Source organism: Vigna umbellata, chromosome 2 (genome assembly GCF_029865625.1).
Source record: "Vigna umbellata cultivar VRB3 chromosome 2, Vumbellata_1.0, whole genome shotgun sequence".
Lineage (NCBI taxonomy): Eukaryota > Viridiplantae > Streptophyta > Magnoliopsida > Fabales > Fabaceae > Vigna > Vigna umbellata.
Window position 1 is genome coordinate 4532244 of NC_142166.1, and position 71105 is coordinate 4603348.

At 31.5% G+C, this 71105-nt stretch overlaps 5 protein-coding genes across 8 annotated transcripts; 1 reads left to right on the forward strand and 4 right to left on the reverse strand.

The window, feature by feature from the left end:
• Window positions 1-7557: 7557 nt before the first annotated feature.
• On the reverse strand, window positions 7558-9348 carry LOC124827600 (nifU-like protein 3, chloroplastic). The gene is made up of 4 exons (XM_047300683.2): window positions 9101-9348; window positions 8849-8969; window positions 8207-8505; window positions 7558-7873 (listed from the first exon to the last, which is right to left on the reverse strand). Exons 1-4 carry the CDS (start codon window positions 9197-9199, stop codon window positions 7682-7684), a joined length of 711 nt encoding a protein of 236 aa, XP_047156639.1. The 5' UTR covers window positions 9200-9348; the 3' UTR covers window positions 7558-7681.
• A 12638-nt stretch (window positions 9349-21986) lies between these two features.
• On the forward strand, window positions 21987-25661 carry LOC124827601 (uncharacterized). The gene is made up of 3 exons (XM_047300684.2): window positions 21987-22450; window positions 23528-23766; window positions 24631-25661. Exons 2-3 carry the CDS (start codon window positions 23530-23532, stop codon window positions 25309-25311), a joined length of 918 nt encoding a protein of 305 aa, XP_047156640.1. The 5' UTR covers window positions 21987-22450; window positions 23528-23529; the 3' UTR covers window positions 25312-25661.
• Window positions 25662-33232: 7571 nt separating this feature from the next.
• On the reverse strand, window positions 33233-35155 carry LOC124827602 (peroxidase 16-like). The gene is made up of 4 exons (XM_047300686.2): window positions 34850-35155; window positions 34537-34734; window positions 34249-34414; window positions 33233-33844 (listed from the first exon to the last, which is right to left on the reverse strand). The coding sequence occupies exons 1-4, from the start codon at window positions 35063-35065 to the stop codon at window positions 33438-33440; spliced, it is 987 nt and encodes a 328-aa protein (XP_047156642.1). The 5' UTR covers window positions 35066-35155; the 3' UTR covers window positions 33233-33437.
• Window positions 35156-37416: 2261 nt separating this feature from the next.
• LOC124827603 (putative glucose-6-phosphate 1-epimerase) lies at window positions 37417-43679 on the reverse strand. Of its 4 annotated transcripts, XM_047300690.2 has the most exons (9): window positions 43278-43676; window positions 42869-42943; window positions 42241-42297; window positions 41325-41485; window positions 41052-41192; window positions 40100-40202; window positions 39144-39243; window positions 38417-38663; window positions 37417-37883 (listed from the first exon to the last, which is right to left on the reverse strand). In XM_047300690.2, exons 1-8 carry the CDS (start codon window positions 43395-43397, stop codon window positions 38449-38451), a joined length of 972 nt encoding a protein of 323 aa, XP_047156646.1. In that variant the 5' UTR covers window positions 43398-43676; the 3' UTR covers window positions 37417-37883; window positions 38417-38448. The 4 variants fall into 4 exon arrangements, with proteins under 4 accessions (XP_047156646.1, XP_047156645.1, XP_047156644.1 ...); XM_047300689.2 differs by having other exon boundaries at window positions 37417-37866; window positions 41052-41485; window positions 43278-43679; XM_047300688.2 differs by having other exon boundaries at window positions 37417-37878; window positions 41052-41485; window positions 43278-43679.
• Window positions 43680-46106: 2427 nt separating this feature from the next.
• On the reverse strand, window positions 46107-58896 carry LOC124827604 (villin-4-like). Its single transcript, XM_047300691.2, has 24 exons — window positions 58519-58896; window positions 56859-56960; window positions 56591-56690; window positions 56006-56074; window positions 55670-55906; window positions 55362-55539; window positions 55138-55270; window positions 54154-54319; window positions 53910-54057; window positions 53661-53761; window positions 52724-52879; window positions 52095-52163; window positions 51932-52000; window positions 51697-51834; window positions 51434-51562; window positions 50422-50569; window positions 50288-50298; window positions 49029-49169; window positions 48730-48855; window positions 48586-48651; window positions 47236-47569; window positions 46908-47110; window positions 46635-46804; window positions 46107-46521 (listed from the first exon to the last, which is right to left on the reverse strand). Exons 2-23 carry the CDS (start codon window positions 56912-56914, stop codon window positions 46691-46693), a joined length of 2892 nt encoding a protein of 963 aa, XP_047156647.1. The 5' UTR covers window positions 56915-56960; window positions 58519-58896; the 3' UTR covers window positions 46107-46521; window positions 46635-46690.
• Window positions 58897-71105: the final 12209 nt, after the last annotated feature.

The following is a 71105-nucleotide window of genomic DNA, read 5'->3' on the forward strand; positions in this document are numbered from 1 at the left end:
TATAATTATTCAAAAATAACATATAATAGCAAGATGTATACACATCCTACACTATTGAGAGATATATTACACTGAATAGACTTCAGCTCTGCCACCAGCTAGCATATGTAGGCTTAAAACTTCCTCTTCTACTCACACCATTAAGGTGATCATTGCCAAAGAGATTGCACACATAAACAGACAACATATATAAAAGAAGGGTAAGTAAGCTAAAGTACAAAAAACATTCATACATTTTAAAAATAATAATATCACTTTCATAATATAAATCAAACGATACATAAATAACCCTATCAACCTTAAACTCCAACCATCCAGATATATGTATTGATGTCAAACTCATGGAGGACTTGCTCCATGTGTGGTGAAACAACTTACCCAAACCATAATACCATACCATCAAACTTCCACACACCAAGGTTAATACGTCAAACATCTATGGCCCAAACCAGTGACCATAGACTAGAACCTTCTGCTACTCTCCCGACATAACCAACCATCTCTACTTAAGATTGAGAGTTATTGAGAGTGTCAGAATCATCCCCAATCCGGGAGCCCTTACTTCAATACATTACACAACAAAACATCCAGAAGGATTTCCCCATAGAATCCTTTTCACCTCATACTTGAATCCATACAAAATGCTTATATCATGTTTAGTATTCCTCAAAATAAAACAATCATCTAATTCAATATACATTAAATTCATTTAAACCACTTAAAATAAGCCTAAATCATGTTATAAACAAATCCAAGTTTCATCATTCACGCAATCATAATCATTGAACACATCACAAGAGATATAGAAAAATTTAGTTAAAACTTTGACATTCTCGCTCAACCACCAGATTTTGTTCGCTCAGCTAAAGCTCTCTCACTTAGCCACCATATTTGCTCGCTTAGCTAGAGGTGTCTCACAACACTCTCGTCCAACGACTAAATTGGCTCGCTCAGTGAGAAAACCACCAAAACTTAAGTTTTAAAATCTCTCAAAAGTCGCCTAGCGAATATATTTTCGCCCAACGACCGTCAAGTCAATGAACTCTTTGATTTTGGTTTCACCCAACGAGATTTTGCTCGGTTAACGAGTCTGCATAATTATGTAAAAATAGGATTATGCAGATTTATGCCTAACCAGACCTATAAGACTAATCTACCACTAACTTTAAATACCAAAACAATCATTCATTACATAAAGGATGAATCAATGACTCAATTCACCTAAGATTGAATACTCATTTGTTTCAAATGACCAACATTCGGTACATTCAAATGAAATCACTACCCAAAAACTGATACAACAGATTTCGCATATTATAAACCAGATTTTAAGGAACTAAGTGAATCACTAAGTCTTAATTGACACAAAAACAAACTCCAAACATCAAGTTCCCTCATAAAACAACTCATATAGAATTTTACCTAATAAAACCTCCCCTTTTTAACCAAATTCATAGCTTTTTACCCATTTATAAATATAACAACCTATTGAACATACTATAAACTAAATACCACTTAACTAAATAGTTAAAGAAATTTTAGTTAACCGCTAAACATACTCTACATATCAAGTACCTACCTAAAACAACTCCTTTATAATTCTACTTATCAAAACCCCTAATTTATTCCAAAACCAGGCATACCTCTAACATTATAACACACCATGCTCCAACATCAATGCCAACAAATTCATTATGTAAATTTCATCATTTCAAACAACAAAACATATAACATTCCACAAGCAACCACATTAAGATTATTCCTAAACCACACCACAAGGTTTCAAACCAAGATTAAGTAATCATACCATAACACAACATAATTTTAACCAAGCTTAATCAATTTAATTTATCTTAAACATGTCAACTCAATTATCAAAGCAAATAAAAACTTAAAACAAGGTATTTAACTTTCCTTACTCTATAGAGGACTCAACTGCTCTACAAGAGCTAATACGACTCCACCAGCTCAAAGAACTCTATCTATACCTACAACTCACAGAAACATGATCATGATATAACGTTAGAACAACTGATCAACAGATAGTCTTATAGAAAACTCATATGACATATGCATACACTATAGCTTGTATGCAAAGAAAATGACAGACTAAAGAAAAAGAGTAGAGACTAACTTACTCTTTTGGAAAAACTAATTGGGTAAGCTTGAAGATCTCACCTCTATGATCACTCAGATGGTCTCTTATCTTTAAACAAATTAACGCAGGAAAAGAACTTGTAGAGAGAAGTCATATAACTCTAGAAAAGTAGTTTTTAGATAAATAGTATATTTTAAAATAATGAAATTTGTTTATAAGAAACTTTTTAAATGAAAACTATTTAATATTAAAACATTCGAGTCTCACTATTTTTAGAATACTACCACTTCTAAAATATTCTTTTCTAAATCTTTAAAGTTACTATTTATTATAACTTATTATGAATAATTTTATTATTAATTATATCTATTTACATTATTTACTATTATTTATATTTATTATTATCAGTTATTATTTACTATTCTACACTATCATTTATTATATTTATAATTATATACTTATTATTATTTATAAATTACTTAACTATTATTTACTAAATTTATTATTAATTATATCTATTTACATTATTTACAGTTATTTATATTTGTTATTATCAGCTATTATTTATTATTTTATATTATCATTTATTATTATTTATAATTATGTACTTATTATTTGTTATGAATTATTTAACTATTATTTATTAATTATAACATTTTCGCACTTAATTAAAACTATTAAACGAAACACGCATAAAATTATTACGTGACAAATTATATTTTAAGCAAAAATTTTAAACAGTTAAAACAAACAACAATTTAAGCACAATTTCATTTGAACTATATTGAAAGTATATTATGGAAATTCAAAAGCTTTATAATTTTCATGATTCTTCATAATAAACAAATCTTGAAAAAGTAAAATGTAAAACAACTCAAAGTAAGCAAAAAAAAAAAAAATTAACCCCTTCCTAATTTATGGAAACATTTAACATTTAAAATTTCAAGAAAATTTTAACATTAGAATAATAATAATAATATTAATATTAATATTAATAACAATAATAATAATAATATTATTATTATTAATAACAATAATAATAATAATAATTACAATAATAATAATAACAAATCATTTTATTTTTATTTATTACATTTATTTATATTATTAATTATATTTACATATTATTTACTACTATTTATTTATTATTACCCTAAACCCCAAACTCCATGGTCCCAACCCCTAACAAATTTAACTATTTCTTTCATTATTTCTTTCATTCACTAACAACCTCATTAATTCACTGACAAACTTAACTATTTCATTCATTCACTAACAAATTTAACTATTTCATTAGTTCACTAACAACCTCTTTAATTCACTAACAAATTTAACTATTTCTTTATTTCATAAACAAATTTAACTGTTTATTTAATTCACTAACAACCTCTTTATTTCACTAACAAATTTAACTATTTATTTAATTCACTAACAACCTCTATAATTCACTAACAAAGTTAACTATTTCTTTAATTCTCTTAGAAATTTAACTGGAGAATTTCGTATCAGCAATTTGCATTTCGTATCATTCTACCTTTGTGAAAATAATGGGCAAGATTTAAAGGCAAATCCTACACAAAAAATAAAAATAAAGTAACACACATGATGAACCAATAAAAAATAAATTAAATAACTTAAAATATAAAACCAATAAAATTTAACTATAAAAAAAAAAGCTTAAATGCTTGAAACAAATATGGTTTTTGAAGAAACAAAAGAAAAGGTTAGAAAAGAAAGGAAATTAAGTTAGGTTTTACGGAAGAAGAACACATAAAGAAAAAAAAAACATTGAACGTCTAAAACAGAAATTGTGATTAAGAAACAAAAAGAAACCTCAGAAAATGAATGATAATAACAGACATCTTATTACTTAAGAACAACACAAACTGGTTAAAGAGAAAAAAAAAAAACCTTGAATGCCTAAAACAAAAATGATGATTGAATAAAAAATGAAGCAAAATAAGTAAGACTTTACCGAAGAAGAAGACAATCTGCTTACTGAAAAAAATTCAGAGCCCGAAAGAAAAATGGTGATTGAAGAAATGTTAATGAAGAGTAATGGAAAATGGTTACAGAGAAAAAAAAATGAACACATGAAAGCAAAGCAAAAAAACTTAGGCCTTGTTCACTTGAGTGGATTTGAGAGAGAGTAATTGAGGAGATTTGAGAGGATTTGAAAATAAATTTTTTTGTTGTTTATTTGAGTCAATTTGGAAGTAAGTGAGAATGAATTTGGAAGTAAAGTTTGCGAGAATTAGTGTAGGATTTGATTGACGTGACAGATTAAAAAAATTTACTTCCAAATCTAATCTCATTTACCTCCAAATTCACTCAAATAATCAACAAAAAAAATTTATTTTCCAATTACTCTCCCTCAAATCTACTCAAGTGAACAAGGCCTAAGTGTACATGTTTATGGCTAACGAGAGACTGAGAGATATAGGAAGCGTGTGTGAACTTTATAGGTTTCACACAGAGAATGCAAAGATGAATTAAGGCCTCTTTTAAGAACTGATCGGCATGCGTGAATCACCTCACTTGCCACGTGTCATTCATTAAAACCTCCATGCCTTAGCTTTTAGGACATGTTACACTATTCTCATTTTTGTTTTTGATATTTTTTTTTAAGAAATTTTCTCATGTGTCAAAATTTTTCATTTGACATCGCTCTCTAATTATAAATATATTACATGTTATACATGAATTATGAGTGATAAAAAAAGGTTTAAATCATCGGTTGGTCCTCAATTTTATATGGTAATCTCAGTTGGATCCTCATTTTTGCAACTGTCTCAGTTGGGTCATATTTTTTGTAAAAATGAGCAAATTTTACCCTAACCGTTAAGTTCTCTTAGACGGCGTTAAATTTAGCTGAGCTGTATTTTATGTTTTGATGGCGTGGTATTGTGCATTCAATTAAATGGGTGATGTGTTTTATAATCATCAAATCCACGTGACGATGGTGCTTCTTCTTCCCTCTAACCACTGATCACCTTTCACCTCTTTAGCTCCTCCGCCCAAACTGCTTCCTTCCAACTTCCACCCTCAAACCCTCACTCTCCAACCGAGGGTAAAATTCTTTAGATTAAAACATTTTTACTGAAATAAGATTAGAAAAAGAGAATTAGGAATTTGGTCAGTGGGAGAAGAGGAATTGGAATCCTAGAGAAGATGAAGACAATCAACTACATTCTACCAGTCCGAAACCCATTAGGGTTTTTCGCCTCTCCTACCAGACCAATTGGAATCTACATCCTCCACTTGAAACCAAAAGGGAACCAGAGGAACCCAGAAGCACTCATCTCCTCCGCTCATGCGCGTCCGCCTCAGCCTCCACCCAATCGGCCGTCACGAGTCGTGGTCCAAGGCGTCGCCAGCATCGCCTACCATCGGAGGCATCGCCACCAGTCGCCGCCAAGCTCGCCGTCGGTCACTGCGCAACGTCACCAACAATGAAGGTGATTGGTCTTCGCGATGGTCTGATTCGAACTCAGATTTGGGGCTTTCTGTTTCTAATTTGGGATGAGGCGCGATGATGTTGAAGGAGATGGTTGATGAAGGCGCTGATGAAAACTGGGTTTTGTGGTGTTTCGCAGGTGATTGCGATTTCAATTCGGACCAACCACTACCTGAAGGGAGAGGCATCGTGGAATGTTACATGGGACACGCGGTTGGCGCGGTGGCTCCGTCGTCCTGATTATGCGTGGCTCCTCTTCGGAGCTTTTGGGAGTAAATATTGTTCTTATTATTGATGGTCTGGCGGTAGACGATTAAAAAGGATGAAGTGTTTTATGTTTGTGATAATTTTCTAAGAAACTCAATATTGAGATTGATACTGTTGAGTTACATTTTTTTTAGCATTTTTATGTTGTTGATAATAGAAAATCTGAACTTCGGAGAGAGAAAGAGAGACAGAGAAAGATTGCCGCCGGCGAAGCTCCGACCGTGACCAGCGCCCGACAGGGAGGCCCATGGCCTGACTTGATGATGAACGTTCGGTGGTTAATGTCCAGATCCCTAATTCCCTTTTCAATTCACTCTTTCATTTTCTGACCATTTTCAATCCCTAACATAGTATTTTAACATAAACCAAAAATTTTGCCACGTCATAATATTTTAATTTAAATAAATATTCCATCTAATCAAACAATTCACATCAGCATAAACACATCAGCTAAATTTAACGCCGTCTGAGAACACTTAATGGTTAGGGTAAAATTTGCTCATTTTTACAAAAAATATAACTCAATTGAGACAGTTACAAAAATGAGAACCCAACTGAAATTACCATACAAAATTGAAGACCAACTTAAAAAAAATAACTTTAAAAAAAATATGTACATGAAATGAATATATATTAAGTGTAGCATGAATTTATTATTGTTGGTATATTTTTGAAATGAAAAGGTGATTAACTGAAAGTCCTTTTGTGTCCTAAGATTACCACATAGTAGTGCCCCAACCACTTGCACATATTACAAGTTACATGTGTCAATGCTTATCACCGACCAATGTTCGTAATTCATTGCTCATTGTTTCGCCAATTTTCGTAATTCATATACCAATTTCTGTAGGCATGGTTTCGCCAATTCACATGGGAATCCCTAGTCATCATTGCTCATTGTCAATCAAAATTAAGGTAAGAAGTTAGGGATCAGATTCAAGTTTATGGTTAAAAGATATGTAAGAACATATGAATACATTGAGTGTAAGGTAGATGTGTTTATCATAATAAATCTTATAAATATATTTTTACTTTTTTGGTAGATAAAAATATTCAGTTATAAAGTTGTTAAAATTTTAAATCATGAGATATCTTAAATCATTGAATTATAGTTTTTCTTTTATAGTCATATTATACTATTACAAACCATTCAAATCAAATTTAGTACTATTGATCCGACAACCTTTTTAGTCATTAAATCATGTTCTAAAATATACTGATTATTGTTTTTTAAAATAAATTTATATAAAAATAAAATATAATTTTTTTAAAAACTGAGTTATGTTATTAAATTTAAATTTGATTTTTATGTATAATTATTTGATATATAAACAGCAATACATGTATATGTTTTAAAAAGTAACATTACTTTTATTTTTAAATATAACTATTTTGTACAAAACAATCTGGTCCAACTAAGCCATTTAGGTCACATGCCAAATTGATTGGGCCAAGAATGGTCTAATTCAATTTTGGTTGTTTGTTCTTGCACCTCTTCAAATTTCTTTCTGCACCCAGTGAATTGGATTTTGCTTTCCGGAAATACTTTTGGGAAGACACTCATCCTAAATGAAGATATCTAACACTTGTAAGAATATGTCATATTCGAATTACAAAAGTTGGAAATGAACTCGCGGATAGTCTTTAGAAATGAAAAGGATGGAGAGGAAATTTTTTTCTGAAGCTCTATAGTAAAATCTTCTGAAGAAAATGGAGGAACCAACATTCAACCCTGTAAAACTAACTGACATTGAATTTCTTTTCAAAACAAAAATTAACATGTTGTTTCTATGTATTGGTTCTAGTTCATCTTGCAACACATGAATCAAACTATAAAAGAACTTGTATTGTGTGTGACATTAGTCTATTAGTTGCACAGCTGCAATAGAAGGTATCTTGTCTCTCAGCTTCTGTGTTAAGGCAACACGAACTGTCGAAACCCCGGCTGCAGGTCCACTTAGCCGAACTTTCACAACATAATCTTTCATCTCAACAAGCTCTAATATTCCTCCCCCAGTGCCAACAAGGTATGGTCTAATTTCAGAAAGAACCTGAAAAATTAACAACCTTAAAGATCAGCAACAGCAAGTGCTCCCTAGTAATATCAATCCTACAACATGTCTACATTTGTTTTGATAGCTCTGTCTTCAATTATAGTTTTATCTTTTAAGCTATAATAAGTATTTATGCCACTACTCAAAAGATTGAAGAATGAGACAAGTTATTTGGCCTCAAAGATTTCATCAAGGTTTGCATATTATATCTATCCTTTGTGGTTAAGTTATATAAGTTGAGATGAAAATTAGTGATTCACTAAGCTTTTACACCTAACATAAAATTCATAGAAATTCTTTAAATTATGCAGTGCAAGAAGTTTTCCATACTTTTTCTACATTTTCTTCTGTTAACTCGAGGCCAGTCTCAGTGTCCATTATCTGTTCCACTTCCATGATTTCTGGTATCTTGTCTCTGAGGCGAGTTTCTATTCCCATTTTCAATGTCATGGTTGAGCTAGGACATGATCCACATGCCCCTTGTAGCTTGAGGACAACAACAAGACCATCTATCTCATGTAATGCCACATTCCCTCCATCAGCCATCAAGCCAGGCCTTACCTCATCCAAAACCTTCTCCACATTATCTTCTGTCAGTGGCAAGCCACAGATTGGGGAAACAACAAGTCCTGCAGCATAACAATGTGAGTGCCACAATAAACTATGATATCTATCTACTCACACACACCCTTTCCAACCTACTTTGCTGCATAATTGAAAATATTTTCAAAAAGTCACATCATCAAATAACATTGCTCACACTGTCAATCTCCATTTCTCTTTTCCCATTTGGCAAATTCAATAACCCTCAACACTGACCAACTTCAGACTTGTACCATTTGCAGGGAAACATTTATGATGTAAAATTCCAGTACTCATTTAGCATGATGGTAAAGTAACAATCAGTTTAATTATTCAAATTTCTAACTGATGAACCTCTTGAATAATGAATGCATTGAGAGTAACCAGCACCTGCTTTGTTTAGTCGAGCACGATCCGAGATAAGCCCAAAAAATTGCTTTATATTGATTTGATGACCCCTGATAAAAACAGTGTCTTTTGACGAAAGTCCTCTGGTATTTGCCACTGGATTCTAGAAAAACATAAAATTGAATCACATACCTACGAATTGAAACATGCCCATTACGAAACTAAAGAATCCTGGTATAAAACAAGAACAGAACATAGGAAATAACCGGAAGAAAGAACAAAGTAGAAAAGTACCTTAAGAGACAATAATCTGTGAGTTGGATAGAGCATTGCAATTGTTCTTGTCGCATTGAGGCTTTGAGTTGTTGAAGTTGAAAGTGCACCACCCAACATCTGAGTGTGAGTGGATAACACAGAAAACTACCATAAGAATTTGAGCAACATCTGAAACTGAAATTATTTTGGTTTATATAAAATGTTGTATCATTTGTGTTCAGTTTTGATATCAGTAGCGGAGAAGGAAAAGCTGATAGCTCGCGTTTCTTGATTGGCTGACATTGATTCTTTGTGGTGATAAAAGAAAATAATATAATAAAGTCTGTGGTCAGAACTGAACCATGCAAGCCAAATTCTGCACAATCTGGGAAGGATAAAACAGGAATTTCGATATCTGTGGGCTGCAGAACAAAAAGAGGAGGTGGAGGAAGTAACACCCCCAGAAATCAAATCGCAGAGCCCAAGACTGCAAATTTTGGATTGAATAAAGGTGCTTGTTATTCTCTCCCCTTGTTCACCCTTTTTATAAAATTATAATAAATTATCATTTTGGATAAATATTTTTTATCCTTTTAAAATGTGTAGAGTATAATATAGGGAAGACATTTAATTCATTAAGTAATTATTTTAATAGTTTGAATTTAATGTCCGAATATTGCTAAGACATTTATTTTTGTTTACGATCAGATATGTGATAACAAATATTAACTCTCACTTTTCATAATTTTTTTATTTTTAATTTATTTATAAGTCTCTCTACAAATATTATGGCTTATGGTATCGACATAAATATTACAAAGAGCACTTAAGATTAACAAAAAATAACGAGCAAAACATACAAATAAGGCCCACAAATAACTAATTTGACGAAGTTTTCAAAAAATAATATATATGTTTTCTTTTTAACTTTGAGACGCATAGAAGTATTTTATTAATCTTTTTTAAAATAAAAAATTAAATAAACCTTAGGTTTGAAAAAAAAATATTACCAAACCCGTCCATTTTAAATTAATAATCAATAAAGCAGCATTTTGGAAAATCTTACTTTATATAATTAATTTATAGCTTTTAGGGTATTTAGCTATCTTTTACAAAGTTGTTTATGTTCTTTATTCACATAAATGTGTTGTAGGTATTTAATAGAAATATTTTGGGATGCTTAAATGCTTTGATACATAAACCAAAATGATTAATTGGTTAAATATTTCAATTGGAAATTTATGAACTTATCTTTAATGTGAAATTTTTATTGTTTACAATTTTATATTATATTTTAAACCATCATACTCATACCGAATTATAAAATGCCTTTTAAAAACAAAATTTTATAACAAATCAAACCATAAATGTTAAATATATAAATATTTACTTTCAAAATTACAAAATTTATTATAATAATCACAAATACAAACATTATATGACTGGACGTCAAAATATATCATACACTATTAGTAATTTTTAATTGAAAAAATAATGAAAACTTAAAATAATACTATATACAATAAAGATTATTGTTAATTGATATGTTTTTTATAATATTTAAGTATATAGCACTAAAAATCATCTTATAATAAATTGGCTACTTATTAAACATTTTTCTACATTTCTAGTTCCTGTCATGTGTGTAACTCTAACTTATATATATATATATATATATATATATATATATATATATATATATATATATATATGATCATCTTCTAAAAATGAAAAATATTATTTTAATATAAATTTCACAAATATAAATATTTTAACTTTAAAAATAATTATTTATATAAGAAATTGTCTCCTATTAAAAGAAAAAAGTGGTATTTATAATATTTATATTACCGATGATAAAACTTTGATTTAGAAGATGCTGAAAGAAAAATCCAACATAAAGTAATTTAAGTCCAATCAGTATAAGAAATGTATCTTCCTGGGCCAGGACAAGGAAACAAAGACCAAAACAGATCAATCGAAAGAAAATGTTTAAAACGTACGAAGAAGCTTTTCAGAAATGCAGCAAACCCTAAACTTTACTTTTTCAACTACATTTCTTCCTTCCTCTTCAAACTATATCATGTTTCTCCACTCACCTACCTCATTAGTTACAAAACTATTTGTAAGAACTCATGTACTATTTTGTATTGTTAATCCTGCTTCACACAATACAAGTACCACGAAATTCTAAAAAACAAAGAAGATATGGTTGATTTAGGTCGTACATGAATTACATGACTGAGATAAATTTAACTGAGCATTAGTGTAAAATAAATATATTAAAATAAACTATATATTAAATTGGCTAGAAACCATGCAATTCGTGACAGTAATTTAGTAATTTATAATGTTAAGAATTATATTAGATCGGTTGGAATGGAATCGAACTAATTTGTGTATATTTTGATTAAAACAATAACTAATCTAATAATTTTTTTTTTACTTTTTGTGAAGTTACTTTTCTTTTGACTCTCTCACTTTTTTTTATTCTTTAATTCTTTTTTCTCTCATTTTCAAAACTCCATTTTTGAAGTCTTAACTTCTTTTTTTCAGCACAACCCTTTTACATTTGTCACCAATATTGGTCTGTCATGTTTCTACTATCGCGATGACACTAGTTTCATCCTCAACGTTATTGTCATCATTAGTTAATGTGCCTTACCACCATGAATGTCGTCATAGCTTCACACGTCATCATCAACAACATCCAAAAATGCGGCTCGCAAACTAGATCTACAATGACCCTCTACAACATCATTTGATAGCCATATTGCGAGCGACAAACCTGGAGCTAAAAAGCAACAAATCAATGCACCGTCAACCTTCATCGGAGTATACGCGAACATCATCGTTAGTCACCACGAACCATTACAGCAAATATGTCAATGATGCAGCAAGCCTCACAACATTTCACCAAAAAAAAGAGTGACAACACCTGCATCACATATTTGTACAAGTATACAAAAACCATTTTCGAAAAATGTTTTTTTTTCAATTTAGGTATTAGATCGCTTGTTTCAAAACCAATCTAATATGAATATATATTAGATTAACCAATCTAATATCTTTCTGACATATTACATTGACACATGCTAGATCGGTTGTGAAACCGATCTAATATGTGCTCTACATATAAAATACATATTTTTACATTAAAAATATTGTTGGAAATTCACGCATAAGTCTAAATCTCATAAGAAGTAAAAATGAAAAATTGAACAATATATAAAGATAAAAACTCAAAAACCTATCTTAAGTTGAAGGTGATATGAATTCTTTAAAAGATCCATCAAATTTATACTAGGTAATCAAATATTATTAATCCTTTTGTAGATTTGAAAAATTGAACACATTATTTACGAACTATTTTTTTAAATTATTGAATAAGATATGAGGTTAAGAAAGAAGTGATGATGTGTGCGTGAATGAGGAAGGTAGGTTGTGGAGCACTGAATTAGCCACAAAGGTCATGTCAAGTTAGTCACTAAACACACAAAGACAGACACTCTTCCTTTGGTATTGTCACTAAGGTTGGCCACAAGAAGAAGTAAGTGAAATGGAAGGAAATGAATTATATGCATTTTGTATGAAGCACAATCTCAGTCATGGAACAAGACTTGTAATTCATGAATATCTATCTCCTTTTGACCAAGAATAAAAGTAACCCTTATCCTATCCGACCAAAAGAGATGTTCCCCCCACCCCTCCTTTTCATCTTCATTTTCCAAATCAATAATGCAACTTATTATTTTTTATAACCTAATCTCATTTTACTCTTTCATATATATATATATATATATATATATATATATATATATATATATATATATATATATATATATATGCTGATATATGCTGCAATGTGGAATCAAAAGGAAAGGTCTGATTAGACAGCAATATGGACTTTTTCCTTTTAAGTTTTTGTCTCTCCCTCTTCAAAATTTCATGTATGTGGCATCACCTAGCTCTTCATCTATGGGTACATATCATATAAGATATATTTATAAGAGATAAAAGGTTGTCCCAACTTATATATAGAGAATAAAAAAGAGAAAAAAAAAAGCAATAGGAGAAAGTCATATAAGTAATTATATTAAATCTTTTTATATCAACAAAGTGCAATAATTGAATTTTTTTTTCCTCAAAACAACGCACTTGAGAAAACAATTACAGGGGTAAAAAAAATTAAATTTTGCTTGTATATATTATAATATGAATATGGCATAAGTATAGATATTTACAAATACATTGTATATAAAATTATATTAAAGATAATAGTTAAGATCAACAAACAAAAAAACAATGTTAAAAGACTTCAAAAACAAACAAGGCCAATTATTTGACCAACGTTCACAATTTTATTTTATTTTTTTTGCAATTTGAAGACATACAGAAATATTTTGTTAATCTTGTTTTTAGCAAAAGAAAGTAAATATATCTTGGGTTTGAAAAAATAAAACTTTTTTTTTATCAAGCCCTTTTCATGTTAAATTAGTATCAATGCATTGCCGAAAGAACTAATGAAGAAAAACAAATTACTTACATTAACATCAATAAAGCATCCTTAATCTTAATAAACATTCCTTGACCCTCTAAACTGAATGGATCTATTCACCAAACACATGGACAGATTGTTGGGAGAAATTTTATTTTCTCAGCTCTTAAAAATGAACAGATTCCTTAAGAACAAAAGAACAATGCAATCAAAGTTTCAGATTCTTGTCTGTTGTTTCCTTCTTTCTAAATCACAATCCAACCTTTGATCAATGCTTCCTCCATGTGGTGATAAAACAACACCAACTTTATTGTGGATCTTCGCAACTCCAATAACATATATAATTACTCTTTAAATAGTAATATAATTTCACCCGTTCTCCCAATAAAAAAACACCAAACATGACAAAAAAATGAAACAAAAAAAGAAAGAATTTATCTTTCGGTTTGGCATGCCCTAAGGTTATGCATTACTACCTTTTCCCCCTGGAATTTTCTAGCAGAATCTGAATCAAATGATCAAAGAGATAACCAATAATTTGAATGAAAAAAAAAGGGTCAGAGCCAGTCTGTGAAAGAAAAGAGTGTCCTTGTATTGTAACGAATACAACCACTTTGTTCCTGATTTGATATTTTATGACACAATGAGGAATGACAAGGAAAGATAGAAATATTATTATTGTACATAGAATAATGTTGTGAACAATAATTGAGGATTAGGGTTTATAGAAGATTAAGAAGTGTGAATGCAAGCAGTGGAATAACGTGGGGATGAGGATATTATTATAAATGAAGAGAGGGTATTGGATCCAGAGAAGATAAGCCTTCATCCCAAAATGGAGAGATTCCTTTTGTCCTTTAAATATCAATTTCTATGTTCTTATTTTAATCTTTCTTGGTGGGGAACTTCTAACCAGAATCTGATGCATTGAATGTGGAGGCTGAATTGGATCCAAACTTTTCTTTTCTTCTCCTTTTTTTATTTTTTATTTTTTCAGAATAATCATCATGCTAATTATATTTACTTCATCAAACAACCTGTGTGATTCCCTTCCCTATCTTTTTTTATTTCATATAAACACATTCTATAAAATATTTTATAGGTGTGGCTTCTGTCACACCAGAATTAGATTAGCTCAAAGAAAACATAAACAAGCTTGCTTTTCTGTCATGGAGATTTTAGACACCACAAAATCACTAGTGTTTTGACTTTCCCATTACAGATTTGAGATCATTTTCAACTTTATAACCCTATGTTACGCACACATATATAAATATATATAGCACTCTCTATATTCTAATGGCACCAATGAAATTAGAAGGGGCTTCTGTTTTTCATCAAACACATGAAAAACTATAGTTTAGCTTCTGTATAGCAGTAATTAAATTGTGATTATAGAAGGTGATACTAATCCCAAAGATGATAATACTGGGTTTAATTTAATGTATATATGCTTTTGTTTGAAATACAGGTTGGCCTATATTAAAATAATGTTTTATATGATATGATATAAATATAATAAAGGTATGATGGTCATGGGATCCCTTTTATCTGAAGTAATGTATATGCTTTCATTGGGCATTGTGATCAATCAAAAGAAAAGAGAAAAAAAAAGGTAACTTTAACTTAGCATGCTTAAGCAAAAAGCTCAATCTTGAGTCAATTGCTTCTTTAATCAACCAAACCAGAGGCCTATCAGTGAAGGCACATGAAAAAAAAAATAATCTTAACTAATCAACACCAACTGATCCCAAAACATGTCAAATCAGAAAGTGAACATTAGATCTTCTGCACTCTGGTTGGAACTTGGACACAACATGATAAGAGGAGTACTATGAACAATTTACAAGGTTGGGTGAGTGACAATTGTCACCCCCACAATGTCTTTTGACCCCACACATAACACTATTTTTTTTTCTGGTCTCACCTTATCAACAAGGCATCCATGTGAGAGTGAGTGATGCAGTGTGACCCTTATATTAATTATATATATCACACAACAAAGTGGCACACAATTGTTGAAATTTTCTGAACAACCAATTTGAAGGGACCAATCATCTATAAAGTTATTATTTTTATACAGTGGGGGCCACAAAGTTGTAAAAAAATCTGCTACGTTTTTTAGATCCAATTCAAGATTTTTCTTTGATGGGGTTTTCTTATTAGATTGTGTGGGTGTTTTGATTGGTTAAATTAAGGAGGTTTGTTTTCTGAACTACATTCTATAATTTAGGTAGTGGTGGGGTACATAGGAGATTGAGAAAGAACATTCTAAATACCAAATTGGTGATAATTAAGTAGTTTTTCTTGGAAGCTGCCAAAACTTGAAGCAATTGTGAATGGTGAACTAACCCAGATGGTAGCAAGTAAAGAGAGAAGAGGAAGAGAAGGTTTATGTGAGTAGTCATTATGCACTTATTTGGATTTGTAGTGCTCAAAGAATCTGTTTTGTTTCAGTGGGATGATCTCATCATGTTATGAATGACCAAGAAAATATTATAAACAATATTAGTGCTACCTTTATATATATTTATAGTAACTTGTTTGGATAAATTAATTGAAAATAAACCTTTTGTAAATTAAAATTAGTTCATGTGTAAGTTAATTTGTAGGAACTCTATTCTTTATACTTTTTAAATTGTATTTTTGATCTGTATATGAGCTATGTAATCTTAGGTTATAAAAAAAAGTTCTTTTTTTCTTTCTATAAATGTTTAAAGGAAAATTTGTTTAAAATTATTTTTAATATATTGATTGATAAAATGTCTCTTTAGAATGGGTTCTCTTTTACATTGTTTTAAATGATGAATTTAAAATGAATGAATATTTCATTTTTTAAGATTATAATTTTCTATTTATTTTGAACATTAATATTGTGCAGCAGCTTATTTAGAAGCAAGTCCTCAAGGAATGGTATAAGATGACAACAAATTAAGTAACATTAATATTACTTAGTTATTTACCTATTGACATATATATATATATATATATATATATATATATATATATATATATATATATATATATATATATATATATATATATATATATATATATATATATATATATTTAAATGTTAGATTACGCTTCATGATATTTATTCAGAATTTTGGATGTTAAGTTATTTAATTGTGTTAAAAATTTAATTATGTTCATTATTTTATCATTTAGGAAACTTACATATATAATTTAGAAACTCATGTCATTGAAGGGTTAAGAATGAACAGTGTAGAGTGAAAATTTCCTTATTTATATAAACTTTGGTGGTGAGTATTTATTTTTGAAACAAGAAAAAAAATAGAAAGAGAAAAAAGAAAAGAAAAAAGTAATGGTAGTGTGTGGGTCTAGTTTGCTAAGGGTGTGTGCCTTTATTAGGGTACAACGCGTGCCTTAGGTGACCCAATGAAGAAGCAGCTTCAACTTCAACTCTAGGACTAGCCTTTATGCTTCCATGTCCTTTCCCATCTTATCCCTCAACACATTTTCTCCATAGTGTTCTTACAACATGGACCACTTTACAAACCCTAATTACCTTTTATCACACCTTTTTTTTTTCATCATTTTTTCACTTCCTCATTCTCACATATCCCTACCCTTTCCTTTTCATTAAATAAATTCAACCCTACCTAGGTAAATTTTCTACACAAAATGTTTACAAGAAATAAATAACTTTAAATTAATTTTCATGTAAACTAATTTTTGAAAGTTGTTAAAATAATATTATTCTTTATTCTCTTAACTAATACATCTGATTTCAAATAAGAATAAAAATTATATGGTTTTAGATTATGCATTGGTGGCTTGCCCAAGTTTAAGCAGAAAATTTATTTTATTTATAACTTTTTTATTACATCATAAACATAAAATTATTTCATTATAATTTTCAGAAACAATTTTAAATATTTAATTTTTGAGACATATATTCCTAGATGAATACTTATAAACCCCTTTAATATAATCGTTTGCTCTAAATAGTTCAGACCAAGAAGATTTCTGTACGGAATATATATATTTATTTATGAATACATTGTGATATTTCACAAATACACAAAGCATTTATATTATTGATATAGAATATGCAATAGTTTCAAACGATGATCAGTTTTTTATGTCTTGGAAAACTTGATTAGTCTTTATAATAAAATTTTCGTTTTAATAGCATTTTTTATTCAAAAAATTTAAACCCGAAATGGGATGAGAAAAATCAACACCACTTTAATTAAAACCCCATCTTTAAGAAAAAAAAGTTAAGTCGTTATTTTTTAAATGTGGCCAAACTAATAAAAAAAGGTATTTATTTACCAAATTCATGACATCATATATCGAAGCTATTTTTTATATGTGTATATAATTGTTGAACTTTGATTTTGACATTAAATTTTGTTTTTGATTATTTGTGCTCCTTGGTGATTGGTCAGAGGCATGGCTCTTTCTCGTATTACACAATTTTCCTAGAAAATGACAACATGTTGACATAGTTAATAACATCACATATGGATCGATCCTCCAAGAAAATAGATAGTGATATGATTGAGATATTTTTAGGGTTTTGGTGTGTTGTTTTGTGCAACAATGCATGATTGAATCTCTCTGTGCTGTTTTGGTGTTGTTGATTGTTAGGTCCATTGATCATGTGGATGCTTCACGTGGCCAACCTAGACACATCAACTTCCTAATATTATTATACTCTTTCTTCTTCAACCAATCTAATTAATTTCACATATTAATTCAACAATCCCAAGAATACAAGAATAAACCTTTCACATAACCTTCCATATGCATCTTCAACCAATCATATGTGCCTCAATTCATCCTACATTAATTTATTTGCAACCCCTTTTTGCAAAAATTACCAAATCATGATCAAATGTATATATCCTCCTTTTAAATATTTTAGATATTAAAAGTTTACATTAAGTAAAAAATAAGTAAGATAATTAATATATAAGTAAAAGATGCATAAATTTATTATTTTAAAGTTTAGATTGAAAATGATATTATGATCTTATATAGATTTGTGTATGATTTATTAATATTGTCTCAAAAAATCTTGCATTAGAAAACAAAAATAAGATTATAATAGTTTATTGGAGGATATAATAATAAACATTTTATATTTACATGTTATGGGATTATTTGTTTAGTTAAAAATAACATATTCAATTTTATGTTTGGTAAACCTTTTAGACAAACAATAATCTCATAGTACAAATACTTGGACAAGTTTTTCTTAAATGATTTATAGATAAAATAAAAAAAGTTAGAACTGACTTTTAGATTATTTTACAAATTAAAAATGTCTTTCCCTTTTGTAATAAAGGAAGAAATTAAAAGATTGTTTGACTTTTTGATAGAAAGAAGTAAACAAGAACGAGGAGTTTCTCTTTAAGAAAAGTAGTTAACTTTCCTAATATTATTAATATTATTTATTAATTCTTCAAAATAAATGTATTTGTGAAGAAATTGATATTTTATTTTTAAAAATATTATCAGTAAATATTTTTCTTTTTGGAGGGCCAAAACAAAGACTGTAATCCTTCCTAAAGCAACAGAGACTTGTTTTAAAAGTATGTCATTTTGATTCCAAATGAAGTAACATAGGATTGAAGATATAGAATTAATAATTAATTAGCCATCTATCAATAAGTTTGACTGGTTTAATCATCTGAAATTCTGCCAACATTTATTTAATCTCAAAATTTCTTCAACACGATGGATAGCTTAGTAAAGGGCGATGAGATTTAATTATTAAAATCAAGACTAAATATATTTTTAATCTCTATTAATGTTTAATATATTTGATTTTTAAAATTTTAAAAATAAATGAATATAATCAAACTTTATTAAATTTTTTATATAACAAATATATATATATATATATATATATATATATATATATATATATTCAAGTTTAATTGTCAACTTAAAAAATGTTTTAATATATAAAAAGAATTAATATCATTAAACTAAAAAGGATAATATTTATTCATTTCTAAAATTTAGAGATAAAAATGTACGTAAGACAAATATTAATTCTAAGTTTAGGTACGTGAATTGATAAAAAATTATCAGTTGGATATTATTCAGGTAAAATCTAATTAATATCCTATATAGTACCATTTTTCTTTATCATGTAGATGACGTATGAGTTACAGAGGTGTAAATAATTTGCATTAAATATCTCTAAAATAAAAGAAGTTCTTTTAGAAAAGTCATATATTTATTTATTTAATAATATGTGTATGAGATAAAAATATTGATAAATTTTTTTTATAATAAAATAAAAATCACTAGAATTTTTTTAAGGTGATTGTTATAAAAAGTAAATTAGTTTTATTTATAGTTGATTTGAAATTATTGACATATTTGTGAGTTTTTTTCATTAGAAAAAATATTGAGAAATCTAACACAGATATTATTTTTAATCTAAAATCTTACAAATAAATATGCGAGTCTTCTTTTTATAGTTATTCGATTTAATAGGAAACAAAACTGACTTATGAAAAATGATTACAAGAAAACTTATTATAAGATAAGTAAATGGAAATTTAAAGAAGAAATGTATATAGTATATAGCACGCGTGTGCATTGTTTTGTGTGAAACTATAGGCCAAAGTTAGCAACAGTGTTTGAATACCAACTAAAAAACAAAACACCACACACATATACATACGTTTAAATACCAAAATCTATGCATTTCTTAATCATCATCACATGAATCTCTGTGCCATTATTTTTGGATTCTTGAACACAACTTTTCCATTTACTTTCACAAAAAACAACATCTGAGAAACAAGAAACAAGAAACTATGATGTTCAAAATCAAATCCAATAAGCAGTAAAATAGATAGCATGACAGAAACTATGAAGATTAATAAACCAAAGGGCATGAAGATTATGATGTTCCTGGAAATAACTACTTTGACCTTGACCTGTGGGAAAAAATTATCCATTGGTTGGGAAGCAGTTTCTCGTCCTTCCATCTCAATTCTTTATGTTTCGTGCAGTTATTACTGACAACTCATAAATACAAACTTCAAGTTTCCATTTAGATATCAATTCATTCCTTAGCACTCTTCTACTTTTTTTTTCTCTTAAAAATTTATGTGTAAGAAAAAGAAATATTCTGATAAACATAAATTTTTTATATTTAATTTAATATAATTTTATTTATTTATTTATTTATTTATTTATTTTAACAAAATAAAAAAATCCATATTTTTTTTACTTGTTAGAATAGAAACAAAATTCTACATTAGATAAAATACTTATTTGATAAAAGATGTTTTAAAAATATTAAAAGTAAAATATTTAACTAGTGATAAAAAAAACATAAGGAAAAAATGCACTGAAAGAGTGGAGATGGGACACAAGTGACGTGGGAACACCCATTGAAAGCACCACACATCATGCTTTCTTTTTCCACTCCACACATCTAAATTATTTGCCTCAACAAGCACATAAAACTCACCAAACACTTTTCCATTTTCAAACAAAATTATTATTTTCCTCTTATTTGGCTTCGGAAAATTCAACAGAATAATCGAATTGCATAACTTTATTTAAGGTTGACATAGGGAAAAAAACAAGCTGCTTTTCCAGGAGAACAAACTCGAATTGCCATGCACTAACCATCAACCAGAGAATGAAACCTAGGGAATATATATATATTTATCAGTCATTAGAAAGCTCCATTTTTCTTCCCTTTTATGGCTCAAATAAAATACATTTTTAAATATCTCTGCATTTCACTTTATTCCCAATTTCATACTCCAAACAAAAGAATGTTTTTCTTACAGAGATTAAAACTCTGTCAATTTCTTTATAATCAAGTTTTTAGATATTTTAGAACATATGCAGAGTGCAGGATTCTTGAAGGTCAGAAGAGAACAAGAGAGCATGTGTGTGTGTGTGTCCCTTATTCACTTATCTTCTCTCCATGGAAGCAGTCATTATCAGTTTCAAATCCCAAGCCAATGGAATTTACTGCAGCAAAGAGAAAATTTCACTAGCAAAACAGCACACATGGAATCCCAATGACCACCCACCTGAACTGAAATTGGTACACTCTGGTGAAATCTCAAACATAACAGATCTCTAGATATTGTTCTGCATGTACGGAAAGAATAATCAAATCTCAATCGTTGAATATCCAAAAACAAGCAAATTTTAAAGGGAGAAATAGGTGGTAGGTCCTGTAGGAAAGAAGCACTAACTTTCATTGTTCATGCATATCTTGATTAAGCCCTGCAAGACTTTGTCTGGAATATCTTGTTCACTGGCCTACATTGGCTCATGTTTAGGAGTGTCATTTGTTTTTATTATGCAACTTTGTGGTCCCCACTCCCTATCCTTTCCCACATTACAGTGAACTACATATATACAAAATACATTAAATTAAAGTATATGTTCACAAATACAAAATATTCATATTATATCATCCCCTCTTCCCTTTCTCTCTCTCTCTCAAAATCATTCAAGCACTCACACATATACAGACACATTGCAGTTCCAGCTTTTCCCTTGCTTCCCTCTCTCACAGCCTGTCAAGCCTAATTATTAACCCCATCATTCTTGTTTTAAAATTTGAGCTGCTTTCTTTCTTCTCTCCAAGTAAAGGGTTGAATTCAACAGCCAAAGAGATTTTTTGTGTTACCATGAACTTTCTCCCAATTCCATAGGTGCTGCTCTCCACTTGGATTCATCCTTCCTTTAATTTCCCCTTCAATCATGACTCAACGAGAACCATGACAGAATTTGCCTCTTTTTTTGTTAGTATTGGTTTAATTAGTAGTAAGACTAACCTATGGGAAAAAATGCTGGCATGAGGGAGGAAGATGCTCAATGAAATTCATCACAGAAAGCTGCAATTTTGGTACTACTCACAACAGGTGATCTTTTACATCAACTTTAAACAGATATCAACCCCTTGTGGTATAAGTCTTGTTTTTGGTATTTTTTTCCTTTGGGTTGGAGTCTCAGTCTCCAAAGAAATAAGGTGAGAGAAGGTGTTGCAGTTCCCAGATTTAATGCTTCTTGAGTGTTTCATCAACTGAGAAGGTTGCAGACTATTTCTGATTGCTTTGATTGCTTTGATTGCTCTTAAAGTGGTGTTCATGTCCATCCATGGTGACCGTGCATGTGATTTTTTTTTACCTGTTCATGTCTTGACATTTAAAATCCTTGTTTTTGTGTGAATGGGGTGTTCTTTTGATTTTCTTGAACTCCTTTCCGAGTCTCTATTTGAGCTTCTTTAGATATAAAAGTTTGGTTGTGGTCTTTTTGGCTTTATTTTCCTTTCCTTTTCACTGATCATAGCTTTATAAGGAACAATTTGAAATGAACACTTTTCTGTGCCTAATTTCTAAGAATAGTAAATCAAGAGATCAATGATATGGTCCTGGTCTCGGTGGTGGTAGTGATGCTTTCATCCCAAACACAGACCCACCTAAATGCCTACATCAGATGTTCATTATTTCATACTTCTTCGGCATAATGGCAATGTTTGTTGACACTTTTGAACCTTGCTACGCAAATTCTCTGTCCCCTCTGTACTTTTGGTTAGGAAAGTTGCCCCTGTTTCGACAAATTTATTCAGACATCAAAGTAGTACCTTTGCAAGATATGGCTCTATATCTTTGCACCTAAAAAGGAGCCAGCAGAAACTTGCAATTTAATGTTTGCTCATGATACAAAGCCTAATTATGACTAATTCTTTGGAATTTCGATTTTCCATATGTGAATTCCTTAGTTTCTTCAATTAGTCTTTGATGTTTCTTGAGATTATTAACTACCACTTGAAGCAGAAAAAGAAATAACAGGTTTCATTCATTGTTGTTAGGGATATGCATGATAAAAGCCAATTTTCCAATTGTTGATGCCATTACTCAGCAGTCACTAGGCACATAAGTTTTGAACTCTGATAGTGGTGACAAAAAAAATCTAAAAAAGTACCATTTCTTTTACAGGCATGGGAACTAAAATTGAATATTCCAGAAATCTTCTAGCATCCTCAGTAGACAGCAACAACTTCATTGTGGGTGGTGTGGATGTCTGGGAGCACTATCAGAACAAAGGAGTGACTAACAACCATTTCAGTCTTGGCATTAATAAATTGCAAGATCCCATGGATAGGGTGCTTGACAGAAACAACATAGAGTCCATCAAAAGGACCATGCAGATGCACGAGGACATCTTCAAACAGCAGGTATCACATCCATGTTGCGATCTTCATCTTCTCATCTTAACAGTACAAAATTCAGATTGTCATTCAATTTGTAGCAGAAATGTTACACACAGCATGAAGAAAATGTCATAGGGTGATCAAAAGACTTGCTTTGGTTCTAAGTTCATGTTCATTCCTGATTAAATGTGTCAGAATTACACATTAATGTCACACATTGGTTGAGTTAATGGGTTTATAACTATTTTATTTCATTGTTTTTCTCTATTTTATGTATTCACTTTTTTAAATAAGAATGAAGTGACATTTTCTTTAGTTAAAATGTTATAGAAAAAGTTCTCAAACCAAACTCGAAGGCCCCAACACAATGGAAACCAAAGTACATATCCATCTTTCCTTTTACCCCGATTAAAAAGTGGCATGTGAAAGGGAACAAGAACTGTCAAGAGTATTACTTTTTTAACCGTGTGTTACTACTTTTTGATTGGGGGATGTGAAATGAGGAAGAAGAGGGACATGTGATTTCAATCCAACTGAATGAGAGACTTTCACCTTTTATTAATCTTTGGACTTAAGAGGGCACTGTACAAAAAAATTGGTAGTAGTGTGCAATCATTATTCTTTTGACCGTGGCCATGCTGATGTCAAAATCAATGTAAGATGTCTTGCATTGTGTGACATCTGTACTGTATCCATGGCCAGATTTTAATAATTCTCCAAGTCTTAATAATTGTATGTTGTTCACAATTCCTAACAGACACCATATATAACATTATTTTGTTGAAAACTCTTTCACATCTCAAGGATATTCTTAAGGGACAACATGGCATGCTGAGATTTGAAGCTATTACTAGTTGGCAAATAATGATGAGTGTTTGGAATTTGCAGGTAAGGGAGCTACACAGGGTATACAGTGTGCAAAAGATGCTGATGGATGACCTAAGAAAGGAAACCAAACAAACGAAGTTTTGGACTCCAATGAATGGCATAGACATGAGTCATTCTCATTTCCTTCAACAACAGCAGAAGCAGCAGCAAACTACTGCAGCACTGATTTCATATGGAGCTGATTTCCGTGTCCAGAGTTTGAGAGAGGAGCTATGCTCAAAGGAAAGGAGTGGAAGCTGTTCTGGTGAGAGCATGAAGAGGCAAAGGGGTTTTGACCTTCAAAGGCCTGCTGAGAGAGACATTTTTGGAGGGTGTGAAGAGAATGAGGCAGGACCTAGCTCCTACACTGCACTTGAGAGGTGTAAAATAAGCAGCAAAGGGTGTGATGAAGACATGGAAGTGGATTTGACTTTAAGCATAGGAGGAAGCCAAGTTAAGAATACTAATAGTAATAATAATAATAATAATAACAGTAACAGTAAGAAACCTTATCTGCTCCCATTAGGGTGCTCAGACTCACCCAATGGGAAAACTAGGGAGCTAAATTCTTCTGTCTCTTTCCAATCAGATAGGGTGGGAGATTGCAGTGACCCCACCACACCCATGAGCAGCTCAAGTGTGACATTTGATCAAGAGAGAAAGGGGCCACATTGGCTTTCTCAAGGTTTAAAGCTTAAATAGGAGAGTTTAACCTCTTTGATTATATCATGGATCCTTCATCTCAACTCTACATGGACCACTGAATTTTTATGGTTCATGTGTTCAGATTCCTAGATTAGTTTTTTCTTTCACTTTATTCCAATAAATGGATAACTTATATACTCCCACTTCTGAGAGTCCCTTTCTGTAAATAGGTAGAGTGAGTTTTATGTTGTGCTTCTTAATTTACTTTCTTGTCCAACATATTATTTTCAAACCTATTGTAAAGGCATAACCTAGTACTATTTGGCACTACATGGGAATTTAAGCATACAACGAATGCCGATTGTCAAAAGACTACATCAAATCAAAATGGTTAAGGTTCTTCTTCACCCATATTCCTGTTTTTGAAAATGATGTTATTCTTAACCTCGTTCTGGAAAGAAAAGAAAATGCACCACCACCTTATAAGAGCATCACATCCATGGCACTTTTCTGTTGAAAATCCAAGTGTGAGTCCAAGTTTTACTTTAGATAGAAATGAAAAAATAGAACAGTATATAAAGATGAAAGATCCATTAATCTATTACCTTAAAGTTTTGGGTAAAGAGTGGTGTCAATCCTTTATATGATTGGCTCCAATGTTATTGGTGTTTGTGTAACCCACATAGAATCTCCTTCTCAATAGACTCAACATTTAGTCAGTATTCCCTCAGCATGGAGTATGTTTTCTTAAAATCACAAAATCTTAATACTCTTCTTTGTCCAAAATCTTAAGACAATAAATTAATGACTTTTCATCTTTATATAATGTTCTATTTTTTTATTTTTATAGAATACGAGACTTTCACTTAGTCTTTGAATTTTATCATCTAATGTGAAAAACTGAGTGATATGTGAGAAGTATAAAGAGTAGAGCAGTACTGAAAATTTGGTTCCAGATTGTGTTCCTTGGGCAAAGAAAAGTTGTTTCTTTTATGTGGTAATGGGGTTGTTACTGATTCATGTGTGCACACTGAGTGCAAGTTGTTTGAGATGAATTTAAAAACTGCATAGTCCTTTCTGAGGAAAAGATTTAGAAGACTTGGTAATTGATGGGACCTCATCACACACAAGATAATGTTAGGCAATTTCTTGTCTGCTAGACTTTGGACTCGTGTGTTTCCTTCATAAGCCTAACTACACGACAACACCCAAATACTAGTGTGTCTCCAACAATTTATTACCCAATCTTCTCTCTTTTTTTTTTTCCATATAAAATATTCTTCTAAAGTGGGTTTGTTCTTAAAGTGAATGTGTACGGATGCATACCTTTTCATTTTCAATACATTGAAATCATAATGAATGAGCTCAATCATAAATCACCTTTACTTGCTTCCTTCAATGTGCCTCGTGCTTTTTTCCATCTTAAAATATTGCTTCATTTTATCAAAACCATGCTTTTCTAAATATGAAAAAATCTAAAATGAATTATTCTTTAGCACTATAGAGATTGTTCTTAAGTGTTCTGGAATCCAATTAGAAAAATAATGATTTAAGATTTACTTTCTATGACTCATTATTCTACATCTCTTTTATTGGATGAATTTAAGATAGAAAAATATACATATTTATCATGGAAAAGATCATAATAATTTATATAAATATAAATTCTATTATTATGCTAGACTCATCAAATAACAGTTATTATCAAAAAATGATTATATATATATATATATATATATATATATATATATATATATATATATATATATATATATATTTGGTCATCTATTATTAAATCAAAGCATGATAAATATTTACTTTGTTAGTAAGTTTTAATTAGATTTTAGTTTTTAAGTGAGAAGTAAATATGTTTTATCACCTAGAATATTAGAGAATCTATTTCAATTGTTAAATCATGAATCAGTTACTATATATATGTTATATACATGATTAGTGAATAAAATCAATGAAAATCTTAAGAAAAACATTTTTGAAATAATGATTAAGAAAATTGTAAAGTTCTAAGATAGCATAATGTCGTCATGACCCAAAAATTGATAAGTGAAGTAATGATTGTATGTTCCAACTAAATGTTTGTTCAATCTGAGTGTCCTACCTCATATTGTTTGTGGACGTAGAATAATAGTTGGGTTGACATATAAGATGTTGTCATCAATAGTACAATTTTCCTTTCTAAATATATTTTTTCTTAAAATTGATTTATAAATAATAATGGTTTGATTTAAAAACACAGAAAAATAATAAAAAAGAATAAAATACTTTACATTATAGTAATTTCCATTTTAATTTAATAAATCAAATTTACCTGCCACATCTCTTTTGATCGTATATACTTAATTATGTATTTAAATGAGATATCTTCTTTAGCTCATTTCCGTTAAGTGATAGTGTATCTAGTTTCACTCTTATGACAACGGGTGAAAGAAAAAAAAATCACCCAACTACATTTTTTATTCATAGATAAATTAAACAAGCTTAAGACAAAAATAAATGTGATCAAGGAAGGAAAAGTCCATTTGGTTGGATTTCCCAATTAAAAGGCTCATGAGATTTTTATAATTTTAATTATTCTGATTAAGGGGACCACATTTATTGTATAGTTATATAGATTATTTGAAAGATGAATAATTATAGTAAATTTTGTTTTATCTTTTACTTTTACTTTTTAGATTAAGAAGTTGATGTACATGATTGAGACTAAATCTAAAAAATATATAAATAATTTTGTTTCTAATTTTTTGATGCTGGATTTTTTTTAATCTTCATAATAGAAGAGTAAAGTAGTTTAGTTTAAAAAAATTTGATAAGTTTTATCTGATAATTCACTTAAGTTAAGGTAAACATTAATGATTAAATGATCCAACTTTGAAATTTGTCCGGAAAGAAGATTTTTTACAAGGAGTAGCTAATGTTTTATATAAAATTATTTAGAAGATAAAGTCAATTATAAGGAAAGTTTGCAGAATTTTCTTACATGACATTAAAATAATCATTTAAAGAAATTGATAAGATTCCCAAAATATATCGCGACAAACGGATAACTTGCTTATGCCTTTTTATTTAAGAATAATAATTCTTTTGTCTCTTTTTCCTTTATTAATAAGACCTTTTTATTTTACTTCCCAAGGAAGCTTAAAGGCAGGAAGGAAGAACTCCAATTATTGATTCTACTAGGAATTATCAAAATATACAAAATACAAATTCATATATGAAAAGAAAGTAAATAAAGAGATAAATGATGAACTCATACATACAAAAAGTAAACAATTATATCCCATAAAATTAAAATTTAATTTTCAAAACTAATTTAACACTAAATCATAGATATCTTATCATTAAATTATAATAACTAAGAATATGTTAGCGTGGCTGACGCTGGATATGCGAACTTAAGCGTGGTGCAAAGAGTAAGAGAGATAGAGCAGAGAATAGAAGGGAAAATATAAAAACATATATTTAAAAAGGTAAGAGTAGCAAGAGGGTATATAAGTGGTGCATAGGACACAATATAACTGGCACACGTCAGTTAAAGCAGTTGCTTTAGTTTACTACAACATGCCCCCTTAAACTAAACTAATGAAAGACTTTACATTCAACATTTCTCTAAGTTTCTCGAACCTATTTTGCCTGAGGACCTTTGTGAAGATATCAACAATTTGTACTTCAGTCGAGCAGTGAACCAGTTCAATTCTTCCTTGGTTCACTAAATCTCTCAGGAAGTGGAACTTTGTACTGATATGCTTGCTTCTTCCGTGGAACACTGGGTTCTTTGACAAACTGATTGCGGACTGGTTGTCCACCGTCAACTGCACGGGTCTTCTGTATTCAAGCTTTAAGTCCACGAGAAGCACTTCCAACCACACGCACTGACACGTCGTTTCTGCAGAGGCTATGTACTCTGCTTCACACGAAGAGAGTGTCACCACATTTTGCTTTTTTTTAACACCAGGAGATGGGCGCTCCTGCATATTTGAAGATGTATCCGAAGGTGCTTCTTCTATCAACCTGATCTCCGCTCCAGTCAGAATCACTCTAGACTTCTAGAGTACTCTTCAAGTTGCTTGCTGCTTTTGGAAATAGAATACCATAGTCAATTGTTCCTTTTAGGTACCTCAGAACATGTTTCGTTGCTGACATATGAGATTGTCTAGGTTCATTCATGAACCTGCCCAGTAATCCAACCCCGTAGTTTATATCCGGTTTGCTGTTGCAGATATATCTCAAAGATCCAACGATCTGTTTGTACAGTGAAGCATCCACGCCTTTCTCATCAAGTTGATTTGTCAACTTCAGATTAGTAGTAACTGGGACAGTTGTGCTATTACACTCGGTCATATTAAAACGCTTCAGAATTTCACTGATGAACCTCTTTTGGTGCAATAAAACTCCATTTGTTGTTTCAGTAAACTCCAGGCCAAGAAAGTAGTTAAGTTTTCCAAGATCAGTCATATCGTATTCTGCCCTCATCCTAATCTTGAATTCTTCAATTCCTGTTTTAGAATTTCTAGTTACTAGCATGTCATCGAGACATACCACCAGAACATTTTGTTGTACTGATGATTTTATTTACACTCCATACTCCATTGAACACTTCACACAACCAAGTTTCAGAAGCAACATGTTGATGTGATCATTCTAGGCTCGTGGTGCTTGCCTTAGTCCATACAAAGCTTTGTTCAACCTGTAGACCTTGTGTTCTTCACCTTTCCTTTCGAAACCAAGTGGTTTCCTGACATAAACTTCTTCCTTCAAAGGGTCATTCAAAAATGTTGATTTAACATCTAGCTGATGTATTTCCCAACTTTTAAGATTTGCTAGTGCTACTATCAATCTCACCGTCTCCAACCTTGCGACTGGAGCAAACACTTCTGTGAAATCTATCCCCGGCTTCTGTAGAAATCCCTTTGCTACGAGTCTCGCTTTGTGCTTAGCAACTTCACCATTTGGCTTATACTTGGTCTTGAAAACCCACTTTACTTCAATTGCCTATTTATGTTGAGGTAACTCTACCAATTCCCAAGTCCTGTTTTTCTCAATAGCCTTTAATTCTTCAATCATGGCTTCTCTCCATTCATTTACATCAAGTGCTTATTTCCAAGAGATTATTTCTACATCAGCAAGAAGCGCGAGGTGTGCTTGATCTCCAGGGTCAGCTGCATCATTGTCAGCAAACACTTCATAATCAGCTAATCTTGAGGATGGAAATTTTGTCCTCTGTGATCTCCTGCTATCAATATCATCACGTATCTCAGCCTGTTCATCATCAGGGGTTCTGTCTTCCAGCCAGCTTGAAGTAATAACAGACTTCTCATGCGTTCCAGTCTCGCTTTTTTGATCTACTTCAGCTTTCTTCCAATTAAATGTGGTTGTCTCATCCACGATTACATCTATGCTTATCACAATTTGTCTATTCTTCGGGCTGTATAGCCTGTATGAACCTGTGAGATGATATCCTATGAAGATAAAAGTCTTGCTTCTATCATTTAACTTCTTCCTCTTTGCGTCTGGGATGTGCCTGTAACACACTGAGCCAAAAATTTTAAGATGGTTAACAGTTGGTTTAATACCTGACAAGCCTCCTTTGGTGTGCAATTCTCCAATGCTCTTGTTGGGCTTCTATTCAAAAGATACGTTGTTGTGGAGACAACTTCTCGCCACAAATAGTCTGGCAATCTTTTGCATTTTAACATAACCGAGTCATGTCGAGCAGCATTTTATTTCTCCGTTCAGCCAACCCGTTGTGTTGTGGAGTGTAGGGAGCTACAACTTCATGTATTATACCACTATCACTACAGTACTTGTTCATTTCATGTGAATTGAACTCTCCTCCACCGTCAGTTCTGAGCAACTTGACATGCAATCTGGATTGTCTCTCCACCATGACACAAAATTTGACAAAGCATGAGTAAACGTTTTTCTTTTCCTTAACCAAATAAATCCAGATTTGTTTGGTTCATTCATCAACAAAAATAAGGAAATACTTGTTACCTCCAATTGATTCTTGCTCGAAGGGTGCACACACGTCTGAGTAAACTACTTTAAGAGGTTGCTTTGCCTTCTTGTGTGTTGTTCTCTTGAACTGTTTCCTGGTCTGCTTTCCAATTACACAGCCTTCACACACCTTCTTTGGTGAATAAATCTCAGGAACTCCTTTCACCATCTCTTTATCCTTCAACTGTCTCAAGCTTATGAAGTTTAGATGTCCATAGCAGTAATGCCATAACCACCCTTCTTCCTCGGTATTGATAGATGATAAGAATTGAACAGTTGTAGCACTAAGCTTCACCTTGAAAGTTCTGTTTCTGGCCAACGGAGCTTTGAGCACGAGACGTCTTCTGTCATCAAATATTTCTATATGCTTTTGATGCATGTTCATAGTATATCCTTTTTCAAGTAATTGCCCAAGACTGAGCAGATTGCTCTTCATATTTGGTACGTACAGCACGTTGTTCATGTACGTGGGTTGTCCGTCCTTGCGTCTGATTAGAATCCTTCCGGCGCCTTCGGCCATTATCACACTGTTATCAGCAAACCTTACACTGCTTTTAACACTCGAATCCATATCTATTAGCCACTCCTTCTTGCCTGACATGTGGTTAAAGCAGCCCGTATCTAAGTACCAAGAATCTTCTTCTGCATGGCTTGAGTCTTGAGACATCAACACATGTTTGTTCACTTCTTGACATCTGTCTTCGTTGCAAATCTCGTTCTTTCGCATCTCGATTTCTCGACATTTGTCTTTACTGCATGTCTCAGTCTTGCACCTGTTCCAACACCTTTCTTGTGCTAATTCCCACCGTTTCACTTCTTTATTAGAATCTGTAACACTCATTAAAAGAACGTGATATGAATCTGAATCACCTATGTCTGCATCCTGTGCTAGATTAACTTCATCTTCCTTATTCTTCTTTGCGGTTTCGTTGTGCCAGCATTCGCTTGAGTAGTGCCCATACTTGCTACATGTATAACACTGGATGTTTCTTTTATCGACATTCTTTCTACCTCTCCCTCCCATTTGCTTTCTGCCTCTTTGGTTGTCGTTGCACTCTTCTCCAACAACCTGATTAGAGACATTCACACTTCTTCCTCCGGATCTTCCTCCCCATCGACCTCTGCTTCTTCCAACGCCTCGTCCTCTGGGTTTAAAGTTGCTTCTTACTAATAAAGCTTGATTCGAACCCATTTCATTTTCGGCTTTCTTTCTTTCAAGCAGACGTTGTTCATGGACCTTCAGCAAGTTCTGCAACTCTTCCACTTTCATGTTTATCACGTCTTTGCATTCTTCAATTGCTACAACGATATGATCATACTGCGGGGTTAGCGTTCTAAGAATTTTCTCCACTATTTTCTTGTCCTTCATCACCTTGTCGCACGCTCTCATGGCGTTCACCACCACTTGTATCCTACCTATATACTCAACAACCGATTCTTGCTCTCTCATGCCTAAGAGTTCGTATTGTCTTTGGAGCGACTGTAGTTTGATCTTCTTGACTTTGCCTGTGTTGACATAGCCTTCTTGAAGAATGTCCCAGATCTCCTTCGTTGTGCCTGCCTTCGATACCTTCTGGAAGATGGTGGCTGACACGCATTGGTGCAACAACATTCGGGCCTTGCAGTCTAATTTCTTGTTCTCCTTACATTGTCGCTTTGTCTCTTCAGAGTCTCCCTTCAATGGCTCTTTAAAACCCTTCTTGACTACCTCGTCTACTTCTTGAAAACCAAGAATGGTGTCCATTTTAACGCACCAGTCGTCGAATCCCTTTCCGTCAAACATCGGAAGATTGTTGTGTATCATGCCAGCCATTTCTTCTTGATCGGTTTCTACTGATCCACCAGGTTTTCGAACCTTGCTCTGATACCACTGTTAGCGTGGCTGACGCAGGGTATGCAGACTTAAGCGTGGTGCAAAGAGTAAGAAAGATAGAGCAGAGAATAGAAGGGAAAATGTAAAAACATATATTCAAAAAGGTAAGAGTAGTAAGAGAGTATATAAGCGGTGCATAGGGCACAGTATAACTGACACACGTCAGTTAAAGCAGTTGCTTTAGTTTACTACAACAAAATCAACATTTATTACAACTAGTCTCACTTTTTCAGAACTTGAGTATGATAGAATCATCTTACAAACATTTTTGTAGAGAGCATGCCATGATTTCAGTTTCTCAGTTAACCCTGAAACAATCAGACCTTATTTCCCCTTGTCTTCCTGTCTTGACACCTATTCTTCCCATCTTAGTGATAGCTTGAACAAAAGCATTGTTAAATGCTAGTTGACTTGATGCAAATAAGTTGACTGTGCCCTTTGATCTTTCATCTGTAGCCAGGACCTGATCAGAACTGAATAGACCCTTTCCTTGCTGCAGATTCTTGAAGTATTGGTTATCAAACTTTTGGGGTGTCACAGGGTCCATGTTTATGGCAATTCTAGAATCAACTCTCAGAGGGCATGCCTCTCTAAGTTTTAAGGCATATTGTAAGTTTAGTGTTGGGTCAATTGGTTTTCTGGGGCTGAAATTGTAGATCCGTTTTGAGAAGTGACCACAGTGAGAGAATCCAATAGTATGTGCACCTAACACAAACAAACAACACATCATTTTCAACCTTCTTAGAGAGAAAACTGATCATCTATTATTGAATGTGTTACAACCATATTTTAAACTTATTTTAACTAGATTTGTTATTTATTGGATTCATTGTATCATGTGAATTTGTTGTTACTATCTATTAATATTTAATCTCATGTACAAGACACTCAAACGATGTTTTGAAAATCTCACTTTGATTAAAAATAAAACAAATTATAGTATATAAGTAGATGCAAACCTTATCTTACAAGTCGGATCTGTAGAATTGAATTGGATTTAAAATTCACTTCTTAACATTTTGAATAAAGAAGCAAACATTGCATTTTATTCTTTGATAACTTTGGTTGAATAATGAAAAAAGAGAACCTTGTCAATGTGTTGAAGTTACCTGATAAGGCAATCATATCTGTTTGGGTGAGGCCATTGGAAGCAAACATGGAATTTAGCTGATCTAAATTGAAATGAGGATGAGGAAGACGACGTTGAACACTGGCAATAGTAGATATTCTCCCATCACGCCTTCCCAATTCAACTCTATAAAATGGTCCCCCAGCCTAAAGGATTGTTGGATGGTGTGATGACAATTGAAAACGTTTAGCATGTAGAGGTCAAACATAGAAACAGAACAATTTTATCAGTAACTTGAAAGTAGAAAAGTAATGTGAAAGTGTTATACCAAATTTACGACATCTCTGGTAGCCAGAGCAAGTATATCAGCACAAGAGACTTTGTTTCTGCACTGAGGGACACTGTCAACAGCTGCCTTGGCTTTAGCCACTGTGTCAAAACCATCCCCAGCTAGAGAAATGTCATCAGGGTGATCTTTCTCTGCCTTATTATTTGGAGATGCAAGCAAAATGGAAGCATCACAACCCTGTGCAGAAATGAAAATGAAAATCGTTGAACAATCAATTAATATGATAAATGCACTTCCTACATGACTGCTAGAGAATATGTAAGAGAAAAGTGTCTCTAGCATTCTTACATACCCTCACAAAGCAATCATGGAAGAAGAGTCTGAGAGTAGCAGGAGCAGTCACAAAGGTCTGCTGAAACTTCAACTCCACAGCAGAACGAACCAAGCGTTCCACATTGGGGCATGTCTTTCTGTAGAAACCAGGAGTAAGTTGAGCTAAGCTTGTGTCTGCACAAATTATGAGAACCAACAAGGATGAAAAAATCACAAGAAAGCTATGATCCCCCATCACTACTTCTTCACTTCTGTTTACTTTTTGCTGCTATCAATTCATTCTTATGCTGCACATTGTAATATATATCATATGTACAAAAACATATATGTATATATATATCACATGTAATGATAAAAAAATGGGATGAGATTGAAAAGGATTCGGAATTGGAAAATGAAGGATACGAAGAACTACAGTCAGTTTCATGGACAGTCTGGCCATAGACTTCACATGCAATGGCGAAAAATGGGTGGAAAGAAGTGTAATTGAAGCTAAGATGACTTAAAAACTTAGTTTAATTTTTATACTATGCAAGTGTGAAGATTTTTGTGAGTAAATAGTGTAGAAAATGTTTTACATAATGATCGTCCGATCATAAAGTCTTTATGCAAGATAAATTTGTTAACTCTGAATATACATATATGTATACATTTTGGGAAACGAGCATGAACTATTGAATTGAAATTTAATGTTATGTTCCATGATCAAAGAAACATACATTGATCTCTCTCGCTTTTTCTTTTCTGAAGTAAATTATAATTTTCCATTTATATAATTAGAGAGAATGTCAGTGTATTTGATCATAACGTGTGGTAAAAAAAGAAAAGGAAGCTTTCATGCAATTAGCATCACATGGGACTTATTATGTACATGCTAGAAATCAACAATGACGAGGCACTTGGAAGAGGATCAAATTCTGGGTCAAAGACTCAAATATCTCTATATTTGCATGTAAAATTGAAAGAAGTTGGGTTCAAGTTGTGTTGAGTTATCCATTTATTTAACTGTTATGGTGGTCTAGTTGTGCTATTATATATAGTATTATTACTTTTGAATGCTAACGAGAAATGAAGAGACAAAAAATTGATTGCCATAATCGTAGCGCAGACTTGGACTTGATAGAAAACTTTAGCAAGAAGGATGCATGTGTAAATTCTACAGTTTTCTCATCTCCTTTCTTGTGTGTCATATTATCATTACATTTTCCGAGGTAGAAGCAACGAATCAATCCGTGTCCTAGATTAATGAACAAAATATATCTCCTTCAAACATCATCACAAGTTGAATGCTGCCTATTCATAGATTAATCAATTGTTAATGTTTGGGATGACTTGATTTCCCAAAAATAAGGATTTAGTTTAATTTGAATAGTTAGTTATAAGTGTAGGCTACTATATTCTGGATAATAATATGAAGTTGATGAGTCCGCAAGCAAACATTTTCTAGATGGAATGGCATTTGAGAATAATTTACAGATATGTTTGATTCAAATTCAAACTGAAAAACAAATAGGACAAAAATATGGCTCAATAAGGCATTATAATAATATGATGATGAAGAATTACGCTAACCGTTCTTTATCAAGTCGGAGACTTAAACTGGTTGGTGCCATATAACATATTAATAACTAATATGCTGATTCCATAAAAAATCGGCTCTAATTAAAACTCATCGGTCAATTCAAATTTGGGTAGAAAATCTATTTCAACTGCTATTTGTTTTAATTTTTTACTTATTATAAATTTAATTTAGCCATTTTTAAAATAAATGAACATATATGTTTAACAAGTATGACATAAGAATAAATTTTTAAAACAAGTATGGCATAATTTATTTATTTTCACTCGAATAGTATAGCTATTTATATTAATATACTCTTTTTATCATCTTACTTTTTATATTTTCAAATTTTTGCCAATATATAAGTTAATTAAAATAATCAATAAAACTGAAGAATCATAATAGTGGGCCAAAAAGTAAACCAGAGAAAATGTGACAATGGGTGATTACAAAATCGAACCTTCCCATGTCAATTTTGACGACTTTATCACGTAAAAATAATATTTGTTTTAACATACTTATACTTTGGAAAATAAATCCATAATTTATCAAAAAGAAAGTAAAACCAAATCAAAACTTGTGAACACTTTTGAGAAGTAGGCACAATTTTCTTAACATTATATAAGAAAATGTTAATTTATTTCCATTTAATTGCGTATCGCAATTTAAACTACCCGAACAGAATATTAGGCCTGTATCAATTCGATAAAGACATGGCTTTAAAAAAATGTTACTCTTTGTCAGACTGAATATTCACTTGTAATTATTTTTATTCCTCGCTAAAAGCCCCATTTTCAGGCTTCTACCTGTGGCAGCCTTGGGACAACTTAAACCAAGAGATACGAAAAACAAATATAATATGCTGACAGCTGATCGAAGATGATGAAGAGGGAAAATAAAATAGGATACAAAATTTTAAACAGATATACATTACTCCCTCCATCCACCAAGATGATCAACAATGATTTGTAAAACATGTTTACAGGGCAAAGGCAGAACAAATAATTATTTAATTAAACATAGGATTATGTAACAAAATAACCAGAAATATTTAATCACTTGTCAATTGTTCTTCTGTCGTACACTCCTTTAGCATTATAAAATACTCTTAAAGGGTGTGTTCATTGCCCTATAACATTTAGAAAAAACAACTTACAGGGATTTAAAAACCCAAAAAACTACGAATTCAAAATGAATCCCTCTGGGTCTAGGCCATTCAACCCAACGTGAAAATCTGTTGAATTGCAGGCTGTAATTGCGATCTTCCATGGCATCCATGGCAACAACTGTGGCCTCCACAGCTTAATACCCTTTGTTCAGTTTGTCATCCATTACAGGGGAAAAAATAAAAGTTTAATAAAAATCTATCCAACATGAGTTCATCTGTCCACCACAGACTTAAATGAAACATGAAGGGGCAAAATTACTGAAGACACTTTCCTTTTTAACATCCCATAAATGTTGCAACAGGCTACCTGCAGATAAATCTTTCCTAAAGGATTATTAGTGACACATTTAAATGGATTAATACATGTATAAAAGACAACCGAGCAACTAACAGTTTTAATCTTTGATTAATAAATCATAATATCAAAGCCCAAGAAAACCAAATTTCAGAGCCAGGAGCTACTATTGATATGCATCAGCTTAAGCAATAATATGTCATTTGGAGAGGATAAAATTGTTGGCAAAAAGCCTGATTATTAAAGTATATGTAAGAAAAATAAAGATGGGCCCAAAGAGCTGAATGGAAGAGCCTCTATTAGTAAGACTTTCTCCTCTAACTATAGTAGCAAAGGTAGGACATATATAGAGGGTTGTGTATTAAGCAAAGTTGATTTAGAATGGTATATTACTTTCTTTCAATTACTCTCTGGATTTTAAATTGGTATCTATTAAATATCTACCCAAAATTCTTTTGTTTCCAAAATTTAAGGAGGACGAATGTAAGCCGAGGCTTAGGTCGTTTTTTATGGTAATATTAAAGGATATTTGCATTGAAATATAATAATATACGGTTATTACCTGTACAGGACACAGAACACAACAAAGATCATTCAGCTTCCCAGAAGAACTCTCTGGGGATCAAGTTGTCCACTGCAATAACTAGAGGGAACAGCTGAAAGCTCTAACCTTCCTTTCCATTCTTCTCCAGGTTTCAAGGTGATAGGCTTCTCAATAGCAGCAGCCTCTACACACAGCATATGCTTGTACTCATCATCACCAAAATCAGCCATGGCCTTTGCTTTCTTATCCCAAGGATTCCACACCACTACACAGTAATAATAAATGTAAACTTATGAAAAACTAGGCAGACGGTCACTTTAATTTGAACTTAGAGGCATCACAACTCAACTGTAATGAAATTATCTACTTCGGCTATCAATTTCCTATGCTTATGATTCTTCCAAGTTCATTATTACTAGCTTAAAAGGTCTTGAATGACTAGACTACAAATGTGCCGAGTTAAGTTTGGAAACTGTCATTGCCAGCTTAAATCATAATTTCTCGCAGAAGTCACTATCACCATAATGTTACACGCTATACCTTACAGTCTTAAATGAACATTTTAGACATAAAAATTAGAAGAGATATATTTTACACCTTATACCTCCTTCCGTTCTTGATCAAATACACACATATATGAAATACAATTTTGAATTAAAATATAAAATTAAAAATAATGGAAGTTCTAATCTGTACACTTATGAGTAACACTATTTCTATATAAGATGGACTTAATAATACGCACCAGCATCAGGAAGGCCATCTTTACGGACAACAAATGTTCTCTTTTTTTCATGATCAATAATTGCAATCTTTGTAGGAGTGCTGAGATATATCTTGTCCACCTATCATATCAAACAGAAGAATCATTTTAAAGTCAACAGAGTTCAACAAACATCAATATATCAGAATTGGCCACTTGATGTAGCCAGAATAGGTCAACTAATACTAGAAACCAGGTACAACCAAATGTAAACCAGATCAGGTACGTGTTTTTCTTTCTTTTGTTCCTTTTTCCAATTTTATTCTGTAAAGATGTGTTTCTTACGTAAATGGGTTGGGTTCAGCCAATACCCAGATACGGAATGGGTGACAGCATCAGCCAGAAAATACTCGGTAATTCCCCCCACCCTAGTACAGCACGTTAAAGAATGACAAGGTGGAAAAGAAATAAAAGATAGGCAAAAGAAATAAAAATAAATAAAAAAGGAATCAGTAGGGGAAAAGTAAAAAAGCAAAAAAGCTTAGGGGGATTGGGATGAAGAAAAAGAAACTAACTGTTTGTTTCTGTGAGTGATGAGATGAACGATACACATTTGCATCTCTTCATCCTTCCACATGTGCGCATCATGAACTCACACAAGTTGTCAAATCAAAAACATTGTTCAAAAAATGTGAAAGCCCACTTCTGGCATGAATTCAATACCACAAAAACATTTAAATTGATAAACAATTTAAAAAAAAAAAAACAAAACATACTTAAGAATTATAAATTGTTTGAATGTTCTATAGAACCAAGTTTCTGAGTCTATTACTTTTTTCAATTAAAAAAAGAAACTGCTCTTTTAAGTTTCATCTAAAGTATTTTTATATTAAAATTATTCAATTAATTCATTTTATGGAAATAAATCCAAATTGTACACTTAATATCAGTGTCTTGCTTCCTAAAACAAAAGAAAAGAAGGGAAAAACCAATCTTACTTCTGATTCAAACGTTAAAGCATCCCCCTGTTCAGTAAAACGTTCCTTGTTCTGCAAATTATCGAGATAATCCAAGGTCTCTAATCCCTCCACTCGAACTTCACTGAATTCATCCAAATAAACAAATAAGATGTTAATCCATTTTTAATTATAATAACATAAAAAAATCAACATACAGAAAGCCCAAAAAAAAATTAGAAAAAAGTCCATTGAATTAGAATTCAAACTACAGAAAAGCAAAACATAAGTAGATTTTTTATAAATACGACAAAAATTTCTAATTTCACCAACCAAAAAAGGAGAAACCTAATTAAGTATAAACAGAAATGTTTCAGCTTACACATAACATTTTGGTCAGGTACATATGCACCAAAAGTTAACTTGGATAACGTGATACCATTTGCATGTTGAAAATTTCATATAGGTAATAACAATAGCTTATTATTTTACACTGCGGCACTGAAAATGTATATATCCATACTCCATAATCATATTACATTGTTTTTACTAGCTTACAATCTTCATTGGAAAAATGTGATAAAAAATTTCTTAGGGACCAAAAGAAAAATCCAAAAATATATTAGCAGCAATTTTAAAATCGAAAAAAAATTTCAAGAACAAAATACAAAAGAAAAGAGGGCCATAATCAAGAAAAATTTAAGAGGTGGCAAAATAAAAAGCCAAACATATTCCAGGAATCAAAATTATATTTAAACCTAATAATTATATGGATAACTACCCAATGCTACAATCTTGGTAACAAAATTCACCAATTAATAATAGGATAGTCCATTACAAAATTTGTGAAATGTCATCACTGAAATAGACAAATAAAGTTTGCAAGTTTATAGTAGCAAGTTGTTAAATGTGACAACAGTATTAAGTTATAAATGTAAAACAGAACACTAGCACTAAACTGTGATAAAGTGTCAAACAAGCATACTGCACTAACCTTATGTCTGATACAGAGAAATATGTATGGTATGCAAAGGTGAATGAAAATGGTTTTCCCTCGCTATTTGTGTTCCTGATCCGTGATGTCAACATCAGATCTCCTCCTGGTCCCAAAGCTATCCGAAGACGGTATTCAAAACTACAAACAAACAGAAAGGTATATAATAACATAAGGAAACATAATATACCCAATTCAAAATATGAAATAAGCAGGTTTAAAAAAATGTAGTTAAAAAATAAACATAGACAACATATTAAATATTTTTTGTACCTGTGAGGCCAATTTTTTGAGTCTTCTTCAGAGGTCTTAAGTATCAAATCAACAAAGGCTTTGCTCAACGTATTTGTTGGAAATGGAGGAGGATCATCATCAATGCTCCACAATCGATTTCTAGCAAATCCATGTTGGTCGAGGGTGCCAAGGCCTCCAAACTGAAAACAGAGGGCAATTTTCTATGATCACGGGTCATCTTGAATGATATGATCATAACACAGTATTTTTGAAAATCCATTTACAAATTAGATGACATTCAGAAATAGACTGTAGAAACTTAAATTACTGGATTTCAATTTTTTATTGATCTAGCATTTATTTATGATTTGCAGATTGAGTTTGATCAAAAGTGTAATAAAATCTAGAAGGAAAATGGATTTTTAAATACAAATTACTCTTTTGGTATTTTATTTAAAGAAGTGGTGTTAATAATCAGAATAGTGGTTAACATGCCACTGGGGATATCCACCCAGCATGCATGATCAACCACGTGTAAATATGTTTAATTCTTTTTCCAAAAAAAGTGATCAAGCGTATATGAATGTGATTGCATACAATTAAGATGCCTCACAAGCAAATAATAGTGTTGTGATGTTATTCAAATGTCCAAGGATGATTAACTTTTCCTCCCAAATGGCTAAGAGTAAACAAATCTGTGTGTAAAACCATCAATTTTAACATTAAGTTGTCGATAGTATTATGAGATTATGAAATGTCACAAGTGGTTATCTTTAAAAAAGTATTAATTAATTTTAGAACATCAATCCATAAGTTTTAAAAGATTATTTGTGAGCCATTAACAATTCACCTCTAATCCCTCTTCTTCCTTTCTCCACTTTTTTTACCTCTTCTAAATATGCATTATGATGACAAAAACAATAATGCAAAACAAAATTATGTAAGAAGTACATACTTGAGGAAAACAAATTGGAATCCCTCCCCGAATTGCCTTTGGAGGCTTAAATACAGCCTGCATAAGGAACAAATAACGGTAAATAATATGGATTATAGCTTATCTAATCAACAGAAACACTCAACTTGAAAGTATTCAAAACCAGACTGACATGGACAAATTAATTTGCTCAATATGATTTACTGATATTGTAGAAAATATTAAATAACAAGGAGTTCCAACATTTTATATAGTACATTATAATCATGATAGAAATTCACACATTTCCTAGCCAATTTAGAGAAATTAAATCCACCTCAAAATCAGAAACGGGGTTAGATGTTAATGTGCCATAAAAACAAATCAATATCTTGAACCATAGAAAGCTCCCACAGTTATGAGAAGTCAAGCAATTACTTCCGATCACTCAATGTACAAACGAATTCAACGGATAACAAGACTTAACAAACCAATCCAGATCAATAGCACAAAATTCGTATTTTATCGTCTTCATTCGGTCACAACAGCACATAATGGGAAAAAAAAACAACACCTATTGAAACTAAAACGCGACGGCCTAAATAACGGAATTAATGAACTAGCAACAAGAGATGGAATACAAACACGTTCCATCATACTTTATACACACCTTACTACTGAGAAACAGTAATTCCTCGCCATGGTCGTTCTTCCACGACGTCACGTGTGCACCGTACAGATACACCTGAACAAGATTGCAACGCAAACGTCAGAATCGGACAGTGCCAGAAACAGAGACAGTCAGTTTTTCTTCATCATTCCCCTAATTCTATGATTTATATAATCGAAAACCAGTGCTCGAAGCCAGATCAAGCATCCTAAGCTAAATAAGCGCGATATCAGTCCACAAAAACCTAAACCTCCAGATCCGAATCAATTCTCACAAGATCAGCACTCAGTGGATCGAAACCGCAAATGAGAATCGACGAATGCGACGCGAAAAGTGGAAAACAATAAACGGAATCAGATCAAGGAAGAAAAACGAGAGACGCGTTTTGAAAGGAATAAGTAGCGATTACCTCGGCGGAGGAGCCACGCGATTCGCGGAGGACAATCTTGTCAAGGCCATTGACTCCTTTGCAGAACTCAACATAAGGCGAAGAAGAAGGTGCAGAGGTTTTTTCCTTTTCGCCACTCATGATAACGTAACAATAATAATAATAATCACAATAATAATAATAATAATGTTAATGATAGTGCCTAAAAGTGCGCATGCTTCGCTCTATCGATTCTGAATATATATATATATAGTAACAGAACAAAATAGTAAAATCCCTTGATTTCACGAATTTTGGATCGCTCGTTCTCAACTTCACCGCCACTTCTCATAGACGAAGCTACGCTTTTTTGTTTCGTTCCTCGGACACTCCCCCGAGATCCTCTCACCTTGGGTGTACGCGCAACCACACCTCTAAACTTTGTTTTGAAGTAAATAAATAAAACTAAACTTAAAGGTCCTCAAAATTTACAATTTAAATATAAATATTTTCTTTTTCTTAATTTCATAATTACCTTGTTCTTTTATTGCATATTTATTTATATGACTTATTACTATTTTTGATAAATTCATTTACTTTTAATGAATATAAACATTTACATAAAAGCTATGTTTTGGTCTCTATAATTAATATAGTTAATTAGATATGCCATGGATGATAGAGGGTTAAAATGATTGACACGAATTCCTAACATTATGCATGATATTAACATGACAAATGATAGGGACCTAACAGTATGACATTATTGAAAAATAATTATATAATTTATGTAAATGCTACTTTACGAATTAGTTTTTATTAATACGAAAATATTGTTTAGTCCTATTCTTCTTTAATTTTAATTTTGGTGAGAGAAGACTCATGTAAGTATATCTAGTCCGATCCACGTAATGAAATCATATAACTTTTAATCTAATCTTTAATTGAAAATATGGAAACATTGAATTTGTAAACTATTTTTAACACTAAATACTTGAATATTAGATTGGTACGAATCTCTATCACAAAACCTGTAACCATTGTTAATCTAGGGAGTTCGAATCACAAAATCATCCATTAATCCACCAGATTTGAGTTTTGTTCCTTCAAACCCAAGGATATAGGGTACAACCATTAGAACAGATCTCATTCAAAGGTTGTAATGAAATAAGATTGAAAATCAATAATTTTATAAATAATTTAAAATATTTAATAATATAAGATTAAAAATAAAAAGTTATATGTGATTTAAAATGATAAAATAAATTATTTCGATAAAAAAAAACTTAAAATAAATTGAAATTCTAAAATTTATAAGAATAATTGGATTAATTGAAGTGAGATAATTTTAAATCTTGTTTAAACTAAAAGTTTGTAATTCTTCATATTTTTATATTTATATTTTTTTTATTATCTCCTCAATTCGATTTGACTTGACTGAGAGTAAAACATTGTTAACTTAATTATTGTTTAAGTAACATGATATTAACATTGTTTAATATTATTTTTTTAATTCATAAAAATGATTTTCTTTTCTTATATACATATAAATAATTAGTTTAAATTTTGTTATTATATATATCAGTAAGAATTATAATTATAATTATAATATTTTTGTAATTCTAAATGAGAATTTTAATATTATTTTAACATAATTTTTACTATTAATGTTTAATTTTATATCATATTTATCTTTAAGGGTACAATAGTAATTATCTAATTTTATCTATTAGAATATATTTTTAATCTATTATATTTATTATATTATACATAAGTTTTTCTTTCATCAAGTTTTTCAAATTCTTTGATTCAAACAACAACACAATTTCTTCTCCATTTTTCTAAATCTATTCAAAAGTTATTTTTCAAATTCTCTCTCCAATCCAAACACTACCAAGTATATCTAAGAAATAGTTATCTTCTTTCGAAATCAAGCAACACGTAAGCTATTTTCATCTATTAATGACATAAATGTTCAAACATAGATAACAAAATATAATGTCAATTTTTATTTATTTATTTCCATTTTTTATTATTTTATTGTGTAACCGACCTTAAAATACTCTAATATTGAATTTCTAAGAATTTACCAATGCCAATAACTTATTATTTTAATTATGAGTTGTTGGTATACGTTAGAAATCACTACTTAATTTTTGGAGAGAAAAGACACCTCATGAGTAATATGATAAAAAAAAATTACTAAAAAATGAATTTTAAGTAAAATATAATTTTATAAAATTGATTTGTAAAATAAAATTTGTATATCCTTATATATTATAAAATTATCTTATCTCTAATTAATATAAAATTTTAAAAGGAGAGAACACCTTATTGTGTTTCAAAATGTCTCTCTTTTATTTTCTATTTTTTTTAAAACGTATATAAATATGACTTCAGTTTAATTTCTGAGGTCATCCTTGTTTTTTAATTCTGGAATCTAACTTTCTACAGAAAAAGAAAAAAAAAACTCAAATATAAAAAGCGCTACTGGAAAATAATTTGACAATAAAAATGGCGATGGGTGTAGATAGCAAAAATGGAAGGTTCATATTCCAACAACTATTTGATCGAGTCAAATTTCTAATCTAATCCCCTATAATCCGGAAGTACTTTTCATTCTGTGAGCTTTGGTCACTTTTATTCATTTAAAACTCATGAAATATAATTGAGCCCGAATTTAGATTTGCCAAACTGAGGAACTTCGATTAAATTGCGGGAAATCATGGTTTCCCTAACTGTAAGGAAATTAGATTGTGTACATGAGATTCAACATCAAGTCTATCGCTACTACAAGACCACATAAAATTGACAAAGTTAACTTGTTACATGTATATTATTAAGCAGAGGAAATCTGGTTCGAAAGTGCAATTGACAAAAAAGAATCACACTTTATTTCCAAAACAAATTACGAGTTGACTGACTGTTACACTCACTGTACACACTTCATCCTCAATATCAATACAACCTAAGTAGACCGAATTTGCAACCCAGATTGCGATACCAAAACAATTTAAATTAAAAAATAAGATGAAGACTAACATGAGACCCCAAAAATAACAAAAAATAAAAGCAAGCTCACAAACAAACTCTGGCCTATAAAATTAATGCCACACGCTAACTCAACAAAGAAATAACCCTAAACATTCAAACCATTGGAAAGAGATGGGAGAGAGGTGGAAAATCTCTAGTTTCTCTTCATGAAAAGTTTTTTGGGAGCAGATGCAGCTATGCTAAAAAAAACACTGATGCTGTCCCCTTTTACTTCCACATGTTTAATTCCTCACTGCAAAACAGAATAGCTCCGTTAAGGTCTAAGACAGACACTACAAGAACTAAACACAAAAATGTCAACGAAAGAAAGAATAACTAAAACTTTATAATCAAAATTTATTCTACCTGCAACTTAAATAAACTGTAGGGAGCTGACAGAAAGCTAAGTAAACTTTCAAGAATCAGAATAACTGAACAGCCATTTTGAGTTTGTTTTGTTTCCATTTGGGCAACTTGTAAAAGGCATCCTTGGACATCCCAAATTTCTCTTTGAACTCCGCAGATGATAGATAAGTCTGTATACATCATTGCACAAATAAATGAAATTTTAATTGCAAAAATAAAGTACACAACAAAAGGATGAAAAACAAGTAGGGAAGAGATTTTATAGCCAGATACCTCGCGCTTAGTGATATCAATACTTGTTACAGGATCTGTGGATGTTATTTTAAGGCGTTCATACGGATGAATCACAAGCCCTTCCTCGTCTTCAACTTCATTCTCTTTCACATCTTCCTGTATGGTAAGAGATTCAACTCTGGTGCCCACAGAATTCTCCTTGTCAATTTTTTCAGGGTTTGGTTTAGGCATTACTGGACTCACTTCACATTGCAACAACCAAATAAACAGAAAGCATATTTTTAAGTAAATTATAACACTAAAAGCATTACTCAAAGCAGGAGAGGGAGAGGGAGAGGGACGTTCAATTATCTCATCTATTGTTTACCTTTAAGTGACCGAGGTATCATAGTTTCCCGTGCTGAAGGTGGCTGTTCAAAAGAAGAACTAAGTGCAGCTATGGCTGCAGATTTTGGTGCCAGTATTGCAGAGTCTGGTGTCACGGATTTTGGATAGAGCTTTCTAACTACTGGAGGCGGGGTTGAAAGGTTCCTAGCATTAGGATTCTCGAAAGTAGCTGCCAGAGCATTAAAGGCTGGAGACCTGCCCCTCACACGAACACGATCAGGGCTGACAGACATGCTGCGGGATGAACGCTGGGATTTATCTGGCACACTACTTGACCTTCCCCCATAAGATACCGGTGTTCTCCGTTTGGGTTTCTGAAATATACAAGGTGTTCAACAACCAAAAAGAAAAAAAAAATGCAAATAGAAACAAAAATACACTGAAGTATTCTTCCCTCCAAAGTCGCAAGGCAGAGCGGATTAAAACATCAATCAGTAAGATCAGAGGTTAAAGTGTGAACCAGTTACATTAGATCTATATCATGAAATAAGTATATCTGAAACCCACTCAAATTTGTATCCATACTTAATCGAGGATCAGAATACACATGTCCTAAAAGTAATATAGTGTTATATTTTCTCATGCATGTGTAGCTCAACTGGAACTGGCTGAATCTTTCATTTCAAATCTTGGGGGCGGTATTGATGCTGGACAATTGACCCACCCAATCATTACTCAAATCATTTTTTCTTCCCTAAACAGTAGATATGCGTAGATTAATAATTTTCTTTATAAGAATACACCTGTGATTTTTATTTTCTTTATAAGCATACACTTCGATAAACCTGAGATCTTTATTTTCCAAACAAACAGCCCACCTAAATTTACTTTCCAAGTATCCTACATTTATTATGTAGCATTAGGAAAGTATGTATAGAAGTTTCTAATAAGTAAATAAAAGATTAGGCTATAATTTGTTGCAGAAAAGAAACAGTCTTCTTTCATAAAATAATTTTCTGTTCTTTTTTTTAGTGGAACTATTAGAACATTTTTTACCACCCTTATGAATTTAATTTATGTATATGATAGGCACTGAATATGCAAAATGACTACACTATATTGACTACAACATTTTCCACACAACCTAAATTAGCAGCAGTTATAATGGATCCTTAAAATTGAATGTGCTATTGTACCAACAATAATTTACTACATAAAAGGGGTCACGAAAAATCCATTTTAAGTTGAATCAGAATATCATTCCCTGTTTTTCTAACAAGTTAATAATAGTGAAAATTTGACTTTTTGAGTTAGAATAAATATTTTAAGCAAGGAACATTTAATTAGTAATTAGTGATTGTAAGACGGGAGCAGGGGGAATATGCCTTACATCCAAAAGGGGAGCACCCCCACTTTTCACAAGCGTTAGCTTCCTTTGGAATGAGTTTCCCAGCATCTGCAAAGTAAAACGAATTGCCAATAGTCAGGATTTTAAAACGACAAGTAGTCATATCAATATTACATGAGAACTTACAGCAGATTTTGCAGAATCCCATTTAAAGAAGCGCGTGAAAAAAGGTGGCTCACTCCCTTCCATGATAACATAAATTGGAGCTACACGTGATAACTTTTCTAGAAGAAAATCATGCTCAAGAAATTTCTGTTCAAAATTAAAAAGAAGTCAATATATCCGTGCACGACATGTGATGTTTAAGACACAAGAATGCTTTAGTAAAGTCTATCGATTTTCTAATGATACATATCGAAGTCTTCAAAACACTACCCACTAAATTATAGTAGCATGTTGAAAGCTTCCAGTAAAACCAGTCATACCTCGCCAATTGTTAGAGCCTGCAATCTACTTTTGGGGTCAACCTGCTGTCCAACCCAGACAAAGATTTCCAAATGACAATCCAAGATGAAAATGTCTTCTGTCATCAAATCATCCTGGGAGAAGTTGTATACCTCTGTCACCTGAAAATATTGCTTGGAATTAATGCATTGTAGCAGAAAATAATCCAAGTAATTTATCATCATAAGCAGCATAGCCCACTGAAGTAAATTAACCCTAAAGAATTCATGAATGTGCTTGTAATTTAAGCTAAGGTTTCAAAAAAGTATTCCATAGCTCATTGGCCAGACTCAACCTTCGCCAGAGTACATTCTAAAGGAAATGGGAACCACTTTGCAGTGATCAAGCATATCTACTAAGTCCCTAAAACTTGATATTTACGTTGGTTTGAAGTATTTGCTCTATTTTTCTGCTCAAGTGCTCATTCTACGACTAATAATGTAAGTTTGACTTTGAATTATATTTGCTGCAATGTCATAATACGTGTCAAAACAGACATCTAATTAAGTAACCTGACTGTAATAGCACATAATAAACTAGCTTGGTGGCCCGTGCAATGCATGGGTTTATCAGTAAAGAGCTTGATCAGCCAGAAATGCATAAGAATTATTGTAGAAAGAGAAAAGTCAAACAAAATGGACACGTGACATATGACAATAGGAGAAAGGGATGCTGGAATCAAGGAGCAAGGCTTGAATATGAGGACAGACAAAGAGATTGAGGATGAGAGGTCACTAGGGAAAATAGTCAATGGACTTAGGGTTTGCTTACAAGCTTAGGCCTTGGAGATAGTTCACTGCTTCACCAATATCTGTCCTTGTTTTATTCTCATACTTGTCTTTACATTTTCTTCTTCAACTCTTACTTTTGTAACAGTTGCAATGCTCCCCAATTTTCATACTGATCATTCATTGATATCATCACTAATCAATTTTCTCAGAGTTTGTGTCTTTCAAACTTTATTTAATCCCTGTCTGGGTCTTATCGCTTACATTTTCCAACAGTATCAGGCTGATCAAACTAGCATCTATTTTAATAGAAATAATGTGTCACTTGTGTTTATGAAAATTGTCACTAAGCTTTTACTTCTGACAAGCGACCAGACAAGTTATAAATAATATATTTTTTGAGGCAAGGTATGAAGTTATAGTTTAATGCACCTTAATACACCATTGCATCTCCATAAATTCCAAAACCATGTATGCAGAAACTAGAGCTTAAGATCAGTGGTTATACTCACCTTTAAATTTCCTGCACATTGCCCAGTCAGGTATTGGAAGAAAACCATCAAAAGCAAGTCAGCTCTTTGCCTTCAGAAGGGGGATGGGAAACACAGATAAATATTAGTTTAGCAAGCAAAAAACTATCTCTTACCTTTTGAGAAGTGACAAGAAAATAGGTGAGGATCACTTTCAGCCTCTCTAACGATCTTTTGACTGGGATACTCTGATTTTCCTCCTAACAAATCCCAAAATTGTTCAGATTCAGAACCTTCCCTCTGTGGTTTGGATTGTAAATTTGGCTGCAGAAATTGGTAGCATATATAAGAACCAGATAAACAGATCTAAAATATATTTAACGTGAAGGTAAATATACTCTCCCCCATTCGAAAATTCCAGTTACATTGTCACCCTCTCTAATTTTAGAAGCTACACTCTCTTTGCTTAAGAGATAAAATGTGCTACATTGTAGTCCATTTTAAGGCAAACAGACCCTATAGTGAAAGTGAGAAACCACAAACAACCCTCCTAGGGACATATTTCTTCAATGAAACTTTTAATGTCACTAGCAACTACTTTAGAACATCCTATTATTGGTTTAGAATCTTTAGAAAATGAAATAATATTTTAAACATTTCTGAGCTTTGAATTGAAACTAAACCCAAAATCAGCATTTCATCCTTCAATGTCCTGAAGTTGAAAGACCGGAAACTAATTGCCAATGATGTGAGAATCACAAAGAGATAAAATAAAAGACTGTCCTAAAGCATTTATCGGGTAGGAAGAGTAATTTAGTCAATTAATCCCTTTAAAAAATTTGAAAGATTAGAAACTTAAATTTCACATAGATGAGTAGGCTAATATAATATTTCTTTCAATATCAATATAACTTCCAAGTGCTGGTATAAATGCATCCTTAGAAAATAGATTTAGATCTAACTCAACCCTACAAAACCAATTTGCAAAGAAAGATTTGTACTCACTCATATGCTATAATTTGGCCATATATTTAGTCAATGTGGGATTTACAAAAGATTTTATATCCTCCAATGTGTTATGGGAATAAATATAAATGTTCCAGATAATACATATATAATCTAGATATTTCTGATTAAATAGGATGTGTTCCTTATTTCTATAAGATATATCTTATGTAAATAACAAACCTTTATCAAATCCAGCATCCTCTCAACAAGTTCCTGGTCTTCTGCACTAGTAGAGTTTCCGGACCAAGTAAAGACAGCTGGCCCATTATGAAGTATGTAACAGTAAGAGGAATTCAAGGAAGACGCAACCTGATTTATACAAGAATATGAAAAAAAGAAAAAATTAATAACATAAATAAACTTGTATATTCGTGTGTGTTGCTGAACACAAAATGAGCGGATAAGCATATATAGCACTACTACAAAGAGAAATCAGGGCATACTGGTTCAACTTGTATCGCTTGCATATTATCTGGTCCAGAGCCTTGGATGCGGAACAATGCAACACCATTCTCATTGTATGTCTCATCAGGAATTTCCTTTCCAGCAATGTAAGCCTTGTATCCTTCACCAAGCCCACCCTAATGATTAAAGGAAAGAAAAGTAAAATGGTTAGTAATTTAAACACACGCTAACAAGAATAATTCAGTTCCCAAAGGAAAGAAGAGTAAAATGAACCTTAAAAACAATGAAGCTTTGAACGATAGAATGAAATTGAACTGGTTCATTGCCTTCATATATACGAGCCTACAGTTAATTAGACATGTATAATATCAGTAAGGAGAGAAATGAGTACAAATATATTTCTGATAAAAGAAAAGGACAATTTCCACAAAATTACCTGGCAAGCAAGAAACTTCATTGACTCAACCATTTTGCTTGCCAATGAGTTAGCTGAAGCTTGTTCTTCCTGTTTTTGACTAAAAGAGCTTGTAAACAATGCAGGCAATAGATTCACAAGACTCCAAAGGCAAATTTATAGCAAGTCTGAAACCAATTTCCTATGCATTTATTTAACATTTTCTAGTCCTAGAACAGTTATCAGTGCACAAATAGTATAGTCATATTTATAAAATATAGGTTAAATTAATCTGTGCAGGTTGATAGGTTCCTGTCCAGGACTATCTCTCATAAAAGCGTGAGATTTTAACATTTCTAAAAGTCCCTACGATTTAAAATGACAAATGACGCATGAAAAATTTTCAACAGGACCACTGAAAACAATAATTTGTTAGGTTCCAAAACAAATTCAATCGAAAGAATAGATAATATATGGACCCAATTATAGTTTTGAACTATAGGGACCAATCTAAGAATACCCTAAACATAAAGGGGCGAGCAGATTAATTTAACTGCTACTGTATCTTTTAGCTACAGTCTATGTGTGAGCATTTTGCCATTGGATTATTTGTCTATTTTAAAATAAAATCACATATAAGTGGAACTCGAATCAAATAATAAATACTTTACCTCAACACTATTTTTCCCAATCCACGTTCCAATAAGACAATCTTCTTTATCCTCTCCAGGATATGTATACTGAAAGATGTAGCAATCTCCACTATAAAATTTTGACTGATCAGAAGCTTGAAGAAGAATCTTTTCCTGACCATTCACGCGCCAAACCTGTGCAGTTAGAGTAGAGTAAACTATTGTCAACAAACAGAAGAAAAAAGGTAACGTTTAAAACTGTATCACACCATATCACCTCTCAAACCTAATAAAGAGAAGTAGAAATGAACCTTAATCTGCAAGCAGTAGAGGAGGAGAAGAACAAACCCTAATAGTGTTGTGTTTTGTTTATTCACACACAAAAACGACAATCAATGGCACCATTTTCGTTTAGAAAAAAATAACCCTTTGAACTCGCCAACTCAATGGCAAGCTCGCAAGTTTGGTTGAGATTACTGAGTTTGCAGCGAGCCAACAAACCCTGCTCCAAAATCAAGTTTGCTTATGATTTAACTCGAGCAAAGGTTATGAGAACATAAAGTCATACGTTTTTTTTTCAACACTCTTTTGATAGTCATGCATATACATTCTAATTTGCATATGAAGTGGTATGCTTCCAATACTACACTAAATCCTTTTCATAATCTTAAATTCACTTTTTTAAAGAGGATATCAAGCAGTTACTTATTTAGTTCAATATGAAAACCATGTAAGTCAAAGTTTAACATATTCCAGATGTATGATCGAATGCGGCTCTTTTGTACAAAACCACTGGGTATTCTGCTTCTCTTCTAGATTAGAGATAGTGCTTTCAAGGATCTCACAATAGTTCTAACAAATTCTCACATTAGCAGATATAAATTAAACGAGATATAAAACCATTAAGAAACTGAACAAAGTAAAGTTACATCAAGAAATATCAGTTTTGACAGATGATTTGCAACTAGCAGAGTACCTGCAAATGCCCTGTGCAATCAATGTGGGGTTGAGGTTCTTCCCTCACTGGATCAGCTTTCAACAAACCCTTCACATTAACTCCTTGGCGTTTTAGAAGAGCTACAAAGTCAAAAGCAATAAGCAAGGGGAAAAAACTGAAATATATTATTGTAACATTATCAATAATGCTGCTGATGACAAAATTTATTGTAATAAAGATCACTTTAGGCACAATAAGCTAATAGCTGTAACATTACTTAACACTTACCAGCTACCTTGCCACGACCATCTTCAGATACTGTCACATCAGTTGTCTGAGGCCAAGAATCAAATTTGGACCTGAACATTACTGTTTCAAATCCTTCTATCACACGAATTATTTGGGGTTTCAGTTTATCAATGCCTCTGACTAACTCCTGTTTTGGGGTCAAATGCAACAATAATCAAAAACATCCACCAAAACTAAACCTTATAGAAAAATGTTAAATGATACTATTAAAGAAATGTGTTACATCTGCAACTCCACTTGCACTTTTTCTTTCATCAAGAGAAGTATTTCTACCCATCCAGACAAACACTTCAACCCCACAATCAAGAATATAGCATTTATTTGTGTCTAGTAATTCTCTTTTCAAAGAATCAGCAGCCTCCACAGGTTCTGCCTGTCCCTTTTCAATGCTGCAAAATTGATAATCTTGTCAGAAATAGATTTTAATACACCAGATGAATTCCATCAGTGTACTGTCAAAATAATTATTACTTTAAAAATTCTCAGTATTATCTCATTTAGACCAAAAGTGTTGCAGATTTGCAAGTTTTAACAATAGATTAAAATACAGTCTCACACATCAAAAATGCATTAAAAACAAGGGTAGATTCTTCTTTGATCCTTCAACCTTGTGCCACGTGTGGATGAACTCAACCTTAAAGGCAGATAAAATATGTATCACTTCATATTTATGTGTGCAAAACCACTTACATCAAGAAAACCATCAAAAGATCATAGGAATCAGGAAATGTCACGTTAGTATATCTTACAGCAAAAAAACAAGTTTAAACCTCAAATACCACAAAACTGAAAACTAACCAGGCTTTTCCTACAAACTGTTTAAGATTTTCATTTAATCATTATATTATTAGACGTTAAAAATATTTTAATGGGTATCCTCTGCAAGTCACGTGTCATTGCAACCTTACTTCTTAGAAGTTTACTTGACATCAGGGTTTTACAGTCAAAGTGTGAAATAAGGGGAGTCTCATTTGGAGGAGAGGAAGGGGGCGTTCCATTTACACCTTTTCAAACGCTAAGATGCTAAAAATTAAAGAGTGTAACAAAAAAATTACCCTAAAACAATACGGGGAAGGAGAATACTAAATAGCATGTAAGCATCAATTATCTTCAACCAAATGACATTTTAACTAAAAAAAATAATGGAACAGACTGCAAGTTAAAAAAAACAAACAAATTACTAGGGATAAAACAGAAATAACATTACCAGAGCAGCTTCGGAGGGCTAGAATCAGTAGGCTTATCATCATCACCAGCTGTTTTTCTTGGAAGAGGAGCAAATCCCCCAAAGAAACCCCAGAATTCCCCAGTTTCAGGATCAGCCATCAACTTTCCATCCTCTACATGGAAGTGCGGGTATAGATATTCAATTCATAATAATCAGTAATAACCTTTAAATTTTAAAGCATCAAAATATATTTTTTCACTTACCAACAGCAGCCACATCACATTTTCCATCATGGTAGGTATCCTTAATATACTGTACAACTTCCAAAGCTTTAGCCCTTTCTTGGATTGATGAATTGGAACCATTAAATTGGAAAATTTTTGATTCAGTATCCAGAACAAAAATATCATCATGGTTCAGTGAAGCTCTAGCAAATGGAACCTATAACCAACATAAATTGTTACTCAACAAGAAGAAAATAATGTCTATATATATTCATGCATCCCATTCAATGAAAACAAATACAAACAACACTTAAACCTCAAAGGCAAAGGAATAAACTCAAACTTGCCTCTTTGACATGTACAACATGTTTTCCCCTGCATACAAACAACCGTGTCTTATGCTTTTCAGCCTCAGGATGTTTGAAACCGGAAGCAACTCCACCTTCTTGAGGGATAATACATGGTTTGAAATAAGACAGGAACTTTTCAGTTTCATGGCCTTGCACTTCACGATACTGAACAGCGCGTCCTCCGAGAGCTGCATCTAGCTCAACTGTTTTGATGGCTGCAGCACCAGCTTCATCCTGTTTTGAATTTACACTCATTAGGTAACATGCATATAAAATTACACCTAGCTTTAAACCAGAAAATATATACATATACGTATACAAGAAGAATGTTACCTGACTGGTGTCTTTACCAAGCCAGTAATGGACATCATGCCGCAAAGCACCACTTTTTGATGCAGTTGTCTACAAACAAAGTATCATAAAAAAAATAACATTCAGACTAATTAAAAACTGATTCATATGCAATGCAACTTTTTGAAGCAGTTGTCTACAAACAAAGTATCAGAAACAAAATAACATTCATACTAGTTAAAAACTGATTCATATGCAATGCAACTTTTTGAAGCAGTTTCCCACAAATAAAGTATCAGAAATAAAATAATATTCATACCAGTGAAAATTTGTTTCATATACAATGCAGTAAGCACAAGCAACTTACACAATGTGGCCAAAAAAAGTTCCACTGAATAATATGAAGAGATCTGAATCAATGTTTTCCAAAAAAAAATGAAGACGGAATTGATCTACATGCCATTACATAACAATATTGTGTTTGTCATGCCCCAACAACAATTACTTTTAAATTACAATGTTCATACAATACAATAAAATAAACAGAAATAGTAACTTTCTAAAACAGAATAAACCAACATGAGTATAACATAGCAAGAATGAATAAGCAATTTCAAAATGGCTAACCTTTAAGATCACATAGGAGTCTCCAGTGAAAAATTTCCCATAAGAGGACTTTGGAACAGGAACTGGATTAAAATTCTCAATACGCCATATCTCAAGTCCACTGTACATGGCTAAGGTAAATAATGCGCTGGGTACAGATCCAACATCAAAGCATCAAATTGAAAAAACATGGCATAACCAAATGAAACAGAAACCTTGAACAAATCTTCTACAAATGAAAATTTGATAAATAGTGAAAAGCACAATATGTAATCAAGTAGCAGGATACGCCTTTTGTCCAGCTCCCTGAAAAGCTGGATCCAGATCTCTCATGGAAACTGCCATAATATTCTTCTAGTAGCTAGAGTAAATATTGAAAAAAGAAATTGCCCTGAAGAAACCATAAATAATATAATGAATGGTAGAGAAATGTGAGATCAAACTAACAATTTTCCGGAGCTCTGATAATAGAGGATGAAAAAGGAAGTGCGAATGCTTCCCCAAACAATTTCAACAAAGAAATTCTGGCACTACAACTATTCTATTCAAACAGTATAGAAGTTTCTCAGCAATCGGAATAGTTTATACACAAGATCAGCACCGGTAACTGATTTGCAGGCGATGAGCAATAAAAGAAAAGGGAAAGAGCAGGCACGGCTAAATGTAGCTGTTACATATTTTGTTCCCTCTACCATTAGGAATTCCAAGTAAATAAAGAGCTTATTTACCTAAATTCATGTTTACAAGTTAAGAAAGATGTATCACAAAGAAAGAATAAGAAAAGGTACACATTCTTAAGCATTTCATTGTCAGCAACTAGACACTCCCTTCTGGTTGTTCACAAGCAGGTAAAGAAATTGCACTTTCAATAAGTACAAATGCCTTTTCATAGAAGTTTCTTAAAAACAGACAAAAGCATAACAGAAAAATGCATCTTGTGTCACCATGTCCGTCCTGCATACCTATCTAGTAGTGCTAATGATTTGATAGCCATCAATTGATACAAGTTTAAGTTATGTGATACGTACACGAAAAAACACATACATCCTCACTTTTGCAAACAACACAGCCTTTGCACTGCACTGAGCAAAATTAACTAATTCGAGGAGAATTGCCATTAGCAATTCTACTATTCTGAAAGAATTGCCTGATAATATCAAATCAGAAAACAGACAGAGAGAGAAAGAGGTGAAAGGAGCTAATATCTACCATTCAATCTTACATAGAATAAATTTAATTAAAATCAATCTCGATCGTCCAAATAAAAATGAATGGTCAAGATTAACTCATCATACCTATTACTCTCCCTAATAAAATATATAAACCACATAGGATAACTGTTCCAATGCCAAAGCAGCTTCAGAACCAAAGGCATCCAATGTTGAATTTTGTCAAAACAAGAGAAAGAAACCAAAATCCCAGAACCCTCCTCGTAGACGACACACCCCACCGCATCCGCGTGCCACGAAATGCACACACCCATGACAGATACCCATTCAAAAAAAACGCCACCGCAGTAACAATAAAGCACAAAGAAACTACCCGTATACCTAGGTAGTAGCTGACACGTATATCAAAAAATAATACGCCACACTATCACTTGACTAATCCCGAAAAACACGACGACGCCAAAAACGCTCAAACACTTCCCTGCGATGTCGTTCCATTCCCCAAAATCTCTAACATCAATATCTATGAATTTGAAAAATAATAATAATAATTAAATAAATAAACACACACAGAAGCAGCCAGCAGGCAGGCATACAGATTTTTCGGCATCCGAAAACCAAGAAAGAAAAAGAACGCAAAATCCGATTCAAGAAATAGATTCGGGAAATTCAAGTCCAATTGCACTTCAGACCAATCAGAAACAGATCGAAAGACACAAAAACAATAAAAACTGTCACTGAAAACCAATGTAACGAAAACGGATTGGAGGAGCTTCATACCTGGAGAAAGAAGAAGGAGAGATACAGCACCAATCGATTTTGTCGTAACAAAAAAACAATAAAAAAAAGCACAACCTCAAGCTGAGAAATCCGGAATCGCGAAATTGAAAAAATAATTTTAGAAAAAAAGTGAATGAATCGGAATGAATAGGAGACGCAGATCCAATGAGATGAGCAGAATTGGAGGGTTTTAGCGGCTGCAGACAACGGAAGGTAAAAGAAGGTGGCGGAAAGTGAGAAGAGGAAAGTGGGGACTGAAGAAGAAGAAGAAATGTAGAGAGAGAAAGAATATTTAGGGGGAAAAGAAAAGAAGATGAAGAAAAAATCAAAAAAGCAAACAAATGAGGTGTGAGAGAGAGAGAGTGTGTGTGTGAGAAAGCGAGGGAATGATGAAATGCCAGGCGTGCTTATCACTAACGGCAACATAACCCCAACCCCACACTACACCACACACATGAACTGTAAAACTGAGTTTTTAATATTTTTCTTTTCAGCATCCAAATTAAATAATTAATAAATTAATAATCTCCTTTTTTTAATTATTTTTTGGTTTCTGTTCTTGACTCGTCACACAAGTTGAATAATTACTTTGTGGGACAGAAGAAAAAAAAAAGTACTTATTGTAATGGTGATTGTTGTCTTTGTTGTTGTTTCCCACAGTCTGTGTCTCAGGTGTTACTTTGTAGCATTTTTTGCTCTTAGCACAACGATGTGTTACTGTTGGTGAAATTTGAACATTTTCTAAAAATAAGTGATTTTTTTTAATGTAGTGGTATGGAGTTAGATAGTAATTAAATGCAAATAATTAGGTTTAACATTAGAAGTTGAGTTGGTTTAGATAGAGTCGATAATTTGCTAATTATGTTCCGATGGTAAAAGCGATGATTTTTTTAATTTTAGGAAGAAAAATATGAAACTTGTTCCCTTTTATTCTCTCCTAATTTTTTTTTTCATTCTAAATAAAATTAAAGACATTTAAAAAGCATACAGTATTAATAATAAAAAAAAGACATCAAAACAATATTTGAAACGGTTGAAGAAAATTTCTGAACATGCGTTTACATGCAACAAAATCATATTTTTATAAGTATTCATTTAATGTTAAATAAATATATGAAAAAAAAATGTATGTTGCCTCAAATAGAAATAAATCTCCAATCATTTTACTTTATTTAATCATGTCATTTAAAGTAACTGTTCATTTAATTAAGACTTTATTTTAAATGATTACTTTTTTATATCAAATTTAATCTAGAAGAGAAAGTTCGGCTTTTAAAGTGTTATAGTTAAATAATGTTAACTAAATTATTTAATTAGTATTAACTAATTTGATTTCTTGTATTATATTCCAAATCAGAAGCAAATAATACTTAATTATCAAACATTTGAAAAAAAAATATAGTTAATTAATATTTAACCATGGTTTGATAAAATATTTAAGCATGCATGCAAAGAAGGGTTAGTGATAAATTAATTAAGAATTGAATTTTGATTTGTTCTAAAAGTTGAATTGTGATTTGGGTATGTTTGATAGTGAAATGCAACGGAGAAAGGATGAGAAGGCAAAGGAAGAAAATTGGGAAAGGTCGGTCACCGGCTAACGCTATTATTATTCATGTAAATTGCCATAAACCCTAATGTGGGTGGGTCTCTGTGCTTCCTACTCACTTTAGTATCAAAAAAGTATCATGCCCCTATTCAACTTTTTCCTCTTTTCTATCTATGGAAAAAAATGCAAAATTCTTTTTCAATTCATTTTTATTTTTAAATCTTTAAATGATTTGTTTATATTATAATAAAAGTTGCATGTGTAATGTAAAGTGAGATTGTATTAGTAAAAATGTTTCATAAAATTAATATATATATATATATATATATATAGAGAGAGAGAGAGAGATTATTTTTAATATGTGAAAGAAAAAACGTTGACATGCACATAAAGAATATCATTGTAAGTTAGTTTTGCATCATATTAACAAGATAAAACAAAATTTTGGTGTGTGAAATTTCCTTACTTTATACATATTAGAATTTTTCAAAATTCATATACAAATTCCCATGGTTTATGCTAATTTTTGTTAATTGAAAATAAAATTTCAGATCAATAATTTCCATAGCTATTTAATATAAACAATTATTGCACGTGTTATTGAAATAAACCTTTAATTTTTTAAAGTCAAAATATTTAAATAACTATACTTGAGTTTTATTTAACAACTGTCGCTTAGAAATGTTAGGTTCCATTTCTTTGATAAAAAACCACTTGTTTTTTTTTTTATTAGTTACAAAATGGTGACATAATTTTGAATATATTGCGTACTTTATAAATTTTGTATTAGAATAAAGAAAATCAAAACATTTTTACTATTTTTTGTACAAATATTTAAAGACAGCAAATAAATCCGAATCACGAAGCAAATTATATTTAAATGACATAAAATAAATCAAAAACAGAAAAAAAATCTTAAAATAAACATGTTTTTTGGGTTAGTTCATATATATTCTTAATTTTGTTGTGAAGTAGTTTGAGGGCATCTTTAATATAAAAGTCACCTCAGTTTTAAAAAATACTATTATTGAAACATATAAATTATGAAGGTAAGATTTTAAGTTATAAGAAAATACATTAAAATAGAAGATACAATCAAAATCTGAAAATAATATGCTTTATAATAATATATATTCACATAATAATGATGAATGGACAACTTCCCTACCCAGAAAAGCTTCGGTCTAATTCTCATAATAGTAATAGTAAATAACACTTGTTCTGATGTGTAAGATGTTAGAAATATAGAATTGCATCACTCTATTTAATGCTTCCATGACTGTGAACAATGTAAGTCACACATCACGTGAGAAAACAACACTCCAACCCCGACACATTGCCAAAACCCTAGGACTCTGTCATTGTAATATGAACAGATGTTTGAAAGAGAATATGAGAAAAATAAAGAAATAAAATAGTATTAGGTGGATTTAAGGGTCTATACAGAAAAAGAAATTATATTGTAGATATAAGATACATTTTTTCGAATTTAATAGTTTGTGATTATTTTCAAAATATTTAAACTTTCTATTATTAATTTCACAACTTTGAGTATCATTTTTTTGTGGCAGTAATTATCATACCATTCTGTCCTTTGCAGATTTTTGTTTCATCTTGTAATGTAGTTTTATTTAATTAATTTGTTATGACATGTATTTGTCGTCCCTTTTTCAGAAAAAAATAATAATAATAAAAACTATCGCCCTTTTACGATGGTTTATATCTTTCAATTCATACTTTTCTAAATTTAAGTTTAATTAGAAAGTGAAAAAAAAAACATATATAACAATATAGTGAGCTATGTAGAATAATATGAGTATAAATTATACTATTAATATTCTCATCTTCAGATGAAAAATTATATTTATCTTTTTATTTTAATAATATCAATTTTATCTCACTTTTCACATTGCTTTCAATGAGATAATCCTATTTTAATCACACAAACATTTACTATATATATATATATATATATATATATATATATATATATATATATATATATATATATATATATATATATTTAAAAAAAGATAAAAGTTAAAGTAAGTAATATACTATATTGCTATTAATTTAATATGAAGTACCATAAGAAATAAAGAAAATATAATGGACTTTCAAATAGAGTAGAGAAATAAACCGAGATTATTTTAGAACTTTAAAACAGAATAAAAACATATACATTATCGTTAACATGCCTAATTGTAAACAATAAATAACAAAATGTTTAAATTTACTTGTGCTTAGCTAGCCAGTAAAACACTTAGCATGCATTAAGCTTCCTGAAGCATTTCAAATGGAAGTTATTTATTACTATTTTCTAAGACTGAAAGTATTCTTTTAATGTGGATTTCGCATACACAAATTGCTTAAAATTATAAATAACTACTTATAAATTAGAAATAGTAGTTTATACAACACAATTTTTCAGTAAGTAATAAGAATATCCTTATTAGATTCAGTCAGTGAATAAAGTAATATTTAACCATATTCTAATAGGATAGAGCAAATATTAATTACATCAATGGTTAACAGATTTATTTAATTTGAAATAACGTTGCACCAAGTTAAATAACAAGTCACATAACCTTGAAGATTTAAATAGCTATTTATGTTTATAATTAGAGTAAGATGAAATAATTTGATTCCACTAAGAAAAAAAATGATAATTTAAATTGAAAAAGAGATACATTATGATTTGAATGGTTACCTGTAAAGTAGGTGACAGGCACCGGCCCACCGGCAAGCGCAGTCATCGCAGCCATTCAGAAGTTGGTTTGGTTTCTTCTTCCAATTGACAATGATGTGCTGGGAGCATTTTACATAAATCAAAATCAAATCAAATACTTCATTTTTTTAATTTGAGATTGACCAAAAATATTGGTTAATGACAACGTGCAACTTAAAAAAGTTGCACGTATATTATGTCATCATCTTCGATTGGAGTATTGATTTGCAAGTTATAATTTTCTTAAGAGTGAAGTACAGGCAATGCCTACTGAAGAGAATCTTCCGGGCTTGGGTAGGATGGTTTAAGGGAATATTTATAAAACACCAATTTATGATATAAGCAACTATATCTAATAAAATAAAAAGGGTAAGTTTAGATATTATTTAGAAAAATTATTATCATTATTCGTCAAATAAGGATAGATTGTTCATATCCAAATTACTTTAATACACTTTTGGACATATGGTGGTGTATAATCTCGCTTTATTTGACGAAGATAAGAGCATATAAATTGTCAGATGCAGACGAGTAGTTTGATGTGATCTATATAAGTCTCAAATCACCTCATCATCTGTAAAGATCTCTGATTATGCCTTAATCTCATGTAGGTTAAAAAATTTCATCTTCGTCACAAAACGTGTGACCCAAAATCCAGCTTCATCAATACTAACCAATTGTTACTTCCTTCTTATCCCGAGGAAGTCTCATATATCTAACTATACAAGAAAGTCTAATTATAACTTCTCCTTATGTAAAACTCTAAGATCGGTATGTAAGAGGCCCTTCGTGTTCTTGTTATTTATATAACAAACAAATTCAAATAAAAATCAATACAACTATCAAACAACTAATTCAAAAAGAATAAATAAACAAAACAAAAACACAAAATAAATAAATAAAAAAAGAAATCTTAACAATATTTTAAATTTTGGTATAATCCCTAGTCGATTTTTGAAATTTGGTACGCTATGTAAGTGGATTTTGAAATTTAATATTTTTCGTAACCTCTCAAACCTAAATCCTCATATTTATAATCCTAAATTTTCAAATTTATTTTGTACTTACATTCAACTACAAATTTCGACATCCGGTTCAATAAAACATTTACAAATTTTTCATCTTCATGATTATTGTCCACAATATATAAATTTAGTAAATTTTATGCATGTACTTACTTGTTTGTAGCACAACCTTACTTGCTTTGAAGGTGGGTGTGTGGGGAAAGGTCAAAGTAATGGGTGAAAATGTGTGGGGTGCATTGTGTGGGAAAGGATGTGTGAGAAAGAGGAAAGGTGCAACATATTAGGGGGACTTGCAGTGCCTATGATAAGGAAGCAAGTGTGAGGGGTCAAGTCGTTCATCCTGACCATCGTTGTTAGCCTAAACAACTCGTCCATCCGTCAGTTCGTCCATCCGAGCTAGTCCAACCATTCCTCTATCTTGTTAGTGTTCAATTACAAATTAAAAATATTATCATAAAGGTCAATTGTGCAAATCTAGGAAGTAAAAATGAACATTCTTCCCTCACAAAGAAGAAAACAAAATTAAGATAGTATAAAGAAAAAGGATGTAAGCCTGACACGTTGCAAACAAAATCGGGAGTTCACAATCATCATAGTCAATTTTCACCTTGATCTCAGAAGTTAACTTCTCACATTTCATGTTAGTGATTATAAAATTAATCAAAAGAATGTAACTTGGCATTAGTTACAATATTAGATTTAAAAGAATAAAAATTGTTAGTTATAAAAAAATATGAAAATATAAAACATGTGTTGTAAGCTAATGCATGAAGAGTCTTATTGTAGTCAATATTAATGAACTACTAACAATAAAACACAAATAAATTATGAATCATCACCATAAAGAGGGATATGCTAGCTTAAAACTTACAAACATGTTTTTTGATACAGTTCTGTCAAAGGATAAAAAATAAATAAGTTCATTAAGGACACTAATAGTGAGGAAGGAAACAATTGCAAACTACATGTCTCTAACAATCAACCAACATTCATCGATAACAACATATATACCTCACCATTATAAAAACATTTCAATCTAACATTAGCCAAATATAGGCAACCATCAAGGAACAAACTAAATGAAATAAATGCATTTTCACACTCTTAAATCAATCACCAACACATCACAATGTCAATATCAAGCACCAAAACAAAAACCTCAAATACCATAAAATAATTAGCAAAACGAATTGAAACAAAAAATATAGATAAAGCCAAAACACAAACTCAATCAAACACCAAAACATAAACAACTAATATTTTGACTCCATTTATATAATCATTCTCAATAAAAAGCAAAAAACATTAACATGTGAAGATTTTAGGTCATAAAGAAGTTTTACATTTCATTGAATTTTGTAATTTCATAAACATAGTCACAACCCTTTAGACCATGCTCATAGATTTTGAAATTCAGCCCATCCGTCCAACCCGATCGTTCAGGCCTGACCAACCCGTCCAAACAAAAACTAAACACCTATATTATGAAAACTAAAAAATGAAACTAAGAAGGACAACACAATGACTAACCTTCAATTTGATACTCCAACAAAAAGAGAATAAAAAAAACTATGAAGAAGAAGAAGAATAAGTTGGGCTAAGTAAGGTAGGTTTAACACTACCTAAACTTCAAAGTCATGGTGATCGAATAAGAAGATCAAGGACTCAGACAATAATACAGGTTAAAGAAGAATTAAGGTTAAAAGAAGTAGTCACTTTGGTAAAAAAAAAACAAGAAATTTAAGTGACATTTCTATGAGTCCATTATTCATGTCCATTAAATAAATAGGAAAGAATAGACATTACAAAAATACAAAAGTAACATTGAAATGCAAGACAATTAGAAGACCAAGGAAAATTAAAATGGTAAAGAGTATAAAAAATATTTAAATGACAAAAAAATCATTGTTTAAGACAGGTGTCAATAAAATAAAGTGAGTAAAAAAATGTATTTCAGTTGTAACAAATGACTAAAAATCAAAAAACTGGACAAGTATCATTATAATAGAATGAATATTTTTGATAATTCCCTAAGTTATTATTTTCATAGTGTCTTGCATGGAAATTCGTAGGAGTAGGCAATATGAAAAAAAATCCTAAAATTTGATATGAGATCTAAGATTTGATATGAAGAGTGTGATAATAAAGTGCATGAATATAAAAAGATCCTATAGTTCTTAAAGTATTGCATGCTAATTATTTTCTTTTAAGATTTACCAAGTTAATGGTTCTTACGTTATACAAGTAAAGTGAAAAATATTATTTTATTATTTTTAAACATTATTGTAAAGCTAACAACATTCTAGCTAAACAAATAGAAACGTTAACAATATACTCGTATGAATAATTCTTATTTGTTAGTAAAATTCATTAAAAATCATAAAATGTGCTGCTTAGTAACATTTTAAATATGTTTCCTAAAACCATGAATAAAACCTTGATAAAAAAGTCTGATCTACTATACTCACGAATTTCAAAACATTTGTGGTGTTAGAGAAAAAACTCATTACCTTTGAATTATAGCGATGAAGGTAAACTTTATTATTAGAAAACCGTTGCTCAAACTCAATGTCACATATTACTTTATATTACTTTAGACAACACTTTTAAATGGTTTGTCTCAACTAAAAAATATTGTATTTGATGTCACACACATAAATTGATATATATTTTTTATTGGTATAAGTATTAACGTAAAATAAATATTTATAAATTAAATTTATATAAGATGTAATTAAGATATTTGATATAAATGATATGTAATATCAGATATCACATAACAAGATAAAAGTATTCCTTCAAAATATTTTAAAAATCAACCTAACCATATTTGTGCACTATTTATTTCTTTACCAGGTATCAATATCTTTTCATTTACAAGAACTACTTTTATATAAAAAATCCAGAAGAAATATTCATTTTTTTTCTTCTAAAAAATTGTTCTAATCAGAAATGAAATTAAAAATATTTAATAATTATATATGAGGAAATTATTCTGATGTAAAATGCATTTAGACTCGTTTTAAAGAAAAAAACCAGCAAGTAACAATGTTAATTTACATATTTTAACATTTATGTGTCATTAAATTTATGTATAATTCAATTTCAACGTCATGTATACATAAAAATCTATAAAAAATCACAAAGAGCAAGCTTTAACAAGTGTCACAACCACATTTGAAAAAGAAAAAATCAAAACAAACATAAATCAAAACTTTACTTAAACAGTAAATAAAATAGTCTTCTTGACTTCTTCACATCGGTGACTGCCCATGAATAAGTTTAATCAAGTAATTATATATTCTTTTTACTGTTTATTAATAACTATTTTAAACTTTATTTCACAAAAGATAAGTTTGACTATATATCTAACATCCCATAATTTCACATTCGACATTTAATAGATTTTATAAATATTCGACATTTAATAGATTTTATAAATATTGTAACATTTTATACGTTCGGTCACACGGTAATATATATACTTCACTCTAAATAATTCAGAGTTAATATATTGTAGCATTACACCACCACTCATAATGAATATAAAGGACTTCATACAAGATACCTATGTGTTAAACTTAGATTTCAACTAAAAACTCATAAATACAACTCGAACTCTTCTAATTTATTCTTCTATCTCTTTCTTCATTGGCACTGAATCGAACGATATTCCTTCATCTGCTCCCGTATAACGAATTATACGATCATCGCACAAACACAAATACAAACAAGTAGGGGTGAGCTAACATTACACAAATCATTTGTAAAACATGCATAATTACATTGATACACTTAACAAACATCATATAATAATTATGTCATACACCCACATAATATCATACAACAATCGCACCATAGACACTCATCCCATCATACCACAATCTCTAATAGACACTTATCCCACAATATTCAATAGACACTCATCCCACAACACCCAATAGACACTCATCCGGATGATACGTTGATGAGCAGTCACGGGAGGTTATGCACTTGTGATGACTTCTACTTATTCTTACAAATACACTTCCAAAATATTTTATATCATCCACAAGGTTAGTCCTCAACACTATGTCCAAAACCGGCACATAGGCCAGGACCTCCTGTCCCTCTCACCACATAATTCAGCCTTCTCTACTTGAGATTGGATGATTATTAGAGTGTCAAGATAACCTCCTACAACAGGACCCTCAACATCAACATATACACTAATACCATATCATTACAGAATCTCTCCATGAGACTCATATCATGCTCATATTCCTCAACTCATATTATACCATTACAAAATCTCCCCATAATACTCATATCATGTTCAGATGCATAATTTCATATCAACATCATAAAATACATTCATCACAGAAATCATACAAGATAAATATATTACAAACAAATTAACAATAATAAAATATTACTATGAATGGTCACCGAAGAAGAATCAAGTGTTTGACAATCATTAAAATAATCTTAATATATAAAAATTCTTGGGGAAATAAGAAGCTGAATCTGACAGAGCCGGTTAGATAACTTCTCATCCTTCCAGGAAGATGCAATAAAATTAAATAGAACAGTAAAAGTTATAGGGAACAACAAGTTGAATCTGGCAGAGCCGGTTAGACAACTTCTCGTCCTTCCAAAAAGATACAATGAAAATAGATAAAACAATAAAAGTTCTGGGGAAACAAGAAGTTGAATCTGGCAGAGCCGGTTAGACAACTTCTCATCCTTTCAAAAATACAATATAAATAAATAAGAAAAACAATAAAAGGTATGGGGAATACAAGAAGTTGAATCTGGCAGAGCCGATTAGACAACTTCTCATCCTTCTAAAAATGCAAAAGAAACAATTAAATGTTCTGAGTAATAATAACGTACAATTAGTATAGCAGAATCAGTATCACGTTTTACAACTATCAAACTTGAATCTCGGCACATAAGCATGTTCTTATTCGAAATTCAAGATCATACAGAAACAAAATACTCCATATTCAAGATTTAAGATCAGACAAAAGCAAAATATTGCATATTCAAGACTCAAGATAATACAAAACGAAATACTCAAGGTTAGCTCCCATTACCTTTATTCCAGACTTAATCTCCTGCTTAGAAGAATTTCCCCTTTGTAACTAGAATTTCCTCCAACTCTCTTCTCTCAAAATTTTTCTCAATTTTGGGTGCAAGTTTCAGCCTTCCTCATGCTTGCTATTTATAGGCTAAGATTTGGCACTATTTAGGTTTTTTTTTTTAAATAATATTTTATTATGAATAATATTTAAATCCCATTACAAAAAGTTGTTCCCCCTTAGCTCCACTCCTTAAAGTAGTTTTGTCTTTTTATTTATTTATTTATTATTTTTTAATATTTTATTAAAAATACTATTTTATAAAAAATAATATTTTGACTTCACCACCAAAAGTGTCTTGCTCACCATTCCACTTCTGAAAGGTTCTTTGTCATTTTGCAATCATATTATTTATATATATATATATATATAAATTTATATATATATATATATATATTTAATTTATTATTATTATTATTATTATTATTTTTAATGGACTTTACAATAAATAAATATATATATATATATATATATATTACATTATATTATATTGTAATAAATTAATAATAAATAACAAACAATAAGTGATAATAAGCAATAACAAATATAAATAAAGGTTAAATATGTTTTTAGTCCCTAAACTATCAAGCGAATTTGTATTTTAGTCCCTATTTCAAAGTAAGCTACATTTTAGTCATTCTCTTTAAGAAAACCATAATTTTCCGTCCTCCTAAACCAACAGCGTTAAAAAGAAGCTGAGTTGACTAACAATGGAGTGTCAGGTAATTTTTTTTTCTCCCTTCGTCACTGGCGCTATCTCCTTCCTTGCATCTTCGTCCACGTCCACCGCCCTCGTCAACTCTTTTTTCACCTTGTCATCTTCACCAACACGAACCTCCTCCACCACGCCAACGTTGACAGTTCTACTTCCACTACCATTGCTACTGCCACTATTTCTGGAGAGTCCATTGTCGCTTTCCATGTTTGTGTCCTCTAGCATTAACTACCGTGTTGCCCCATTTTGGCCATTGCTTCCATTGTTGCTTCCTGAAACACTTCTATTGATACAAATAAGGTTGTTTTTTTATAGGCGGGAAAGATATGGTGATGACGATGCAAGTGGGGTCCAATCATTCGTTCAGAGATCTGATTTATAAGTTGAAAATGCAAGATTTATTGCCTCTAATGGCACAACTTATATATATGGGAATAAAAGAACCAACTTTGCATCCATTCACAAATAGAAAAAGAAACCCAATGAAAATTAACCAAAACTTAAGGGACAAACTGTGGAATTGGATCACGAGTCTGATTGAAAGAAACCCCACAAATTCAATTTTAGATAAACAAACAAAATCAAAATAAAAAACAGACCTTTGGGAACTACGACGGTGAATGGACATGAGCATGATGATCATGTGGTCTAGCAGCCCTAGGATTTGGTAACTCGATTGGTGAATGGACATGATCACGATGCTTCCGCCCTGTGCGATTCTCTACAAAACCTTCACCACAAAGAACGTGCTTATGGAGTCAAGTCCCGAGGTTGGCTCGTCCAGGAACAACAGGATCGGGTTGTGGATAATGTCGATGCCGATGGAAACTCTCTGACGCTCTCCACCTGATTATCTGCGGTGACCTTCGTCGCCGATGACTATTTTCGCAGCGTTCCGAAGACCTGGCTGCTCGATGAGAACTTGGACACGACCGTTTTTCTTCGACTTGGAGAGCGTGCGCGGAAGTCTGAATTCCGCTGCGAACATCAAAGTCTCTTCCACGGTGAGCACAGGGAAGAGCAGGTCGTCTTGCATCACATACGCAAAAATCACCTTCAGAAGACGCGATTCCAACGTTTCGTCATTCAGCGCCACCGTGCCTTTTAGACTTCCCTTGGTGATTTGGTTTGCCGGCGTGTCGATCAGTGTTGACTTTCCAGAACCGCTTGCGCCGAGGACCGCCATGATCTCGCGTCGCGCGCCTCGTCGGAGATATCGTTAAGTTGGAAAGATTGACTGTGTCAGAAAAATAAATTGACGTGACACTCCACCGTTAGCCAACTCAGCTCCTTTTTAACATTGTTGGTTTTAGAGTACGAAAAATTATGGTTTCTTTAAGGAGAAAGACTAAAATGTATCTTAATTTAAAAAAAGAGGAACTAAAAACAAAACTTTATGAACTAAAAACATATTTAACCCTATAAATAATAATAAACAATATAAATA

What these genes read in the sequence shown, in the direction of transcription:
- LOC124827602 (XM_047300686.2), bottom strand. Translation starts at nt 35,065, where the DNA reads ATGGGGGATCATAGCTTTCTTGTGATTTTTTCATCCTTGTTGGTTCTC. An exon ending in TCCATGATTGCTTTGTGAGG is followed by an intron (nt 34,735 to 34,849) that starts GTATGTAAGAAT and finishes ATTTCTGCACAG; the next exon opens with GGTTGTGATGCTTCCATTTT. An exon ending in CCAGAGATGTCGTAAATTTG is followed by an intron (nt 34,415 to 34,536) that starts GTATAACACTTT and finishes ACAATCCTTTAG; the next exon opens with GCTGGGGGACCATTTTATAG.
- LOC124827600 (XM_047300683.2), bottom strand. Translation starts at nt 9,199, where the DNA reads ATGTTGGGTGGTGCACTTTCAACTTCAACAACTCAAAGCCTCAATGCG. An exon ending in ACAGATTATTGTCTCTTAAG is followed by an intron (nt 8,970 to 9,100) that starts GTACTTTTCTAC and finishes ATGTTTTTCTAG; the next exon opens with AATCCAGTGGCAAATACCAG. An exon ending in TGCTCGACTAAACAAAGCAG is followed by an intron (nt 8,506 to 8,848) that starts GTGCTGGTTACT and finishes GTTATGCTGCAG; the next exon opens with GACTTGTTGTTTCCCCAATC.
- LOC124827604 (XM_047300691.2), bottom strand. Translation starts at nt 56,914, where the DNA reads ATGGCAGTTTCCATGAGAGATCTGGATCCAGCTTTTCAGGGAGCTGGA. An exon ending in ATGTTGTACATGTCAAAGAG is followed by an intron (nt 55,540 to 55,669) that starts GCAAGTTTGAGT and finishes TGTTGGTTATAG; the next exon opens with GTTCCATTTGCTAGAGCTTC. An exon ending in ATTGCACAGGGCATTTGCAG is followed by an intron (nt 52,880 to 53,660) that starts GTACTCTGCTAG and finishes CTAACTGCACAG; the next exon opens with GTTTGGCGCGTGAATGGTCA.
- LOC124827601 (XM_047300684.2), top strand. Translation starts at nt 23,530, where the DNA reads ATGGGAACTAAAATTGAATATTCCAGAAATCTTCTAGCATCCTCAGTA. An exon ending in AGGACATCTTCAAACAGCAG is followed by an intron (nt 23,767 to 24,630) that starts GTATCACATCCA and finishes TGGAATTTGCAG; the next exon opens with GTAAGGGAGCTACACAGGGT.
- LOC124827603 (XM_047300689.2), bottom strand. Translation starts at nt 43,397, where the DNA reads ATGAGTGGCGAAAAGGAAAAAACCTCTGCACCTTCTTCTTCGCCTTAT. An exon ending in TACTGTTTCTCAGTAGTAAG is followed by an intron (nt 42,298 to 42,868) that starts GTGTGTATAAAG and finishes TTCCTTATGCAG; the next exon opens with GCTGTATTTAAGCCTCCAAA. An exon ending in AGATGGCCTTCCTGATGCTG is followed by an intron (nt 38,664 to 39,143) that starts GTGCGTATTATT and finishes ATTACTGTGTAG; the next exon opens with TGGTGTGGAATCCTTGGGAT.